Source organism: Astatotilapia calliptera, chromosome 12 (genome assembly GCF_900246225.1).
Source record: "Astatotilapia calliptera chromosome 12, fAstCal1.2, whole genome shotgun sequence".
Lineage (NCBI taxonomy): Eukaryota > Metazoa > Chordata > Actinopteri > Cichliformes > Cichlidae > Astatotilapia > Astatotilapia calliptera.
The window spans coordinates 26,383,300-26,444,789 of NC_039313.1; the positions used below are offsets into that span (position 1 = coordinate 26,383,300).

A 61,490-nucleotide genomic window follows, 5' to 3' on the forward strand; every position below is an offset into this window, starting at 1 on the left:
CAAACCTGGAGGAGGAGGTGGATGTTTTGAGGAGGATACTTAACAACAGTGCAGGCCAGGAAGGACTCCAGAATCAGATAAAATGTTGTTTAGTGCTACTCAGGCTTGAATTTTCTTACTTTTGCATTATTAAAGAAATGTATTGACTTTCTGCTTTGGATGGACCTCATGGTTAAGGTGTTGCTATCTAGATGGGAGCAAACTATGTGCAATCTCGAGGTTATGGCATCATCCACTTCCAGATTTGGTTTATGTACACATTGGATGAGATGGTCAAGAAATTATTCTCTCCAGCACCTCATCACATGTGACGTGAGGGTAACTGGTCATTAAGTCATTAAGCTCTGATGGCATCGACTTATTCGGTACAGGAACTGTCCAGGATATTTTCCATAACACCGGTATCTCTCTGACTGAGGCTGTAAATGTGACTCAGGATCCCAGATGGTTGGTCTGTGCAAATAAAATGTGGATGATGGATAGAAGTCCAACCTACAGCTTAGAACACATGCATGTGTCTGGTGCCAGATGCAAAAGTTTGACACAAAAACATGAAATGAGTCCACCACAGATAAACTTCTCTATTGGCATGAGGATAAAGTTGTTAGAGGATCACGAAAATTATTCCAAGTTATCACAAGGCTGATATGAATGTCTGGAACAAGGATCATGGCAAACTGTATGTGTTCCTACCATACATCCAATCTCTTCCACTTATCCTTATCTGGGTCAAGGGTGGCTGGGGGGAGGGGAGGGTGCTAGACCTTGTCCGTTACTGTCTTTAAGTCTGACGTCATTAGTCGTTTCTGGTTCCAACCTCTGCTTCAGGTCCCAAATTCAAAGTAACACTGCGGCATCACTGAGAGTTAAAAACTGTCTAAATTCTTTCATGTTTAATAAAATGATGATCAGTGCTGCTGCTCTACCAGGTGTAACAATTAAGTTTAACATCCAGGCATCCATGAAAACAGAATTTATGAAATTTAACACAGTTAGAAGTTAGCAGGAAGTTAGCTCGCTAGTTTCCACCTAAACATAATATAGCATGTTATGACTGAGGGATTTCTGAAAAAATTGAATTGTAGAGCTCTGCCATCGCTTCTGACATAAACAAAGACAGAAAACTAAACAGTAATAACGTTTGTAGGGTTACTGATGTTGGGCTAGCTGGTATATAATGATGTGCTATGTGGTGGCTGGCTACACAGCTATGGTTAGCATAATATAAACACACAAAGCGCAAGGATGAATGCTAACTTTTTTCCACTTGATAAAAGTTAACCCGAGGGTTCCTGAAGGTTAGGAGAACATGTAGTTGCATGGCAGGATGCTGTAAACGGACCAAACTTCAGTCAGGAAAACACCTGAGATAATCTATCCACAATACGAGGTTAGGCATTAATATACTGCTGCATGGGCTGGGCTGTAGTTACATTGTAAGGTTTTAAAAACTGAGATTTTAAATGACAGTGGTAATAAAAACCGAGAGAGATCAAAAGTGACCACTGACTGTTTTTTAGGGGCTTGTTCAGATTTTAAAAAACAAGTTACAAAGCATTAAAACGTGTTAAAAACACAACAGCCTCAATAAACACAGAGTATTTTGGACCTAGAAGCAGGGTTTATCACGTCATCACTTAAAGACCGATAGGGTGAGAGAACAGCACAGTTGCACTGTTGCCTCACAGCAAGAAGGTCCTGACTTTGACTTCACCACCTTGTCAGGGTCTTTCTGTGTGGAGTTTGCATTTCAATGCGTTTGCGTGGGTTCTGTCCGAGTAAGATGTGGTTGGGTTAATTGATGAATCTAAATTGGTCTTAGGTGTGAATGTGAGTGCTGTATGTGATAACCAGTCAAAACCACAAATGTCAACTTTACACTAGAAGAACAGTGAGGACACGTATAAGACATAGTCGTGCGCTTCATAAATAATCTCAGACATGTTACCGACACCAGGCTCTATAAATATCTGCCCCAAACAAAGCAGCAATCCAACTAAATACTGGCAAAAATAAAAATGTGCAAACTTAGATTAGCTGTGTAAGACCATCACAAACTTCAGCACAGTACAGTGCTGAGATAATATCTTAGTGGTGGGTTGACAGACAGAGTGACTGAGTGAACTACAGTGGGCTAGAAATGGCAGAATAACATATGAACTGCATGTACTTGAACTGAAACCATACTTCACAGGCTTCACGCTCTCTTGTGCCATTTGAAATGTGTTTGCACTGAACTAAAATAAAACACAGGCTCAGTTTTCACTCGCAGACACAGAACATTGTACTCTAATGTGTCTAGACAGTGACAGAAGTGCATATTAGTCACATGTACCACTTTTAAACAGCAAAGAAAGAAACTGAGACGTGATAGCGTGGCACAGCACTGCTGGCTGTCGGCTGGTGACAGATTAGATGACAAATCTACGTCTCTGACTCTCATACAGAGACATTTTCTGGCTCGCCCTGTCACATTCATTTCCCTCTATATGTTTGTTGCTGGGCCTCCCTGGTTGTTGCTAGCACATGTGGGCTAAAATTAGCTCACTGCCAATTGTGAAGTTTGGACCTTTATTACGGCCGTAATAGCTAGTGTTGCCGCCTTTTACTGTAGACTGTAACTGACTGCTAGTGAGGCAAAAAAGAAAAAAAAAAAAAAGGCAATGGGACACACCCGGTGAATATGAGATAGAAAAAAATACTTAAAGGGACTTGCCCTGAAAATATCCTGAGACACCACCAACTATAGGAACAGTGGCACTGTCCAAAAATACATAGTGCACAATATGCGGCTGATGTTTGGGTGGGTATGTGATTACTTCTAGTTTATTAACAGGTTCAGTAAAACTGCCAAAACTATTTTTTCCTGGTAAAATGTGGAAATCTCGCACAGATAAATCAAACATAGATTTCAACAGCGCTACAAAACACTGGCACATTTTGTGTTTTTTGTATTCGTATATTTGCCCTTTGTGTCTGTTGCGATAGCATCAGCGTTCTTTTGTTTGAGAAAGACAAAAGTGAGGGTGGGAGTGAAACTGTGTTTATATGTCCCAGGCTTATCAACAGTGTTGACTGAGAGGAAACCTAACCTCACCATGACCTTGAACTGGTGTGGCACAGCCGTGTTAAAAAAACCCAGAGTCAACAAACACACCCTTAAATCAGATTTGGCACATTTTATGTCAATATGTCTTATCTTCGGCATTACCATCTCACCCTGCAGCAGATGACCTATCTAATGGAAAAAGCATGATCTTAATGGGTTCAGATCACTCCCACTCTTATCCAGTGTGTTTGTGTACAGGATTCCAACTTGATGCGTCTGAGCCAACTCAGCATTTGGATTTTTACATAATTACATGTTAACATCAAAAAGACCCTCATGGTCAACAAACTTCACCCGCACAGAACAGACTTCTTCTATATGCTGTTAGTAGATGTAAGCTTCCACACGTAAAATCGTGATTTTTGGAAAAATAACTGCTTTAAAAAAGCACCGACACAGCAAATGAGGTTGAAAGATCCAGTTCAGCGAGTTGATGATTACAAACGCCTAACTGTCATTCACACTACACATGCTCGAACTTCATTCCTTTGTACATTTTGACTTATAAAAATAATCTAACTGGGAAATTAGCTATAGACAGACCCAAACTAACCACTACGATAGCCTAGCTGTTAGCCTCCACCCTGAATTGGATAAGAGAAGGAAACGGATGAATGGATGGAGACCAAAACTGACATCTGGGATGGGGTCCAGCATATTTAAACTGAAACCTCATGGTACTCAATTAAAAGAACTTCATCCTCAGAGACTTGCACAGGCAGGTAATCAAACACGGGTTAATCTAAATGGATTTCTACTTAACTAACTTCTTCTCTATTTAAAATCTTCTCTATTTAAAATCCTGTCTTATCTCATGCGGTACATCACATCTATCAAAAACTGTCTATTTGTAGAGGTTTTATATATATAATGCTTCAGCTGGTGGGTGGTAAGAAATCAAGTGCTGACAGCTGTGTAGTCAACCAAGACTTAGTGCTTTTCTAGGAATCTGAGCCTTTTATTAGATTGGTGGAAAAAAACAACCACATTTCCAGTTAAGATGTCCTCATATTTCTTTGTCAACACCAGCCTGTCCGGTGCAAATGTGAGAGCGGACGTCCGGTGGGTCGGTCAGGCTATGGTCATCCAGGAGCTCGGTTACTTGTGGGAAGGCTTCTGTAATGCTCTTCTTATGCAATAGGAGTGCATGAAATAGTTTAGTATGAGAAAGTCTAAAAGCTGCAGCTGTGCAAACAAGAATTCGAGCAGCCTGCAGCAGGTGGGGTGTGAGTCTTTTTCACTACCTGAATTTCTTTGCACTGCTGACTCTGTCCTTCTGCAGACTTTAGCTGCAGATTTAGTCTTACATGGGATCAAGAAGACTTCCTCCTGTCATGATATGAGAACAGGCTGATGGTTGTCTGAATGGGAAATCTCCAGGTACTCTATGCTTTCATGTGAAGCTGATGGATTTTGCATTTCTTTCCACTTGGATGTGATTATTGAAATAAGAACGAAGAAAGGGAAAATCTTCAGCGTCTCTTTATTAAACAGGATCCGTGCAGGTGCAAGAAAAAAGTCAAGAACAACCAGCTGAGGCTTTTGCCAAGTGCTTGTTGCCAGAATAACTGTGGCCACCACAGTGCAAATTTCTCCTTTAATCATTTCCATGCGTCTTGCAGGGATTGAGAAAATTGCTGTCATGAGTGGTACGCAGACACACGCTGTTCACCGCAACGTTAAAGTAAACACAAGTGAAGCTCGGCCTCTTTTTGTTTACCTTGCTTTCCCAGTCGCCAAACAAAGGCGCCAAATTGGTCTAAATCAAAACATTGTGAAAGTGCAAATGGTTTTTGAATGCAGCCGTTTTGTCTAACTTAAGAAGTAATCCTATTTGACACATGGGACAGTGAGTAATGTATAGCATCTCCGTGTCCTCTAATTCCCCAAGCCACACAATCATTTCTTTTCCCCTCTTTCTCTCTCTGCCTCTCATTTGTGCAACCTAGCATTTCCACCAGCCGTGCTCATTAATTAGCTTTCCCTTATGGGAAACAGATGAGTTTAAATAAATTAGAATCATGCCTTGAATTGTTTTAATGCCTCGACTCAAGCTCCCAAGCTGCAGTTTTAAAGCATGCTCTCGCCAGTTCAACCCAAAGGGATTTGAAAATGGTAGGAGAGCTGAGGGAAAAGTTACAGAACCACACATGCTTAAAGGTCCTGAGTTATTGTTCTCCACCACCAGATTTTTCTTTTTCCCAGGCGTAGAAATGTGTTTTGAAAGCCAGACGGGCTGATTCATCAGACACCGGAGCCTATATTTACAATAATCAGCGCCTTTATCTCAGGCACTCCCTCATAACCGTTTCTGCTTTCAAGATTAAGCTCGGGGCAGTTTGCCATATCTTACCTTACAGCAGCTCTCACTGTGGAGTCAAGTCATTCAAACATTTTGTGTTTTCTTTTCTTAATTTCTCTACTTTGGGGAGAAATTTAACTTTCCATCCTGTGGCTGTAGCAGGTGACCCTGAACTATCTCTCAGTTGCGCTGCAATAGGCTGCGACTGCTCCGGGACTTGTGATGCACTGAGAGCTCTCCACTCACCTCTTTTCACTCCACATGTGTTTATATACCACTGCAGCATGTCATTACATTTTTGTCTTCTCTCTCCATTAGTGTGGGTTTTATCCAGTCTCCCTGTGTGCACTCTTTTTTCTCTTACTCCTCACACTCAACCAGTCATGGCACAAACATGGCTTCAAACTGCTTGCTCACAGAGTGTTGCTTGATTGGTGGGGTTACCTCCAGAAAACTGTAGGGTCTTTCCCTAAAATAAAGCACCTTGAGGCTACTGTTGTTGTGATGTGGTGCTGTGTAAATAAATCAAAATTTTCCTGATTAGCATCAGAGAGCACAGTGACTGAAATCGCCAAGGCTTTCCTGCTTTAACCAACTACCAGACCTTCGGTCCCCATGCGGCTAAATCCTTTCTATCAGCTACATCTATAGGATTTGTCATGCATGGCTGACTGAGCTGTGGTCCTAACCTGAAGCAAAACAACTGCAGCTTTAATCCTGCCAAAACAAGTCTCTCCCAAAGTCACACTGTGTGTCCGTTCATTTCCTTAGAGTCTGATTACACTGGAGTGATGTGGCGCACCCTGTGATTTTTTTCCCTTCCTGACAAAGGCACACGCATAAACTCTGTGTGACATCTGATTAGGACAACTTCCCAATCACCTCTAAAGAATTCATCTACTTACACATTCCCTTCATAGCTGGCTGAATGGAAGCAGGCGCAAGTGAGCCTCCAAACTACTGCTGTGTGTTTTGAACTCACCTCATTAACCACCTTACTTTGGAAACAGGTGACAAATCTATTATCCCATTACCTCTATATTACCCCACTGGTTTTTATTTGTAACTCACTTAATTTCTTATGGTATGTCCAACTTTCTTTCCCTTTGGCTGCCCACAGCGTAACTAATAGCCGGTGTTTTGCTTCTTTACACTGTCGCTTACTCTCCATTTGGATTTTTGCAGGGAGAAAAATGTCTTTCTATTTCACCAGAGAGGAGCTTGGTCGACTGAGTTTTTCCTCTGCAAGTCATTACAAGTTTTCTTCATCTAATGAGACAGATAATTTCTTGGATCACACTGAAATGTGGATAACTCTGTCTTATTGGCCACTTTGGCTTCATACGTTTGGCGTTTTTTCAGTACCACAAACTATGGGTATTAGCTTTAACTGCATAAGCCATTGACATTTGACTTGGTTTATAAAATGCCACAGAAGTTCCTTTGCTTCTCTGTTCGGTGTGAATCGGCAGTATCTCAACAAAAAGATCCTCCACATGCTTCTCATCGAGGTAAATAAACAAAAAAGTGTATATTTAAGCCAATCCTGTTATATATTAATGAATGTGACATTTAAAGCACGAAATCAATTTTTTAAAGCAAACCGAAAATTTAAGGATGCACTAACCAGTTTTTTATATTATTATCTTCATTAGTTCTGTTCATACTAATAAGCCCACAGGGACTTTGTGACCCAGCACTGCATTTTTCAGCTCCGTTTATTTTACTGCACCCTTTCACAGTTCTTTTTTATTTTGCATTTCATTTTTTAACCATTGTCAATAGCTGGATTGTGATAAAGTGACGCACACATCATGCCCAGCAGAAAACAAAAAATAAAAAACCACGAGCTGCGCAGAGTTAATAAATAGCTGTTGAACAAAATGAAGGTTTTTATTGTAAAAGCAGAGTGAAAGTTGATCAGGTGGCCAGAAATATGAGTGTCACTGTATGCAAATCTTGTTCCAGGTCTGCTGAAAGTAACAAAATACATACTATATGCCAACACAAACCATATGACAGTGCTTTTTGCTAGCTTCTTACATGTCCCCAGCAGGTAAAACCAAAATAATCTCTGTATGATATGATGAAAGTAAATGTAATGCATGGTGGAAACTGTGAAGGCTAAACAGAACCCGAAAGAACCCGAATAGACAAATGTTTTTCTGATAAAAATATTTACTCTGATTTCTAATTTTTTCTAGTTAATAATTCGCGCTTTATTATTATGGCTTAGCTATTAACTATTAGTATTAATAATATGTATGTACAAAACAAACAATATAACTGTAAACAATACTGTCCGAAAGTTTTTCTTTAAATTTTGCTTTCAGTGAGCCAGACTTTGGTGAAAAGAGGTCTTGGGCAATAGTTCTTGAGGCTTTCTGAAGGGCTTTGTTTAGATTAGCAGCTCTTCACTCTCTTTCAGTCCAGCCCTTGTGGCTGACCATTTTCTTTTGTTTGTTTGTTTATGTGTCTGTGTCTGCATCTGGACATGCAAATACCCACATAGTGCATTTATTAAAATACATGTCAAATAATAAGATTATAATAATAAGATAGGAGATAACATAAAACATATACAGTGCGTACACATTGTATCACTGAATCAGAATGCATGTGCAACTGCTAGTTATTCAGAGACTGCTTTATGTTGAAATATATTTTTTATATTATTTTAGCCAAATATTGTTAGCTATTGGGCTAAAATTGTGTAAGTCAGAAATTGTAGATATTCAACCTGCAGTGTTGGATTTGTTACTCAAAAAATTAATGCATTACACAATACTTGTTACTTTTCTTAAATGAAATGCATTGCCTCACATAATTACTCTTTACAGAAGATATTTTGTTACACTACTCATTACTTTTGCATTACTTTGTAACATGACCTGTAATGCACTATTGCAATGGAGATTCTACTTTAGTAACATGAATAAGTAGAAAGGCAACAAGCCTAACTGTCTTTGTTACCTGTTAAAGTTCAGGCTCTGGCTGCTGTGCTGGGGTCTGCATACACTTAATCTGGGTTCTTGGCTAACTCTGTGTTAGCATGCTGTCTGTGTGGATGGCTGCAAAAAGTTGATGTTATTTTAGCAGCATAATGCAGATGTTTCTGTCCTGGACACAGTTTGCACTTGACCATCTTTTTCTTTTGTGTAATAAAAATAAAAGTCGTGTCCAAATCTCCACTTCTCAAAGGTTGTACACCACTCCACTATTTTCCTCCTCCCTGCACACAAATTGAAATCAGCTGGTTGCAGAACAAGTGCATCAGAGGAAAGGCATGTTACCACTCATGTTACAGATAGCTTGTGACATAATTGTAAATGTAATGTAATTACTGAATTTAGTACAATAAACCATTATATTACTCTGTAATTGAAAAATGTCATGTGATTACAGTAATGCTTTGCTTTGAAATGTCTTACACCAACACTGTCAGCCTGTGAAACAACAGTCTTGCCTTATGACTAGCTGTGTACCCCCCCAAAAAAGAAGAAACAAAATTCAGAGTACAATACAACTGAAATATGTATAATCAAATGTTTATTTATTCAAATAATCAGTCATTAAGAAAAATGTAATTGGTATAAACTGAATGTAGTGTACCAACGAAATTTTATTTGATTAACTGTAAAATTTTAAGGGTAATTAAATGAGTTAATTATATATATTGGGTAGTTTTTTTTAATTGCATATGAATCAGTTCAGGCTATATTAAACATATGTTTGACTTTAGAAAAGAGAATTGAAGGAATTCTATTACACTCTTTGGGTAGGTGGAAGCTGGTATCTCCTTACAGGTTTCTCCTTCACTGTATTGCGTATTTCTTTCTTCCCTTTGTGTGAACAGAGCACATTCCTGTTGCCTTTTACTCTCTGCTGATAAGGAGGCGAAGAACTTTAACGGCTTAACTTGGCACTTTACAAAGGAGGAACAGGCACTTTCATTTGTTAGCTTTCCACTAAAGTAGCAAAGGAAGTGCTTTTTCATTCTTATCGTCCACTGACTATTTTGCACATAATGTAAAGTGATGCAAAGTCCTGTTTTAAAAGTCATTAAGAACCTGGAAATTCATTTTTTTTAAATCAGGAGTGCAGCAATCGGAAAAATGCATGCAACAAATTCCCAGCTCATTAAGATATTTTTAAATTAGAGCAATCCCTCCTGCACGATTCCACCTCCTCCTCAACCACCTAAACATCTCACAGCCTGTTAGCAGCCCTGCACCCCACACTAAACAAATATACAACTCAGTCAGGCCCTGTTTTGTTTCCTCTACCTCCCCTGCAATGTCCACCAGCCAATGCACCAATGCCCTTGACTTTGTACTCGGTGTCTACAATGCTAATTCTCTGAGCTTAGAACAATAAACACTGCAGTGATGGACCCAGCCCAGAAGAGGCCACACTTCCTGTCTGCCCAGGGCTACTCTACAGGAGAAAGACCAGAGGACTGACAGGAAGGGGTCAGGGAGACAGAAAGAGGAGGTAGATGAGGCATGAAAATGTGGAGCGAGATTGTGTTCATGTGAGAGAAAACAAAAAAGTTGGTTTATAGCGTAGCAGTGTAGAAGAATGTGATGTATGACTTTGCTAGTGATCACTTTCTTAAATGTAATGTGATTACACACATTAACCAAATCTGCTTGAAGCTACGATAAACAAATTGTTCTTTTCATCTTTTTTGGAACCACTAATCTTCCTGAAACAATAACACTTTGTCAGAAACAGAATGCAGGTCGATTCCAGCATTTATTATTATAATTCAAACAATGGCAGCAGACTTGGCTGTTGCTGCATTTGTGTCTGTCAAAGGAAAGAATGATATAACATTTAGAAAACTGTGTATATTCTAATTTTCTAGAAGATCCTTTTTTTTGTTTTTCTGGCTGTGCAAGTCCAAAGAGCGCTCAAGCATGTTGCAGGCTCCTTGTGAGGTGCATGCTGATTGGTTCTCTCCATTTTCTCTGTGTCTTTGAGACATCTGGCTGCAAGCATCTTTAGGATTCCATCAATACCACAGCAAGGGGGAAAACCCCACAGCTGAAAAAAGCAGGCTCAGCAGTCTGAATCGTGGCCAGCTCAAATCGACTCCAACAACCTTTCAGTCATCTCGCAGAGCTCTCTGTGAGCTGCAGATCTTTGCCAAGAGTCAGAAAGCCAGGTGAATGTGGAGTGAGGTGCAAAGAGGGAGCTCTTTTCTGACCAAATATAAACCATGGGAGATCACTGATGTGCAGGAGAGGTAAGGTCTGTGCGTGATTGTCTTTGAATGACAGCGTACATCCTGCTGTTGTGCTTTTTCCTAGGCAATTAGCTGTAATCAGCCCCTCTGAGCTCCCTGGGTGTTCTACAATACTTTCACACGCTGGCACCGGATATCTCTCATCACCACATCCCACACACGCACTCACACCGAGTCCTACCTAGAAGCTAAAGTAATAAGATGAACCTTCGACCCGCTGTAAAAGTAGAGAATGTACAAGAACATGGTTATTTGTGCACGCGTTTGTGTGTGCGTGTGCGGTGGTTGTTTGTAGCCAGGTCTCTGTGGGCCTCTCAAGCCCGTGGCTCTCGCTCTGTTCAAACTTCACCATGTGTTGCACACATGTTCCCATTAGGCCTGTAAAGCAGTCTTTGTGTCTCTGAGCAGCATCCTTGACAGCAGTTAACTGTATTTCCCCCTTTGTGACAAACACTGACCTTGTCCACCTCTCCATCTGACTGAAAGCACCTTAACAACCCCCTCCCCTCCCCGCATTGGTGCAAAATGGGTGCAAATACTCCAGTGGGAACCTAAAATTCACTCTGTGGGAGAATTTCCCCAGCAATGAAAACTTCGGACACAGGCATTAAGACATTAAAACACAAAGAATAGAGGTTATCCCTCTACCTTTCCTGCCTCTACTGTGACTGATCCTTGTTACCAAGGGGGATTATGGGATAGTCCAGCGAGTTCACTATGCCATTTCTTATCCACACAGTGTGTGGGCCAGGTTGGCCTGCGGAGACACTGCCAGGCAGGCAGACGCGACTGCTGCTTTGGGCAACAGATGCCGAACAAAATGGAGATGAAAAATTCCACCTCCCCATTCCCATAAACAGGACTAAGATGTGATTTACATATTGTGAGACAAGAAGAAAATTATACACCTTACTGAAGGGCAAGTGTGTTTCAGATACATGTGTGCATGCTTGCACAATACTTAACTACAATTAGCATGCCTAAAGAACCCACAAAGGGTGCATCTGGGAGCTTGAAATGCCCACATTAGAGATGATTATATTCTTCAGCATTCAACCGCAAGTTTTTATTGACAATAATTGGAAAATGTTCCCCATCCACAGGAAGGTCAAAGCTCAGATTTGGAGCTGAGAGAGATTTATTGCTTTCTCGAGGACACTTCAGCGGCACGGGTGCCTACTGACACAAAACTCACCCTGTAATGTAGTGACAGCTGCTACAATGTTGCATTAAAGTGCAACTGACTGTATTGGTTACTGTTGGTCAGCGGTTGTCCTCCAACACCCTCTTAAACTTGAGCTGCTCGTCTCCCGTCTGCAGCCTCTCTTCAAATAGCGGTCCAGCTGACTCATCCTAAACCCCTCTCACACATGCTTACGCACAGATAGTGAATCCCACAGATAGAAATATATCCACATACAAGTGCTACACACACACACACACACACACACACACACACACACACACACACACACACACACACACACACACACACACACACACACACACACACACACAGACTCTACTTACCCCTGGTGAAAGTAGAGCTCAGCACATTTTTGCGGGGCATGTTGACACCCTGGCAGGATCTATGAGGAGGTTCTGGCATCAGCGGCATTTTGTTATTCCAACGTTTTTGCTCTTGTGAATACTAACTTCTCCATCTCAGAGCCACAGACCAAATAAGAAATCAGCCAAGTATTTCAGTCGCACCACATGACATTAGTGGATTTTGGAACTGCTAGTGAAAGGACGTATATTATTACTTTTCCGGCTCAGTCAAGTTTATTACCCAATGTATTCTTTATATTTATGCCTAAAGCCTCGCTGTGGTACAGATCTCTGCAGTGCAGACTGTGTATGGCAAATTTCCAGCGAGGACTGACTGAAATACCCTGTAAGTCACAAAGACAAGCAAATTCACTCTCACAGTGCATTCACACATGCTAAATGCAGTTAAAGGTAATCGAGTATCAACTTATAGCTCATGTAGCCAAGATAGCGTGGACAGCAAGCATTATTCTTTTGACAGGTATGCAGAATATAGCAGATAAGCAACCTTGGACATTTATCTGCTCATACATGTGCCAAAATATGATAATATACAGATGTTTTCACTCAGATGTTAACATCTGAATGTTAGCATCTGAATGTTAGCATCCAGGCTACTGGAAGCTTGTTGAAAAACCAAAAATCAAAACACATAAATATTTTTCCATTTTAATAATATTGTTGCACCAAGAAAGTGATTAGCTATTAGTTGAAAACTTGACATGGTAAATGGTAAATGGCCTGTATTTATATAGCGCTTTACTAGTCCCTAAGGACCCCAAAGCGCTTTACATATCCAGTCATCCACCCATTCACACACACATTCACACACTGGCGATAGCAAGCTACATTGTAGCCACAGCCACCCTGGGGCGCACTGACAGAGGCGAGGCTGCCGGACACTGGCGCCACCGGGCCCTCTGACCACCACCAGTAGGCAATGGGTGAAGTGTCTTGCCCAAGGACACAACGACCGAGACTGTCCAAGCCGGGGCTCGAACCGGCAACCTTCCGATTACAAGGCGAACTCCCAACTCTTGAGCCACAATCGCCCATGACATAGGACCTGAGAGATGCACCCAGACCTTCAGCTGGTCTGTCTACTGTTCACTGGGGCCTCATCAGAAATGGTCTCAGTGGAAGGTTATCTGTCAAGAAGCTGTTCTTAATGAAGGAAAACAGGAAGAAAACGCTGAGGTACGCCAAATTGCACAAGAACTGTACTGAAAGTCAGTGCCAACAATGCAGCGATGAACCCAAATTGGACATTTTTTTGTTCAGACTGTCAAAATGTGCAGAGGAAGTCAAGAGAGGGGTGCAAAATTGAGTGTCTACAGCCTTCTTTAGAACGTGGTGAAGACTCTCACAGAAACCGTCTGGAAAGTTTCATTTTTCAACATGACAATGATCTCAATGCAGTAAAGAATACCTGGATAGAAAATCCCACAATGGAACACAGTCATTCATGGATGGGCCTCAACATCACTGAAGCAGTGTGGGATCATCTTGACAGGGAAAAAATCAAAAGAAAATATCCAAAGATGAGCCTTGAAAGTCCTTAAAGAAGCCTGGAGAAGTATCCCTAAAGACTACGTAGCTCGTAAATTTCAGGCTGTGTTGAAGAATAAAGGTGTTCATAGCAAATATTAACCTCTTTTCGCTTTATACACTGTATTTTATACGTTTGCTTGTTTCCATAAATAATAATAATGGATTGCATTTATATGGCACTTTTCGAGACCCCCAAAGCACTTTACAATTCCACTATTCATTCACATCACCAGTAGGCAGTAGGTGAAGTGTCTTGCCCAAGGACACAACGACCAAAACAGACAGAGCTGGGGATCGAACCGGCAACCTTCGGTTACAAGATGAGCTTTCCCAACCCCCTGAAGCACGGTCACCCGTAAATCAATTTCCCATTTTCTTAACAAAATACAAAGAAATGAAGGGTTGCTCAAAACATACTTATACCTACAGTATACTCTGAATATTGTTTTTTACCACTTTCTTGATTACTGACAATATGAATGAATAAATAAATGGTAAATTTTCAATTTAAGAGTCTCTGCCATGATATTTATCTTTTGTGTATTGAAATTCAGTCCAACATTGTAAACAAACTTCCTTACAGCGCGTATCCCCCCACTGTGTTTCGCTATATTCCCGTCCCACGATGGACCTGACTAATTAGTGGCAGCATGTTTCGACCAAGGTCTATAAATAGTCTTTCCTGTGCCTCGGGCCTCCTTTTAGTCAGGTCCCGATGGTCGTGTCAGAATGTCTTTACCAATATGGGGCACAGAACGGCTAATGTCAAACACGTGTGGAGAGGGAAAGGCTTTACAGAGAGAGGGAAAAAATGCTTCATCTTTTAAGTGATAATTACTTGATTCCTATTCTGCTTTTCTTGGCATTAGCCTTTGATCTCACGCAAGTCAGCTTGCAAGACAAGCATAAAATTACAAGAGAGTGTAATGATGTTAAAAACCCTACTGTTATGTGTCTAATTAGGACATCTCTCTCCTTCCCTTCTTGCTGCTATTTTTTAAATCTCACTCTCAATCTCCTCTCCTCTCTTCTTTGATGAACCCGGAGTGTCAAGAAAAATCTTGACACTCCGGGTTTATCTCCTACTTGCTTGCTTTGTGTTTGTGTGTGCAGCACGCATGCCTCTCGACACATTCGCTGCTGACTATGGCCTGACTGAGATGCCAGTGGAACAGGGTGCGTCTCCCAGAGCCAACTGCACATACTTCTGAAGTCAAGATTTGCAAGAGTCTTTCAGACAGCCCCCTCACTTGTAAACAGAACTAGGGTCTGTAGGAAGGAAACTGAACTCCACTTAGAGCTATTAACAGCATTCAGTAGAATACAGTGTGTATCTGCCGCATGAATATCTGAACTGTTAGACTGCAGGTTGGACGTGTGTCTTCATTACAAGTAGTATCGCAAAAGCTAAACATCTGTGTGCAAAATAAATTATACGTCCATATATATCAGCCTCTCCATGAAGTTTATACTGTGTCTTTATTGAGTTCATGTGGAAATATACTGAATTCAAATCAGAGGGCTTTGGAGGTATTCATCGGAGCAGTGCTAGGGCTCTCTGGCGCCTCCTCCCCCGTCCTCCCTACCTCTTCTCATCTCCTGACCACTTCCTCATGGCTTTGAAGCCGGGCGGCCTTCTCTGCTGCTGCCAGACAGGACACCCCACATCCTGTGAGAGACAGGAAGGAGCTCTGCTCATACTGCAGCCCCAGACACAAAATCTGTGCTCCAGAAACCTTCAGAAAAACCTTTGCTACTGTGTTACTTCTCACACTGTTCTTGTCAGACTGAAGCAAATACACAGAAATGTAGATTAAACAAATTAAAATCAGTCCTCAAAGATGCATCTCAAATCTGCAAGGATCTCAACAGCTGTTACTAATTTCCCTGAGCTTCTTTTGGATAGGCTCACCCGTGCTTCAGCGAAGACAATCCAGAACCTCCATCTGCTGGAGAGCTGGTGGTGGTGGTTTTGGTAGCTGCACTGACGAGCCGCATGCAGATCAAGAATTTGGGTGCCAGTGCAGAGTTTTCTTTAGCTCATACAAATGCGCAGTCAGGATCTGTGAAGCTGGGATCAAGAGTCCGTGCACATCAAAATGTGCTAATGTCCAGCGGCAGTGCTCTATCTCAGCCACTGGACACGTTCTCAGAACTTGTGATTGCCTCATGAAATGCAACATCTGCTGTTGTTTCGAGCTGAAGTTTTAGTTTAAGGGGACTATTTTTAAAATGCAAACGTATTTGAATTTTGCTAATAAAATCATATCATGCACCCTCACATTCTGCGAACACCCAGAACTGATGGGAAACTTTACCTGCTTTACTACATGCCTGCAGTTTAAGGTCAAAGGGAGTGAACCAAAAGACCTGCAGCCCCACCAAACTTTGTGTGAGCCCAGCTGTCATTTGTGTTTCGGACAGGCATGCCAGCTTGAGAGAATATTGCTTTTTCAAGTAATGAAAACAGGCACACACCCAAAATCCTTGGTCTAATTCCAGAAAAGAGAAGAGATGACCTTGAATAAAAAGCTCCCGAGCTATGACAGAACTGACTGTTCCTTGTAGTGGCAGCCTAACCTCTGCCAGGAGCAATCGGCTTTGCTGCCCTGTCAGCTTCCAGGTGTGGGAACCCCCTCTCTGCCAGACAGCCATCGAATGCATGACTGTAATTCAGAGCATTAAGATGCAGTAGAGTTCTTGTAGAGGGAACTGGCAGGGGGACAGATTCACACACTGCTCCCAGCATGAAAGAGTCAAGGCTTTGAGGTGGGCTGATGCTTCAGTGAAGACAGCCTGATGGGCTGGACTTCCTAACAGATTCCACTTCACTCAGACAGCAATACAGTGGGCCAACTAATTAGATGATCTATTTGCATTCGTATATTTTATTGCGTTTTTACTTGTCACTTTGCCATGTCTGCCAGTATCACCCATGTCAGACTTGTTGGTTCTTCCAGAAATGACACTGTGTGACTGGATTTGTGGTGTAAGTCTCATAAAGCCTACCCATGAACCCTAAAATTGTCTCACTGAGGCACAGCGAGACATGGATAAAGTTCCAGAAAATGGAAAAAAGGTTGGCAAATATATTTTAACAAAAGCAAACAATACTTTCAAGGTCTGTGAATTGAGGGAAATGTAAAACTAGCCCTGGGCGTACCTTTGTTAGAAACTCACCATGTATTTATGTAGCGCCAGAGGTTGAGTGTGTTTGCCAGCAGTGACAGGAGACACCTAGTGGCCTGTTTGGATTTAATACAAAACCCATATTAACCATAGCCCATATTAACATCACAGCTGAAAACACATCTTCGTCATCTTCTCTTCTCTTCTCTTCTCTTCTCTTCTCTTCTCTTCTCTTCTCTTCTCTTCTCTTCTCTTCTCTTCAACGTTTTTAGATGTCTTAATATCCGTTAACCCCAACAGCAAAGAGACTTTGCAGGGGAGCATTGAAGAATAACAGCCAGAGTATGGGACACACAGGGGTACATTTGCCCGATGAGTCTCCAGCATTTAATGTGCTTTAATTGGCTCAGGAGTTAATGTTACCCAACCCCAGAGTTCAAGTTTTATAATAACATTACTGCCAGACTATGCACCCCACTCACCTCGCAGATCCCATCATGCTGATGACTGCCATGCTGATTATATTTGTCAAACCTTACTCTAGCTGGGTTTTTTTAATCTGTAAAAGGGTTTGTAAAAGTGATGGTGGGTCATCAGCAGAGCTGCAGGTGTTAATTATAACAACGGTAGTTCTGTAGGACACTTACAGTGCAGATTTATAGCTTCTGTGCATGTGTGCAAATTTATACATGTGCACACCAGCAGAACAGTAACTTCAGAAATCTTGGAGTAATTATAAATTTAGGAGCAGAATTTAGGGCCATTAAAACTAAGTACGACTTCTTCCCAGTGACAGAGGGCTGTTTGTTGCTGGGCCTCAACGTCTCTCCACTCAGGACAGAGGCAGTAGTGCCAGTGTGCCAAATGCTGGAAGTGGGTCAGTGCACAGTCACACAGTGGCTGCAACGCATACATCACGCGTGCACCTGTACAAACATACAGAGAGAGGGAAAGCAGAGGAGAGTCCACATTCAATTCAAAACACATTTTAAGGACATTTTTAAGCACAAGGCTACACGTTTAGCTACACAAAATGATGAACTTATAAAATAGTATACCAAATATGAAAGCTGTATGAGTAAAGCCTCTATGTTTGTAATTTTGCACTGGCGAACTTGGTAAAGTCTGCAGTAACCGCCCTGTTTGTCAGACAGAAGAAGGATCTTGCCTGCATCAAAGCCAAGACCGCAGTGGTAGTATATTTTATTGCCTTATTTGCATTTATGTTCTCAGCTATAGCTCTTTATAGTTCAGAGACTATAGCTGTATGTGATTCAGCAATCTGCAACTAATGAATGCAGAAAAGATATATATATATATATATATATATATATATATATATATATATATATATAGATAGATAGATAGATAGATAGATAGATAGATAGATAGATAGATAGATAGATAGATAGATAGATAGATAGATAGATAGATAGATAGATAGATAGATAGATAGATAAGGAGCAGGATGCTATTTTATGTCAAATGTCTGGTTAGGATAAAAGACTCAAAGCAGGAGTCTTCATCAACTGGTTAAGAAAAGCATGCAGTCATTTCACTTTTATCAAAAGAAAACACAAAGAAAAAACAGGATAATTATGACGATGAAAGACGTCTTTCTAAAGAGCAACAAGATATAACTTGCTTTGAAGAAAATATTTGTGTTGCTTCTTTGTGAGACTGTGCTTAAGCACAGCAGTTGCCTCGAGCTAAACAGTAACATCCACATGCTTCCTGACTGAACAATTATAATTTACTTTTATAATATTTGCTATTAGCCTAGAGGAATTTTACTTAATTGTTCATTTTAAAGGCACCATAAAACACTATGGGAATGCCTCAGCACACATATGGATTACTGGCAAATTGTATATAAATGATAAAAAATAAAGGTAATAATTTGTAGCACAATGTTCTTGTTTACTTGCTTGTGCTAGTAAACAAGCTTGTATACTTTGCTCAGTCCTCAAGCCATTGTTAAAAGGAAATGGATGCGCCCATGAAATCAACCTTCACTGCAGATTTCAGTGGAACTGGAGGCAAGCAGAATTAACCCTGCTTTCTCAGACAATATCCAACTGTGGCCACATGATAGCAGCAATTAAAAGGACGCAGTGAAAGATGCTAATGGCACAGAATACTGTTGAGATGGAAAGAGAGGTTTCACTCTGGGATTAATTGATTTTTAGATTTCTATTTTTAGATTTCACTGGGCAAGCAGTATTTGCTGTGCTTGCCCCGATGGAAGACAACTGTTTAGAGCACATAAAAACTGTTTTTCTCTCCATAGCTAATCCCCCATTCATGACAGCTATACCAAGGTTAATATTTTTAATATAATTTACCTGTTAAAATATTATATACGCTTAAGTTAAGTGTGTAGCTGCTTTACTGGTAAGTAAATGCTCACACAGCTGTTGCAGTCTGTCCCTGTCTTTTGTTGACTTTTGGTTCTTTTGATTTGATTCATTTGAAAAAAAAAACAGCACTTTGTCATGTCTCTGTGTAGGCAGGCAGGAAGAGAGGACCCAAAATGCAGGACTCACGGAGGCGGAAGAAACTCAAAATAAACAGCTTTATTGCTGGGATGAAGCAGAACAGGAAAAACACTAACTAAACTGGGAGTACAGAATAACTAGACAGGTTGGCAGGCTGGCAACCAGAACACAGAGGAAGTGAGGGTACAATGCAACACTGACACGAAGAAACACTGGGCTTAAATTCACTGAGGAAGTCATCAAGGAATTAGAGACAGAAGGGGAACACAGCTGGGAGGAATAAGACCTAATGAGACGGGGGGAACAAAGCTAGAAACACTGACATATGACAGGAACATGAACCTTCAGAGTAAAACAGGAAACAAGACACACTTAACTAGGACACGGACTCGACAGAGTGAGACAGACAAGACGCTGAACTAAACCGGCAAAAATAACCAAATACAACCCGAACCTTAATCATAATGCAGAAGCATACCAGAATAACTGAAACACAGATTCATAATAAAAATCAACAAAGCACCAGAGAAACATAAAGAACAATCCATCATTCAAAAATAAACCAAAACATAAGGAATTCAAAATGCTGGGTCAATCCGACCCAGGACCGTGACACACTTGGTCTATGGTCTATGGATTCACCTTTAAACCACCGAGAATGTAAAAGAACTCCACTTGAGGCTTCAAAACGAGAGTGTCCCTATGCATCGTTTTTGTTTTGAAATCTATGTCCATCTTTTTTATACAGTCTGTGATATTAATGTCATTAGTTCAGCATGTGTTTTATTTAAAAGAAATACAAAAAGAATTGTGGAAATTAAATTCCTGAACAAATGATTGTACTCGAGGCAGTTATAGAGTCATATTCTGGAAACTGTGAATGTCCATCCAAAAAATTTGTACCAGTCTGTTTTGTAGATGTGAAGTTGTGCCACTGGATAAATCAAACATTTTGGCTTGCTTGTGGTGCAAGACTAATGCTTGTTTATTAAATGTCACAAGTAAGTATAGATGATAGACACTCCAGGACAGTGCCTGATGAATTCCAGACCGCTGAGGGAACTATAACAAATGGTTCAGACCAGTGGGTGTCACAGACAAGTCTGCTGGTCTGGAAAGTATCATACCAGGGGAATGGTCATATTCATACCTGGGGTCAATCCGCAGAAACCCTGGTGTTACAAGAGTGGATGTAAATAGCCGATGTGTGGCATGTACAAATTTTAAGTTCAGAAAATCTCAATTTGGGCCTCATTTTTCTTTTGGCAAAAGAATTATGGCTTTTTTTTCTTTCTTTCTTTCTTTTTACCTGTATTTAAAACGTGGAAGGAAACTAAGTCACTCACTGGTAAGTGTAGCATTGTATGCCAGCATCTTGACTGGCACTAGTTTGTTAGGATTTTAAAACCTTTACCTTAGTAAAAGTAAATGATTTTACATGTTTACTCACACTGTCTGAATCTTTGTGATCTCAAAAATGAAAAGGTGGGTTCCCCGCTATTTCTCCCCCATGTCTGTCTTTTTCTTACCGCATGGGCTGTCCTCTATGACCGCAAGTAAACACCCTCTTCAAAGTTTTGCTCTTTTAATGCACAGTATGAATAAATTGCTCCAAGCCCATAAACTTTAACAGCTGTTTTGTTGCTCATTGCAGTTTCCTGCGTTGCTCATGCCCCGAGTGGAAAAACTCCCTGACTGCTTGCCTGTTATGAATCTGCTTGTTCTCATAAAACATTTCTTTAATTCTGTGGGATTTTTTTAAGTGCTTGGACCTGTGAGCCGGTCTCAACATCTCTTCTCACTAAGAGAAAGTCGTAAAGAAAAGCTCCCGTAAAGAGGTTAATTAAAAGTCTTAAAACTGCTGGTTAATTAGGGAGCTTTAATTTAAAAATACAGGTCATTATGTTGCATCAACAAAGGATAAATGAGATGCAACTATAAATGCTGTAAATAAATCAAATGTAACTTATATTTCTTGCTAATGCTGGAGAGATCAAATTTTCCTGCACATACAAAACATTATAGGTATGATTTTCTTTGCACCGTCTGTTTTGTACTAGCCTTCAAAGGCTTACAGCTCTTTATTAGTAGTTCACTGATTACACAGAAAACATCTCAGTCGGGGCTAGTTCACCTGACCAAACAGCTCCTGATTAAAGAAGCTTGTTCTGGGTGGAAGCTTTCTCCTCCACGACTTAAGGGTGAAAGGTAAATATCCAAGTGCACCTGAAACACTCCAGAGCAGACACCCTTTGGTACAATTTGCCAAGCATATAGGTCTAAATATACTCTGCCAGCTGCGAACACAAATCATACAATCAACCTCAAATGCACAGTTTATATATCTCAATATATTATCCCTTTGGAACATTTTTATGTTGTTTATCACAAGTGATGAAACTACTGTGCAGTGTTGAAATATTGTAGTTGGCAGCCACAGCCCTTCAATTTCGGTGCTGTAATGAGCGAGTTTACCTGCCGTAATAGGCAGCTTTGTATCTGCACAGCTGCAGCAGATGTGTCCTCTCCGTCTCTGCTGGTTTAGGGGAGACAGAGTTACTGTGGGAAAGGGAGAAGCTTGTTTGAAGCAGGCAAATCTGCTGGGTCTTTTAAATAACATCCAGTAACACATCCAGAGAGAAAACTGAAACTTTAAGTAGATTATTGAATGTATTATGGAGAATAGATCATCTGAATTTTTCAGATATTACAGCTGTTACTCATAAAGAAAAACATCTGGAATGAAAAGCTCATAATTCTTTTTATTTAGTTAAATCATGACTTTCAGTGACCGTAAACTTCAATCAAATGGATGAGTCAGACGTGATCAAATGTTGTAATGTACCTATTCCACTGAATGGGGAATGGGAACATTCCCAAATCTGTGGATTCAACGAAGTCTTTTTTAAAAGACTTAACATTCCCATTATGGAGCAGCATGGGCTGCACGGTGGTGCAGTGGTTAGCGCTGTTGCCTCACATTAAGAAGTACCAAGGTTTGACTCCACCAACCATGTACAGCGCACATGTTTTTTGCTTGCGTGGGATCTCTCAGGTGATCCCAAAAGTCCAAAGACATGCACGGGGTTATGGTTATTGGTGATTCTAAGTTGGCTATGAGTGAGAATGATTGTCTGTCTCTCTGTGTTAGCCCTGCAGTAGACTGGCAATCTGTCCAGGGTGTAACCTGCGAAAGCTGTGAAAGTCTCTGGCGACTCTGAAAAGGAAAAGTGGAAGAAAGTGGATTGGGTGGTACGGCTATGTATGTTGTGTGCACACACATAATGTGATAGAGTAGCGGGCAGATGTCACCAGCATGTTGTCCTGTTTAAAAACACAGCAAACAGACTTAAGCAGAGGCAACTTGCCATGAACAGAATTACCTGATTTGCCCTGTTTGCATATTAAAACTTGTTCCCACTGCTGCAAGCATAGCTGTGGCTATTTATGTACTGCACCTGTAAGCCATCACTTATCATTCACGTCATTAGATGCCACAATAATGTGCACGTTCATGTATATATCAAAAGATGTGAACAGCCTCCAAAACTTTTCAAATAATCTTGAAGAACATTTGCTTTTAATGAAGTTTAACTGATTTATTAAAAATGTGCTTATTATCACTGGCTATATATAACTGAGACTGAGAAACCAAAAACAGTACATGCTCATATCAAAGCAAAATTTAATGCAATAAAGTGCACCCTGATTTATTACCTTTTCGACACGGGAACATCACATTGCATTATGTTTGAAGCTTTTCCTCCATTTCTTGAGTTATTAGGATTGTGCCCTATCAAATACATGACTACTTGCCTGAAAAGGCGGGACTGCAGAAATGCATGAAAATAAAATATTTTGATCAGAACAAATCATCTGAGATCAAATACATACACCTGGAAGGATAACTGAGATTTCAGTTGTGTTGTATGGAAATTGGAGGAGAAAGCGCTTCAGCAGCTCAGCTAGACTCTCTAACTGTCAGGTTATGACTTGTGAGTTGCACATGTGTGAATGACTCCAGCCTCTGCTTTGTGCCAAGCTAAATGCATCTGTGGCTTCAGTTTATGGCTTAATGCACAGATAAAAGAGTGGTATAGATCTGCTAAATTTCAGTGGCAGAGTGTATGTGTTTTCTTTCCACAATGTGAAAATATTCCTTTACCTGTAATTACCCTCTACAGGCTGCAAATACAGCTACCACCAAGTCTAACTTGAGTGGCATGGTAAAGTTCTATGAGGCTAGCCCCTATATTGTGGTTGTGTAGTTTACACCTCCCCTGTCACACCGCTGCCAGACTGCGTGATTTCTGTTTATTTATGTATGAAAAATGCAGAAATATATGTGGGCTGAATTAGAGAGGTCTTGCAGACCCACTGTGAGCCCACTGGCTGGAGAACCAACTGGGCCTCAGAAACCTCCATTACACCACAGTTTTATTTTTAGCAAGCATTCTTCAACTCAACAAAGAAGACATTCAGGTTAATCCAAAAGCAAATATTTCTCAGAGAGCTATAGAAATAAACCATGTCACATATTGACATCTGTGCTACTGTACAGTCTTGCACTGGTGTGTGTGTTTCATCAGTTTAAAAGAAAAAAAGAACCTCTTCACACGAGCTTTTGGTCCTTAGATTTAGAAAAGATAAGTGCGGCCTCTTTATAAAGAGTCCTCTGAAATAAAAACAAGGATCCTGCTCATTGAGTTTGAGCTTCAATAACATCAGAGCATTCCTCAGTGGCATCAGAAAATATTTGGAAACTATGGGAGAAGGAGAGAAACCCTAGACATAAACATGTGGGTCAGGGAGGGCTAACCGGCACAGGAGGACAACCTGCCAACAGGAGTTGTGGCTTTCAGGAATGTGCACAAACACTCCGCCTCGCTTTGGTTCTCAGTATCATCCGATTCTTCCCGTTTTCTCAATGCATTTGTCTTACCTGCAGCTTGCAGACATTTGACAGATGAAACTAATATTTCTGAGTTGAAAAATGTTGCATGCAAATATTTAGTGCTAAGATGTTTGCATGAAAAGTTCAGCATTTGGAGAAATACATGCGTCGGGTTTCTTTTTAAGACTTAAAGTAACCAGCTGTTGTTTAGTTTGTCCTAGTATAGCTTAGTCTGGATCAGTCAGAAGCACCTTTCAAGTTCACAAATTTTAATAGACACAGAAACAAAAAAGAAAGTAATTTAAGTGAAATGATACTTTTGTGCCGGTCAGTTAATCTCTGAGCTGAAAAACGCTCTCACACTCGACTCTCTTTATTCAGTCTTTAAAGTATTTTAAATTAATCAAATTTGAATAAACTTGGAAGAGTCTACAAACAAAAAGACAACAAATTTACCCTGAGGTCAGACCATGCTATGCTCAGAGACACAGCAAAGAACCCAACAGCCACATAGCAGACTCTACAGGCCCCAGGTAGCATGTTAACGTTCAGGACAATTACAACTAGAAAAAGACTGAACAAGTGTGGCTTGTTCAGAAGCGTTGCCCAGAGAAAGTCTCTTCTCTCCGAAAGGAACATGGCAGCACAGCTTAGATTTAAAAAATTGCATCTGAACAAACATCAAGACTTCTGGAACTGTGTTCGGACAGATGAGAGCAAAGTGGAGATGTTTAGAGAAAATCAAACACGGCATATCAGCACAAACATCTCAAACCCGCTGTCAAGCATGGTGGTGGAGAGGGATTGATTTGGGCTTGTTTTGCAGCCACAGGATCTTGACACCAGATCACTTTTATTTATATAGCACCAAATCACAGCAACAGCTGCCTCAAGGCTCTTTATATTGTAAGGTAAGGGCCCTACAATAATACAGAGAAAACAGAGAAAACCCCACCAATCATTTGACCCCCTGTGATTAAGTGCTTTGGTGACAGTGGGCAGGAAAAACCTATTTGTACTCTCTTCCTACAGAATTTGGACCAACAACAGAAACTCAAGTTAACTCTTTAGAGTTTCACCATACTCTTAAGACTCATATTGACAATAATTTATTGTTAATAAATATATTATTAAAAACAGTAAATGTTTAAAATTTGTTCTCCAAACTTTTGGTCTAACCTTGCTCTGTTGGTAATTGCCTCTCCTGGGGCAGGAGCTGGGTTGGCAGCATGTTGTTGCTCCTGCCTTGTTCACTTCACCTTGATGGCCTACCAGCTGCTCAGCCGGCACTGAGTTGACAGCGCAACCTCCAGTTTTGTTTACACAAACCCCCACTTCCAATTTCTCCCTGCATCACGTTTGTGCAGTTTATTTCATGCGTGTCACCCATGTCAGTGTAATTTCCTTCAGCACACACCACACCAGTAGACCTCTGGTCACAGATGGTCACAGTTCCACACCTCTGTGGAGTGATTTGTACGGTTTAGTCCACAGTTGCTTCACACCACATAACAGATCCTGTTGTGCTTGCACCATGTGCTAAGTCAACCTTACTGAAGTTTTTCTTTCCAATACAGATCTGCAGCAATGTCACCCTGGCATATTCATGTTTTGGTATTTAGAGAGGCAAGTCAGAACACTGAGCCATCTGATGGTGCTGTTATCGAAGCCAGGAGACGCTGCCAAGCATTTGATTCATTAAGAGTGCTCTTCCTCCAAGAAAAACAAAACATAACAGTTAACGGATTGATTTATGTTAAGGTGTGTTTATCAGGAATATTGCTCCAGGAAAAATCGAATGGAATTCTAAAATTATTGTCCGTGTATAGCAGCTGCTTGCGTCATCAGATTTAAAATCACAGCCAATTTTTTAAAGACTCATTTAAATGCTTTCAAACGGCGTTAAAGGCGTTTATTTGTGAAGCCAAAGAGATGCTCTATTCATTTGTTTGTCTGAGCGTTGCTGACATGTTGTCACTTATGGTAATGAGTCTGAGTGAGTGGCACATAAAGACTCTTTTCATTGCACTCTCTGGGGCACTGGAGCAGGGCAGTCACAGAGTTTGAAGGCAGAGCTGTGCCCCTGCCTGAATGAAAATACAGAATGGAAAGAATTTCCTGAAATGAAACTCAATCACTTTTGCCACTAAACAGCAGACTATGCACTGGAGGAATCATCTGCAAAGTCTTGGATTGGAGGGGCTTATTAAAAGCAATTCTGTAGAATAGTGGAGGCACAATCAGAATTATACAGGGCAGCTCTGTTCAGTAGATAGTTTACTTACATGCAATGCAAAATTACATTTTTTCCCCCAGTTTATATTGACTTAGACCTTGAAATTTTCCATTGTTGAGTTCAAGTGGACTGATAGCCACGGATGACAGCGACGTTCGTAAAGACGGTGGTGGCAGTGGAGGCTGTAATCCATGGCTTTCCTGTGCTTACTAGTCTCACAGAGGCCAGCTGTTGTTGAGTTTCCATCCAAGCAGCTGGGCTAGGGTGTTCTGTGGTCTCCTTCAGCCCTCTTTGAAAGAGGATAGTCAAGTTTAGTCCCTCTGTGAGTCCCTGAGAATACACCCACTGCAGCCTCACTGAGGAGAGATGTCCTTGTTGCAAGGATGTAAAAACAGGCCTGCAGAAAGGGACTCTGGGAGACTCGTGGGGATGTTGGCAGCAGGTGAATGCAGGACCAGTATGAAGGGAAATATCTGGCAAGTGGACTGGAACATCTTGACCCAACGTGGGAACTCAGGATGTCGTCAATATTGGTGAAATGCGTCTGACTCAAATGGTGGGAAGAAATAAAAGACGTTGGTTCAAAAGCAAATATTCTTAGTTCAGAAGGGTTACTCAGACGTGGTGAAGCAGCTGTCCTGTTGGGAGAGGCACAGGAATAGGCGAAGCTTTTCATTTACCCCCACAGAGGAAGTGGACAACTTTAGGAAGGGCCTTGACAGTGCGTTGATTGGGCCTTTTTGTCAATCCGACTGATCTAGCGTTCCTTGATCTGAGAAGGCCTGGGTAAATGGTTTCCTCGTATTTTGCCTGGCCACACAGATGGTGGAAAATAGCTCTGTAGTGGGTTTTGCTTGGCTAAGCAGCTCTGTTTTATTTGGAGTCCTGCACTAAAGGATGAGTAGCCCAGCTTGACTGGAGAGAGCCCAAGGCCTTTTGAGATCACATAGGCACTAAAATCCATATGTGAGATGTATAAACAGCAGACAGTGTTTATTTACAGCATTTGATCTTTCAGCATGTGTCTCATGCTTAGCGCCACACTCTGGAAAGAGGAGTTGACATATCTAGGCTTTGTAATATAAAGAAACACATGCAGAAACCATAAGCTGGGGCAAGGTTTACAGACATCACTGCCATTTTAGTCATTTTACTTCCCCAGAATATAATTGATCACGCTCTTCTTATTTTACTGCAGATTTTGAGGTTATAGGATGTAAGCACGTCAAGCAGCCAGGTTCTGGCCAACATCCGGGTCCGTGGAGATTAAAGGAATGTTTGACAATTTGGCAAATGTGCTCATTTGCTCACTATCACACATGAATGTCAGGTTAATAATGTTACAACTAGCAGCTGCTTTGCCTCGCTTAGTACAAACCTCAAGGAGAGGTAGTCAGACTAACCTGTTAAACTAACGAACCTTTTTTTTATGGAGGTCTTCACTGGATTAGACAAGCAATATTTGTAAATAGTTAACATTAGAGGTGTGGTTAGGTGGATTTTGTTATGTTTGAGTAGAGCTAGACTAACTGTCTTTTTGCATTTCAAGCCTTTATGCAACGAGTCCACAGCATCTAGCAATTGCATGAGCTGTGCACTGCAGCAAGCAAGGCACCTGTTCCTTATTTGGTTAAAGTTGAGCGCTAGGCTATTTTATGCAGTGGTTACCAGAGTAACATGTCTGTGAAGGTTCTCAGTCATCCAGGTCATCGTAAGGAGCTTGGACTTCCTTAAGTTGCTTGAAGACGTTTCACCTCTCATCCGAGAAGCTTCTTCAGTTTTAAGGGTCAAATGGTGGAGAGTCCCAGATCTAAACCCAGTGGGAGTTTCCCCCCAAAGAGGGACAAAGGACCCCCTGATGATCCTCTACCTAATCACATGAGCCAAGGTGTGAAAATGGGTGTGGGTCAAAATCAGCCAGGGTTTCGAGTGAGCTAATTGTGAAACCTGGCCCCACCCTATCATGTGATTTCCTGAGGTCAGATGGCCCAGCATGTGAGTAGGTGTTTAGGCGTCTGGGAAGGGATCTCAAAACTGGATTATAGATGGCAGACAGTTGGTGTCGTAAACCACCGCCTCTGTTCAAAGATGGTCGCTCACAGTGGACATAAATGGCTTCTTTCACTCCTCTTTCAAACCAGGTGGAGTCCAGATGCTTTTCTTTCCAAGATCCTTAGATTACCAGAGTAACATAAAATTTTGAAAACGTTTAAAATCGTTTAGTGTTGATCTAAAAGGAAAACAAATTCAGCAGCTGGATGTCCTAATTATTGCCTTAGATATTTTTAGAAAAAGTTTTCTTATTGGCGGCACTGTTGTGGTTGATACTGGTGTCTCACAGCAAGAAGGTCCTGGGTTTTATAATCCAGTCTGGGGCCTTCCTGTGTGGAGTATGTATGTTCTACCTCTATCTTTGTGAGTTTCCTCCAACGGGCTCCAAACATGCGAATGGTTGTGTCGCTGTGTTAACCCTGTGACAGACTGGTGACCTGTCCGGGGTGTAGCCCTCCACCCCTCCCAAGACCCTAAACTGGATAAGTGGAAGAAGATGAATGGACATTTCCTAGATTGTATTTTTGTAATGTATAACAAAGGTTGCAAATTAGCCATTATGTTGGTGCTGCTAAGTTTTCACCATTGTCTATTCTGAAGCTGACTTATAAAGTGTCCAGGGAACTGAGAAAATACAAACAGGGCATTGGAAAGGTAATGATAGATAACACCAGGAAAAATATGACACTAAGTTTAAAGAAAAATGGAACAAAAATACAAACAAAAGTTGAACATAATTCCCTTCACAAAGAACCAGAAGAGAATAAAGAAACAGAAACTCAAACCAAGACTCAGGGAGCATGAGAGTGATTTTACTGATATAATTAAAGCTCCTGATATGTATGGCACATGTAGGTTTAAAAAGAGGATTATTCACCCAGTATTCTGTGGGATCACTGCTGTTTGTGTGCAAAAACAAACATTTTCGTTTCATGAAAATTGTTGGAAAAGTGGAGGATGACAAAGACAGAGTCGGTCAACAAAATTACAAAACTGTTGCCTGAGCTTGGCTTAAGTTGTCATTTCTTTCTCTTAATTTTGAGTTGAATTAACAGTTAAAGTAGCGGACCTTGTAGGTGCTAAAATATGTCACTAGAAGAAGGAGTGGATATTTATTGGTGAGACAATGGGCCAGTGAAATCCATTTTATCCATTTTTATGGATTTAACGCTTTGTTCTGGTCTGCATATGTCTTTTCACATTAATTACGCTTTTGTTTTGCAGTCATTCCTTTTATGTCAGCTGTCTGAGGAAAGTTGTTTTCAAAACCACGTATACGCACCTGAATTTGGGTGCCAAGAAAAGGAACAGTCTTTTCTTCCCCAGCTGACCTTAGTGGACCTCTAGAAATTTTAGCAAGGGAGCAAATAAATGCACTTTCCAACATGTGAAATCACTCTTTGAGGTGTTGGGGATGTGTTTAGTTGAGTCCTGGTAAAGATTTGGATGTTTGCATATAAACGTCCAGTGTTGTAAGAGCTCCTTTGGCGTACCCCAGCAGTGGTTTGAGGATGAATAGAAGTGGGCACATGAAATGAAGAAGTCAGCACAATTCTCATCCTTATTGTGACTAAAGACCAGGATAAAAAGTTTCTATTGAAAACAGGAAAAACCTACAGCCAGTCTCCTATGTCTCTGGAAAAACAGAATCTCTGAGCTCTATCTCAGAGCAGTGATTATGGTGGTACAGTGAATGACTGAGGTGGTCGAAATAGGAGCTTGGGGGATTTTTTTTTACATGCTCTGAATACAGGAAACACATGTGTGCTTCTGCTTCTCTTTTGGTTGTTGACTCAAACTGCGATAATCTGAGCAGTGTGTACCCACCACAAACAAAGGGTTTGCACATAACCTCACCACAAAAGTTAGCCTATAGACTGCTTATATTTTTTCTAAATAGCTACTTCATATGTGACAAAGCAAATAAATTCTATGTTTGATAAAGCTTTATTTAAGTACTCTAATTTTTTGTTGTTGTTGTTTTTACTTTATAACACAGTGCAGCATTCTGAAGCTTTCATTGTAGCTAATGGATATTCAGGCCATGATTTCCATTTCTAGATTCCCATCACAAAGGTGTAACATATAGGATCCATACATTTATATGGTCGATATGAATGGTTGTCGAGAGATGGTAATGGTAAATGGTTTTTGTAAAACTTTTCTACTCTACCTGTGCACTCAAAACACTTCACACAACATGCGTAATTCACCCATTCATACAAGCATAAAGCTGTCCAGTGGGCTCAAATGGAGTCTTTGTTGGATCAGTTTTGACTTCTGGGCCTGATGTTTGAAACCACTGAATAAAATGAAGGCTAAAAAAGAACTACATCATCGTTAGATGATTTCTCATGGTAATGCAGTCCCTTCATGCTTTTGTCGTCATCTGTTTGTTAATCTGCACTCGGCCAAAGTCTACCCGAATATGAATGCTTTACGAACAAACTATGACTATAAACCAGAAAGTTTCTGGGGCCTAAATTTTATCTACAAAACCACAGACTCTTCAGAAGCTACCGATTCTGTGTTTTCACAGAGAATCACTGCATAACTGTGACCTGTCTGAGAAAAAAGAAGTTTATTCTAACTTTGGAATACAGTACATCATTCATTACAAAATATGACCATAAAGTGGCTTTATAAACAATAAACTTCCTTAACTTTAAATACTCCTATATTGTGTATTAATTTAACTGTTAAAAAAACATCAAAACTCCCGGGGGGCATTTTCCATAACTGCGTCCCTCTGATTTTTCCAGTGAGCCCTCGCAATCTCATTAGTTCATTTTAGTCACATCTGTATCTTATCACACTGTCTCGTACTAGTGTGTGTGTGAGTGTGTGTGTGAGTGGGAGGAGTAAACCATGCATGGCCCACGTTTTTCCTGCTGAAGTTGGCACTGTGAGTTACAGCCACTTCAAAGTCTGGTGTAAGGGTCTATTAACCATTGGTAATTGAAGTATCACTTTAAATGGCACTGAGTACGCTGCTCTCTCTGGACTATAAAAGGAAAAAAAAAGGTTGCATAGAAAACATAGTTTTATGAAGTCCAGCCTCATTACTAGAATGAATGCGGTGACATTTTGGCAGTGGCTGTGTAATGATTCTATAGCAGGGCTTTCCATGAGGGTCCTATGTAACATGCTGGCTGTAATTTCCTCTCTGTGTTCACCTGTGTTTTGTCAGCTAGTAAATTTGTCATGAACAAATTGGACGGTTAAACTTGTCAGAGAAGCTGATTGCTGTTGAAATAACCTTTACTTTAAGTGCTCATTTCACATATTCTGCCACTTTATTTTCAAATGGCCTCATATAAAGTCCAGATGCTACCAGCACTTTCACACTGTACATTCTGTATGAGCAGGAAAACCTCTGGGTCCACAATGACCGAGTGATTAAAAAAAAAACAGTGCAAATATCTTTAAATGACTGAATAGATGAGTAAAACACAGGGATCTGCCCCATAAAAAGGCCTGCACCACTGCTTTTGTAAGGCTACATATATCTGTATTCAGACTAGTTTTTGACTATAAGCGTGGTTGCATTTTACGTTCAGATGCTGTTATCTCAAGCGTTAAATGTAGCATTATAAAAGTGCAGTTGGCACATTTGGAAGCATTTACATAAATCACACTTTCATGACTGTCTTCTTTTAAGCAGGCAAAAACAAAAAGAAAGAAAAAGAAAAAAAAGGGTCCTGGAAAATCAAATTAGGTTTTCAGAGCTTTGCGTTTTGCCTTGCCAACCTCAATATAATAACTGTAAAACTATTACAAACTGAGAAGTGTTGGTGTTGGCAGCTTGTCAGAGCAGGGGCAGTAAAACAGTGCCATTTGAGACAGGTTGACGTTTCATTTGTATTTCTCTGATGAGAAGCGGCGCAATCTGTTAATAATCCAGAGGCATTACCAACAACACACGTGTAAGAATGAGGAATGGTATCATTTCTTTGTCCGCTGTATAAAAAATAGCATAAGTGTGATTGGTGCTAAGAAGTTCATTGCTTTTCCATCAGTATGCCATTTTGGGCCTGGGTACCTTCCAGTACTGTCTGTGCACCATCACTTGGAAATATTACTGTGTTCGAAAGAATGCATTTCCTAGGTTTTGTCATTAAAAAACAAAACAGATGATCAATAAAAAATGAAATTGCAGCTGATGATTGTTAAAGGAAAAGCCACTGTGGACGCCTCAAGTGGGAGAGACGCCTTGGTCAGTGGATCCCCCGCAGGCAAAGGCCAAAAAGAAAAACAGCGGTTAGAATTGCAAGAGTCCCGAGTCAATCCTGCATGTTTTATTTGGTTAGTTTCTCTCAACGAGATTCTTTAACTACCAGTTATGATGTATGGAGGCCTCAGGCAATGTGCAAGTAAAACAAATCACATAGAAGGTATAGGGGTCTCTGTTGGGGAATTATTTTTCACATTATTTTTGCTGGTGCGAGGATAACTTTGCTTCTTTTAAATTGGTTACTTTCTGTGGGAAGCTGGGAAGCGTGCCAAACTCACTAAAAATAAAGAAATGAGAAAAATTTAATCCCTATCGCAAACACGCCAAAGCCAGGGAGATATTAAAGGCCGCTTCCAAAAAAATAACATTCCTGGAGATTGGACAATAATTTCAGTTATACCACACGATATTTTGTTTTTGTACATGCGAGACTCATTCTCAGGTCGGGAATGAAAATTGTTGCTTTTGTTTTGTATCATTTCACTCAGTAGCTGTGTCACTGAGGAATTTACCCAGCCAGAAATAATTTAAAGTGATATTTGGGGTCACTAATGAAAAGGCTACTGTTTCCCCACTACACCCTGGGCAAAGTTAAGTCAAACTTGCTGATATCACGTGGGATTAGACAAGGTTCATTTATTCCTCTGGAAAATTATATTTTAACGAATGAAACAAAATACATTAAATTTCATTTCATTTATTTCACACTTGGTACAACAGTTTCCACAGTTAGTTCTTTCAGACAAACCAACCACACTTTCTATCGGTATAGCACTGTAAATAAACATACATATCATACCATTGAAATGCAGTTAGGTTGATGGAAATTCTGCCAGTTCTGCCAATATAATATAGACTTGTTGACCACTTTATTAGGTACACCTTACCAGGACTGGGCTGGATTTTTAGCTTCAGCACTGCTTCCATAGATTCAACAAGTTGCTGCCTGTATTCTCCGTTTCCTGTTCTTAGCTGAAAGGAGTAGCACCAGGTGTGATCTTCTGCTGCTGATGCTTCACGGTTCAACAGATTGTGCATTCAGAGATGCTCTTCTGCAAACGAGTGGTTATTTGTGTTACTGCAGTTTAAAGCAGTCTGACCAGTCTGGAAACAAGGCATTTTCCCCTGGAGACTTGCCACTTACTGAATATTTTCTGTTTTTTGTACCATTCTCTGCAAACCCTAGAGACAATTGAGTGTGAAAATCCCAGTAGTTCAGCAGTTTCTGAAACACTCAGCCTTCTGGCACCAGCAACCATACCACAATCAAAGTCACTTAAATGATTTTTCTTCCACATTCTAACCATGTCTGCATATTTAGAGTTGCTGACATGTGATTGGCTGATTAGACATTTGCGTTAACAAGCAGCCGAACAACTGTACCTAATAAAGTGGCTAGTGAGAGTAGAAACATCAGTCAAAGTGGGTGTCATGAACTGACTCAAAGTTCAGACAATAGAAGGGGTTTGGTGGAGTCTGCACAGATAAATGCACAGTGGGTTAGACCTTTCAAAGAAAGAAAATAAACCCAAATCATGCCTGCCTGCTGGGGAGACGAGAGAATGTTAGCTACCGCCTACTGGTGATGGCCAGAGGGGCCGATGGCACGATATGGCAGCCTTGCCTCTGTCAGTCTGCCCCAGGGCAGCTGTGGCTACAACTGTAGCTTGCCTTCACCAGTGTATGAATGTGAGAGTGAATGAATAGTGGTATTGTAAAGCGCTTTGAGGGGTCCCGAAAAGCGCTATATAAATGCAATCCATTATTATTATTATTATTATTATTATTATTATTATTATTATTATTATAATAAAAAAAATAGCTCATGAAAATCCCACACTGCAGCAGCTTGTAGGGTTGTTGTCTTGCTGAACCTGCATTCATCTCTCCCTCAACCCTGACTAGACTCTCAGTTCCTGCTGTTGAAAAACATCATGGCATGATGCTGCCACCACCATGCTTCACTGTAGGGATTGCATTGGCCAGATGATAGTGCTGCCTCCAAATTTCCTCCAAATATGATTGGCACTCAGGCCAAAGAGTTTAATCTTTGTTTAATCAGACCAGACAAATTTGGTGACCATGGTCTGAGAGTGTTTTGGGTGTCTTCTGGCAAACTCCTGGCAGGCTGTCATGTGCCTTTAACTGAGGAGGAGCTTCAGTCTGGCTACTCGACCTCACAGACCTGATTGGTGGAGTGCTGCAGAACTAGATGTCCTTCTGGAAGATTTTCCTCTTTCAACAGATGCTGGAATAATGTCAAAATGACCACTGGGTTCTTGTTCACCTCCCTGACTAAGGTCCTTCTACCCTGATCACTCAGATTGGCGGGGCAGCCAAGCTCTAGGAAGAGTCCTAGTGGTTTGAAACTTCTTCCACTTAGAGATAATGGAGGCTACTGTGCTGACTGGGGCCTTTTCTGTATCATTCTCCAAATCTGTGCCTTGATACACTCAGATGTCTGTAGACAACTGCTTGGACTTCATGGCTTGGTTTGCCCTCTGACATGCGCTGTCAACTATGGGACCATAGATAGACAAGTGTGTGCCTTTCCAAATCATGTCTAATTAACTGAATTTACCACTATCAAGTTTTACAAACATCTGAGAGATGATCAGAAACAGGAATGCACATGATCTCAATTTTGAGGATAAAAAGAGATTATTATTTAACTATTATTTAATATATTTTATAGAATTATCAATACTTTTTTATGTTTGTTTCATTGTATTCATTGACAAAATTTCTGACAGACAAAGCTACATGAAGCACTGACTTTGACTTTGATAATCATTATATCAGATCTGATATTGATGGCTCTCTCCTAATTTGAACAGATATTTGTTAATTTACCTTTATTCTGTTTTTATTTGTTAATGTGATGAACTGGGTAGTGATCATTTTGTCTCTACCTCGTCTCCTTTCTGTCATGTCCGCCTGGAGGTTGCGAGGCCAGTTGTGTGTCCGAACAAAATCCACCATGGCGTCAGCAAATGTAACACTGGAAAATCAGTTGCAGAGTGCACAGAAAAACCTGCTCTTCCTCCAGCAGGACCACGCCAACACACTGAAGGGGCTGCATGCAGAGATCCGCAGATTACAGCAGCAGTGCTGAGAAGGGCCACAAGTAGGACTTCACGCTGCTGCGGAAGACCAACACATTTAATCTCAACTGCCTCTCTCCTAATTTGAACAGATATTTGTTAATTTACCTTTATTCTGTTTTTATGTGTTAATGTGATGAACTTGGTAGTGATCATTTTAATTGTTGATTAGAGAGTGTGACTCTGTTAGTGCAGCCAAAACGAGATAGAGAGAGTGGAATGTCAAAACATGTGAAAAGTGGAAGGAAAAAACTGTTGCTGTTGTTTTACCGCCTACACAGTAATTGAGGGGCAATACTGCCCCCTGCTGCCCTGCAGCTGTACTGTCCAACAACTTTCGTTCATTTTTATTTTTTCACGCATTCCAGGCGCTTTGACATAACTAAAAATCAAACCTAGCGCCTGAATAAACTATCATAAGCATCAAGAAGTTATGACACGTCACACCTGACATAACAACTACTTACTTCGACTCTATCACTAGATGGCGTGTACGCCTCACCCCTTAACAAGTGACAGTTTCTGTTGCTATGGTGACGACGCTCTCCCCGTAAACGGTGGCACGTCCGTAAGAGCTGCTACTTCCACATTTAATGACGTTTAAAGGTTAGTAGACTCTATTCTACTTTTACGTGAGCTGCTTAGTTTCAGCTCACGTAAATTCAAGCTGTGATTCTAACCTTTAACTTTAATGTAACTGGTCAAAAGTCACTGGTCTGGAACATTTTATGGTTGTATCGCTTAACGTTCAGGTTTCCCATGATGCACCGCTTTATTTTGTCTAGTAGCTCGGGGAGATGATAGGAAACTGACACAGCCACCCCTCTCTTTAACCCAGCGGAGGCGAACCCTTGACAGCAGCATCCTTGACATGCCCCACAAGGCGGACTGCGCTTAGCCGGTGTGGCTAGTCTGTTTATCCACATTTCCCGATATTTTAGAAGATATTCGACGGCCGAGTATTTTTAGCTGTAAGGTAAGCTCTCCGCCATATAACGTCAAGGTACTGTTGTAGCCTTGTTAGCAGTTAAGCTAGGCTAGCATCAATGAAAGCCTCATAGCTTACGTAGTTACCCCGTTTTATTCGAAGGAGGCTATCGGCACATTAAAATATATGTTTCGTTTATCTGAAGCTAATTTTTGTGTGCTTCAGTTTTATTTGGGATTAATCTAAACACACTCAATAAAACTACATTTTAACTTTTAAATTGTTTTGTCTATTCCACGTCAGAAAAAGCCTTAATGTCGTTAATAATGGCATGGCACCTGCTAATGTGTGCGCATTGCTGCAGGACTTTCATCGAAAGTACGGATAAGCCCTGTTGGATGTATTCAGTGTATCCCGAATTTACCTGACCACCTCCACAAAGCTAAATAAAACCCCATCTTCATGCTAGGATTGGTCGGTTGCTTTGTGCGTGCAGCAGGCTGTTTTTGGGTGATTGTAAAGTGTGGTTTGGTGTGACCCACCAGAGAAAGAAAATGTACTGTTTGCTGGACACTGGTCAGCTCCTCCCTGGACCACAGTCGCACATAGCATTGGTTGCAAGACAGCCTTTGTAATGACCCCTTGAAACGCAGCAATGGCATCCAACAGCACGCGGAGTCAAAAAGACCACATAAAGTGGGGTGTTTTGAAGCCTTTCACTTCCACCGTTCGCCAGGCCTGATTTACGACTTTCTCTTATTCTTCGGTACAGATAAAGAAGGTCAAGTCGAGAATTAAGTCTCTGGATGAAGATTAACGTTAAAACAATGATCCTCTGGCAGCTACCGCCAGGACCAGCGGAGGCTTCATTTCGGGGTGCTGTCCGCAATGCAGGTGCTGAAATTGAAAAAGTGTCGTGGAGCGCAGTCTAATAACACGTAGCGTTATCTGTCCTGTTGCAGTTGCAGGCGTTGTTTGTAGTTAGACCACTTAAGCTTTAGCTGCCTCTGTTTTCCTTTTAATTCTTTTGTTGATGACATAAACATGACTCTATGTGAGGACGTGATTATTGTGGAGAGTAACCCAGACTGCATCTTTCCATAAAATACAAGCAACAGATTTAGAGAAGATGCTGGAAGGGAAGCTTCTGTTTACAGTGTGGAATCCAAGGTTGAAGGATGCACGTTTGCGTGCAGTTTCAGCATCATTACAGGGCGTGACAGCGAAGGAGTTATGGCTGAGGATAGTAGCTATTTGCTAATGTTTCGTTCTGCTGCTGCAGTTCATTGATTATTTATATTCTCTGTGTGGGGAAATACTGGTTGCTACATTAGGAAAAGAGAGTCAAGTAAACACGTTCAAATGGCAAGGATTTACATCTTAGAGGAACTGTCTTTCTTTAATTCACTGAGCATCCATACACTTTTTGAATCACCTCCATGCTATGGCATGAGCCATATTACTAAAGTTGGCAGAGGTCACGTCTTTGCAAGCGGAAAGCTATCAAAGCTATTCTAGGAAGGAGATGGGATGAGAGATATGCTTGCAGCGCAGGGTCTACCGGAAGGACCGCACATTACTCATCAATAATAGATTATCTCCTCAGCCTTTGTGACACACCCCCAGCTGTATGTGCCAGGCTGTGTTTTGGTTATCACATGTTTTCATGGCAAAAACACACAGGCGCGTGAGAGCTAAAACTAGGGAGCATGTTAGGTCAGGTGCATGGGATGTATTATTCATATAAGTTAGATGATGTAAGAGTGGGAAGCTCAGAGATGTTTTATTGAAACACACTTATGATTGCAGTCAGAGGCTGCCTCTGTATACAGGAGGGGATTTTAGCGGAGATCAGTGTTCTCTGAAGCCTCAGCACAGTTTAACAGAGGGTGGAGATATTGAGACTCGCCTCTGGAGACAAGGATGTTCAGTGAAGAGAGTGTGGAAGAAGGTGGGGCAAGCCACACCCAGTGTCACTCACCGTGACATCTGTTAATGTGTTCAGCTTTGATTTAGTGTTATGACTGATGGTGTTATGGACACTTAATGAGAGCATTATGTAATAGAGACATATGTTATGCTGTTTCACTGTTGGGGTCTGTTAGATATTCTGAATTTGAAAGACTCTCACAGAGGAAAAACATTTCCACTGCGTCGCTTTATCAAATTACAAGATAATATGTAAATTGGATTAGTACGTATTAGATTAGTGTTACCTTTCAGATGCCTTTTTTAAGGCCAGCAGGGCCCACTCTGTATTATAAATCAATAGCCTAATTTCAGTGATTGGTCGTTAAGTACAGCAAGCCATTACTGGCCTTTCTCTGCTATAGTCTTATTCTAGCATTGACCCAGGCAATAATGATATCCGACACAGCTACTGTGCATAACAAACAACAAACAGAGTTGCCGTTTTTGCCTTTGGATGATCAGTTTAAATGTAAAATGCCCTTCTTTGTAAATGGGGTTAATGGTATCATCCCGTATTGGCTGGTTTGCTTAGAAAGCAAAGTTAGACCGTATCCTAAATCTCACGTTTACAGCCAAATGGGTGAGAATTGATGTGATTACTTTTTTTATGGTCTTCTTCTCTGTCTCTCTTTTTTTTTTACTCTCTCTGTCTCTACCTCGTCTCCTTTCTGTCATGTCCGCCTGGAGGTTGCGAGGCCAGTTGTGTGTCCGAACAAAATCCACCATGGCGTCAGCAAATGTAACACTGGAAAATCAGTTGCAGAGTGCACAGAAAAACCTGCTCTTCCTCCAGCAGGACCACGCCAACACGCTAAAGGGGCTGCATGCAGAGATCCGCAGATTACAGCAGCAGTGCACAGGTGAGAAGGGCCACAAGTAGGACTTCACGCTGCTGTGGAAGACCAACACATTTAATCTCAACTGTGGTAGGGAGTGCTCATGAATTTAAAACAGAGGCTTTTGCTGAACCTAAGCTTATGCCTGGAACTAAAGGTCAGCAAGATGATGCGTTTCCAGTGCTAAATATGTCTGAAAAAATATGGAGACTTACTGGCAGTAATAGATACACGCAGCAGACATAAATATGGTCGCCCAGGAAAAGGAGAAAACAGCATGATCTGCCCCTGACTTCCTGTATCCAGGGCTAACCTGTTTACTAAAGCTGACGATGAGCTCTCACTAATCTTATTAAATGGACACTGCCATATGGAAAGCACAGACATGTTTTCCCCAAACTTGCTTTGCTGTTAATTAGTATGTGAGGAGCATGCTGTTAGATAGCTGCCCTGTTCTAGCCTCATGTAGCGCAGGCATTGTAAATAACCCTCTTCTTTTTCTTTCATAGACCTGACGTATGAGCTCACTATCAGAAGCTCCGATCCCTCAGGTAAGCATCATTTGTAGTACACAAGCACCAGTTATACCACTGGCATTCAGCGTTGTTGTCATGAGTTAGCGATGCCATTAATTTGTTGTGGAAAGGTGATTACTGCTAATGCTTTACACACTGTTTTTCCCAGTGTGAGCCCTTTGGTCTAGCCCTTTTCTTTTTAGACCAGTCAGTCTTATTAGTTCAATCTTCTGACATGACACTGGTATTCTGACAAGAGAAGCTAAAAAAACTGTTTCAAATTATACTCACTTCCCCCAGGTAAAATATTTTTTTATTCTTTGTCTTTTGGGTTTTAGAATGATATATTACATTTTCTGTAACTACTTCAAACTGTGCAGCACAAAACCCCCACAGCAGTAAAGGCTGTAAATCAGTGTTTTTTCCTTTGAAATAGAGGTCTGTGTCAGTGGACAGGCCTGGGAGCACAGCACTCTCCCTGTTCCCACCCAAGAAGTATTGCAGTGTGGGCCTCCCTGCTGTTTATTGCAGCTCCCATTGCTCATTGCCACCTGCCCCTCCCCCATAAAACCAGGGCCATGACATGGTCTGAATCACATGCTGCTCCACAGCTCAGCCTCAAAGGCACCTGATAGGCGGAATACAATTTAATTTATGTACAAACTATTGATGGCCACACTGATGTGTGCAAGTGAGTATGTCACCAGGAGCACATTACGTAGTTGGTGTCCTTAAAGGCCCAGCCTCAATCAGTATTGTCAAGGCCTCCAGTCAGAAGCACTATCATGTTAGTGGGGGACATCTCAGAGATTGGAGTGCAGGAAATGAGATTATGTGTCACAGCACTAATGCACACACTGCTAAATGCTCACTTTAGCAGGGCCCAGCTGTTCTAGCTGTAGCAAACATGTACCAGCCACTCCTTCAGAAAGTGAAAAAAATGATATAACATTGCTGTAACCACCCCTGTATTTGATTAGACTAAATGAAGGAATTGCAAAGGATTGAGGATTTCTACTGAATAAAAAATACACAAATGTGCTTCATTCCATATTTTTTGCACATATACAAACATAGCTATACATTGATTGTACCTGGGTGGGGCAAGGCTGGGTGGGGGCAGCAGTGATGGAGATCACATGGGAGTACTCTGTCTACCAGAGATGTAATGTGAAACAGGAGCTCTCTGCCCACTGCAGATGAGTCTCTGTAGGATCATACCATCTCTGTCAGCCTATAGTCAGCGTCTGCACTTAATGCACTAATGATTAGTCCGGTGGTCTTTGTTTTTATATATATATATATATATATATATATATATATATATATATATATATACTCTTAAGTCATTTTTAATATTTTGCTGCCAAGGAGCCAGACTTTCTTGTAGTTTTTTAAAGTGGTGGTTTGTTGTTATTTTTTGTTTGTTTATTTTGTCATTAATCATTCAAGCATAAAAATGGTAGCTAAGTCAAGGGATGAACCAGCAAAGAAGCTATTTTAAATTGTATCTTTAGGCACTTTGTTACTAGCAGTCACAACAACACAAAATTTCTTCCAGTTTCTTTAGTTGTGTAAATGAAAAATGCCAAAGACTACACAGTTTAAGAGAGTTAAGATTTACATGAGTATTTTTGCACCAACAAAGTGATTCCCAAAGAGCTGTTAGCTGAAAACTTGGCATGTCTCAGCATGGTGTGCAGTGTCCTTAAAACTGAACAAGCAGAGGACAGATAGAAGAAATGTTAGGTTTTAAAAATGATCTACACTAAATAAACAGTATCTGAAAGTCGTTTCCAACAGAAAGACCTGTCTTGAGACCTGAGAGATGCATCTGACTCTTCATTTGATTCATCTTCTGTTCACTGAAGCCTCATCAGAAATGATGTCAGTGGAAGTGCGTCTGTCAAGAAGCTGTTATTAAGCAAGGGAAATGAGGACAAAAGGCTGAAGAATTGGACTGATAGTCAGTGGCAACAGGTCTTTACAGAGTGATGATTCCAAACTTGAAATTTCTTTAAAATTTATTTTATTTATTTTTGTTCAAATGATTGTCGGTATGTACGGAGGTATTCAGGATAGAGGGACAACAGAAATTGTCTACAGCCGTAAAACACAGTGGGGGCTCTGTCATGGTTTGGGGCTGCATTTCAGCAAGTGGAGTTCGGGATCTCATCAAAATTGATGCAATTATGAAAGCAGAAAAGTAGAATACCATTGCAGCACCATCTGGAGTAACAACGTACTAGCAACAGCTTTATTTTCTTTATTTTTCAGATCCCAAACAGATTGCTAATGCAGTCAAAGCATAGTTGGATAGAAAAACATAGAATGGATTGGCCTCATTAGAGCTCAGACCTCAACATTATTAAGACTGCTTAAAGAAAATTTCAAGAAAGCTTGTCTAAGAGAGTTCAGGCTGTGTTGAAGAATAAAGGTGGTCATATCAAATATTGACTTTCATGTTAGAATTATCAAACTATTTTTCCTTTTATTCTGTATTTACATGTATGTTTGCATCTTTCAGTAATTGCTGCACTATTTCCTATTTTCCTGTCAACATATAAAGGAATGTTGGGTGGCTTGAGACTTTTGCACAGTACTCCATGTAAGAGCTGTTGGGTTTTTTTCTGTGTGTGCAGACAGCAGCGAGGCCCGATGCAGGGAGCTGCAAAGGAGGTGTGAGGAGCTGGAGGCCCAGTTGAAGAAGAAAGAGGAGGAGAACACAGAGCTTCTCAGGGACCTGGAGCAAAAGAACGCCATGATTTCTGTCCTGGAAAACACCATCAAAGAGAGAGAAAAGAAGTACCTGGAGGAGCTTAAGATGAAGAGCCATAAACTGGCTGTTTTGTCTGGGGAGTTAGAGCAGAGAGCCAGTACCATTGCTTACCTTACCTCACAACTACATGCCACTAAGAAAAAGCTGTTAGCCAGCAGTTCCTCTGAGGCCAGCCCTAACGCCAGTCCTGTCACCTCGTACAAGCCCACGCCTCCACCGGCCAAGGACAGGCAGCCTGAAACCCCACGTCGCCGCATGAAGAAGAGCCTCTCCCAGCCTCTACATCCAGAGTTGACAGAGGTGTATCGCCTTGGAGCGGACGGTAGACGGATGGTGCTGCGGGAGACAGTGGATGCCATGCCTGACCCAACACCCTTCTTGCAGGCAGGCAGAGAGTCTCCTGAACCACAGGTAGTTCGTGAGCGGCCTGCTGTCATCCCTCCCATTGCCCCTGAGCGCTCACATGCTCCTCCACTGGGCGCTACGGCAAGTCCGCGACACAGCCCCGCACGGGACCGTCAGTACAGGGCTCACGTGGGCGTGGCACACCGCATTCCACATGGCACTCCTCCCTTGGCTCCGCCACAGGCGGATGTGGAGACTCTGGCAGTGGACCAGGTCAACGAGGAGAAGGTTGTTCGGAAGCGCTCGGGAGCCGACAGGACAGTTTAACACTGCACTGCAAACCTGCACCTTAAATGCACATCTACTGTATACACACCACACTGCAAGAACAAGAAGCAGCCTGAACCACTTTGTAGCCTGCTTTTGACGCAACACTGCAATATTAAAAAAGAAACTATGAAAGTATATTATGATTTGGTGATGGTATTCCATTAGGACTTTTGTTTTTTTTCATATACAGTAGAAATGGACTACTATAAAGCATGCCAAATGTTTATTTACTGTACACCCCAGTGAGTCCTTGTACTATCACACATTGACTTTTTGCTTAGGCTTTCACTTCATTCTGTCTTACATGGTGCACACAACAAATTCTTAGCCAAATATCTGCATCAGTGCCTGCTGAACCAGTTTTACCATACACGAGCTCCATAATGTAGTCATGGCTAATAGTTATATTTACATATCTCTGTCTTCTTCATCTTCTCTGGACATATCAACAAACTGTATAACAAGCTGTGTGCAGCTGCTTAGGATAGAGCTGAAATAATTAAACTATTACTCCCTGAATGTCTTTCATCTGCTTGTGATATCAGTATAATAACAGCCCTGTAGGTATGAGCTGTGTAATATGCAATTAGACGATTGGCAGTTGCGAAGGTGAAAACTGGACTCTCATCTTTTCCTTTGCTGACTGGGAAAAACAGCAATAGGCGTGAGAGAGAGAGCGACAGCGAGTGCGTGTTTCTGAGAGACAGTGTAAGCCACTGTGACAGCTAAATTTTAGTTTCAACATTTATCCATTGATGTTGTCATGCAAGGGCATTTTTTTCAAAAACACTGCTGTAATAGGATTTTTGTGATATTATTAATTGTACTTTATAAAAGCTGTACATTTGTAATGAATTCCTTTTTTTTTATTTATTATTGATTGTAGGACTCAATAGAAAGTACAACAACACCTCAGATATTCACTGTAGTTACACCACCAATGTGACGGTAATTAAAATCACTAAATAATCTGCTTTTCACTGTAAGGTGTACTATACAAAACAGTACAATAAACAATAAATGATTTTTTTCAAAGGGTTACTGGGTTTCTGTTAGTGGCTGATGGGCCACACTGAAAGTGTTCTCCATGATCCAAACTGTGGCTGTTTTGCACACCTGTCTACACCAGCAGCCATGCAGTCACATGACTATAACTCACAATACCATTGTTATGCTAGACCCATTTACAGTCTGTTGTTCTTAGATTTAAACAAAAATAAAAACTGAATCACATCAGGAAAAAATCTGCCTTTTTATACTTACCTGTGTATGTACTTCTACCAGACACTAGGTGTCCCAATTTTTAAAAGAAAATGTCACTGAAGGGATATTAGTCACTGTATGAAAACAAAGACTGCATTACATGTAAACAATACCTTAAAAACATAAGTCATAGACCAAAAAAACATTTGTAAAACATAATATTTTACTTCAATGATTTGGTTGTAAGAACCAGTTCTTAGGGCAAAAATGTTACTTTAAGATTAAATGTATACTTAGTCTTACGAGTCTCGAGTTTTGCTGTAACATGATAATAGGATCAGAATTTGGCACAAAGACATGAAAGCATGAATATATCCATTGAGCCTGTGGTGGTGTGAAAATGTGCAGGATATTTACTGACACACTTAGGCCTGTTAGTACTAGCTGAGCATCCTTTAAGTGCCACAGCCTATCCTTAGTATTGTTGCTGACCAGGACCACAGTGTACCTATAGTCTGATGGCTGCCTCCAGCAGGTTCACTGTACTCAAAGGAGGTCCTGTTAAAGTGGCTGACGAGTGGATACTGTGTGACAGAAGTTTTGGAAAAGCTAGTAATTTCCTAAATATTTACAGTACAACTATATTTAGGGTCATATTTGATGCAAGAAGTAAATTTCCTAGTGGGCCTTCCTGTGCGGGCTTCCCTACCCAGTCCAGAGTGCTTTTGTGGTCAATTCTAATAGAAAAATGCTTTATGTCTGCCCAATTCAAATTACACTTGTTTATTCTCCGTTTATTCTAGAGGCGGCTCCAAACAACTACTAACTGTCTCCTTTGCACAGCCTGAGCACAGGGACCGACGCATGAGCACCACAGATGAGTGATTAAAATAAATTTTATTTTTGATATGGCATATTTGGTTAAACTCACTTAAGGTAGGCTTTTCTCAGTCTTTACAGGTACTCTGTATTGAGACTAAATGCAGTTTTTATAAATCATTTGGCATAACATTCTCTTTCCTTTTAGGTTCATATTTACAATCCAAAAGGCCACTTAATGCACTTTACAGGACTGCTATTGATGGACATTTACACACAATAATAAACACACAATAAACAACAAATACAGTTTGTTTTCTTACTCTTCTCAAAAATAGCATAAAATGATGTCCTAGTGGTGACATACCAAAGAACCAGTTTCAAGGGGTTAAAACGTTCACTCCTGACTTGAGAGCATTTGAAAGCGCTCAAGTTAAAAAGTGCACAGAGGGGGAAATATATATATTTTTAAAGTCCTTTTTGGCATGCCCCCACAATAAGGAAATTTTTTTTTTTCAACGACAAATGACAGAAAGTGCTTTGTTGTCAACGTGGTATTGGCTTCACAATCCCTCAAATCACTACTGAGTATTATTTTAACTTGTACGAACTCGCTTTAATTTCTAAGAGCTTCACTTTGTCTTGATATGCGATGAAGACCTTCAGGCTTGCCACGTCTTGCCTGCTCCGTCACTGTGCAGGATCTAATATCTTGGCTGGCGATGTCAATTTCTTCTTTTGAAAGCCTGGACAGAGAAATGACTGTGTTTTATTTCAAAAGACTTACAACAAAGCTGGATAGAGAACAAAACTCAAAGTGCAAACCTGAATCTGTAAGAGTCAACTGATTTAATTCTTCCTCCAGCTGCTCGGTGCTAATATTCAAGGGGCGTTGAGGTATGTCGGGCAGAGAACTGAGGATGGACTCAGCAGAGGGCTGCAGATTGGTTGCTGGGACTGTGGGTAAACCGGAGACGGAATCTGGCTTTGAATCATTCAACAAAGATTTCAGTTCTTCCTCCAGCTCATCCATGTCTTCATCTACAGAACAAAAACACAAAAAGACATGATTAACTTAGAGCTCTATTAAAATCAGATATAAAGCATCTTGTAGATACAGCTCAAACAGAATGACTTACCTGCAGCAGTCACACCGCTGGATATAGTCTGGTTCACCTCATCTTGAGTGTCACATAACTGTTTACAGAGAGGATACATGAAGATCGTTAAATGCTGGAGTTAACTAAAGTGGATCTATTATGCCTTCTCCTTATGTTTTTGTCATTCATATATTGTTAGAGTGATGCATTCTCATATTAATTATGACTAAAGTTTCAAGTTATGAGGTCAGTCCACATGTACATTTTAAGAAAAAGTATAAAATAACCACTTAAGACTTTAGTCCAACAATAATTAAAGTAACTTAACCATGCTGTCATATAATAACACTGAAAAGTATTTTCTACCTGGGATGTGATCACATCAGTAATTTTTCAGAGTTGCACATTCCTAGTTGCTATCATCTCCTCCGCCATGGCCTGTTTGTACTCAGTGATGTTTTTTGTACAGTGAAAACACATTTACTTGTTGTTTTCATATTTAGCAGGAATTGTGCTTTGTTGGAGTTTTTTTTGAAGCAGTTCCCTTTTTAGGTGCTTTGTTATGCTGCTTTAGAGATGGTGGTGACTGTCAAAGTGGAGCCAATGAGAAATGATAATGTTATCAGAGTTGCTAAATTCTTATCAATTCCCATCCCTAAGTATATCTAATATCAGCACTGATACCACTACTTTTAACCTATAAAAGGCAGCTTATGTAGGGGAGAGCTGTGTGTCATCATCAGTTTGCAAATTCTGAACACATCATAATGAGTCCTACTTAAAAATAATAAAACATGCAATTAAGTTGAACATAAAAAGAAGTTGTGTACCTCCTGGATTTGATCCACAAGGCTCTCAGCGCGCTCCACAGTCACGTCTTTGAGAGAGAGCCTCAGGGCAGCCACTCCAGCCTGATATGCTTGCATAACCTAAAGACATGAGACAACAACCAGCTTGGTTATAAACAGCTGTACAATAAGGCTGTGGCAGCTCCTGTTAGTGTTGCCCTTACCATCTTATCACTCTGTGACTGGGCTATTCGATCCAGGATTTCCCTGATGGACTCCAGCTTGGCAAATAAGTTGTCTGCTCTCTTTTCTACCCTCTTGCGACCTCTCAAACACCTCAGTGCCTTTTTGGATTGACAGCAAACATAAATAGGTGCTGTGACTGCCATCGCATATTTGGTTGCAAGTGCTTAAATGACTTTTTTTTGGTTTTTTTAAACAGTCAACATTAGTAATAACCTGTGATTTCTTCCCTTCCCGCAGCAGAATCCTTGCTTCCTCTTTGCACCTGCAATTATATCACGTAAAGCAATTTCAGCAACAATCTGTCTTTCTGAATCACTGTTCCTAAAAAATAAAATAAAATTTAAAGAAATCTGATGACACGAGTAGCACACAAACCAAATCAATCGTTTATTATAAAATGTGAGTTACTTGTCAGCCTCGAGGCCCAATTTCTCAACTCGCTCTCCAAGCAGTTTCTCACTGCGCTGCAGCTGATAGATGCCTATGTCCACGTCACTAACCGCAGACACGCGGTCCTGTCCAGGTAGACAAAACTTAACAATCTGTAAGAGAAAACACACAAGGACAGAGAGATTCCTTACATAAAGATGTCGCTGAAAATGTTAAATGTGCAGATTGTTAATGGTGGGCAGACTTACCTTCTCGCCTTCGTGCAACGAAACCATGACTTGCTTGTCCCTCTGCAGCTGCAGGAGCGCCATGCATAGGGTGCCCTCATCAGCACAGATGTTAGAGGAGAGGGTGCAGAGATCTTGAAATGACACAATGGAGCAGCTTGAAAATTCACTGCTGCGATAGACCCTGAGTAATTCTGCTGCTTTCTCCTGGGGAACAAAAAGAGAATTTTGTATTTTAATGGCTGCAAAATACTGGAGAAATGGAAAGAGAAATCCCTCATCCTAGCTGCAATTCAAAATATGCAAGATGCATTTAATTTGGCTCACTAATATGCAGCATCAGGGCTTGACATCTACTGCAATATGAAACTTAAAGTGCATTATGGGAGATCAAGATAAGAAATGCGCACAGTAATAACTTAGAGAAGTTATTGACAGTATAACTAAAAATGTAAAGATCTCAGTGGCTTGAATGTATGGATGTCAGCTGCTATGAATATGTGAACTTTAATGAGAACAACAAACCTTTACTAGTTCAATGATGACAAAAGACTCCTCCAAATGCACCCGGCTGCTACCCAAAAGAGCCGAGAAGGTCCACTTTAGAGGCTTCACTAGCAGCAGACCCACACCCCAGGACAACCAGCCACAGTCCACATTAGCAGCAAACTCCGACTCCCTCTGGATCTTCCCGCATCTGTCCGCCGAAAAAGAAAAATACAGACAATCTAAGTAGACTGACCCAGACTGGCAGGCTTAGTGAGGGGGGGGGGCAGAGATTCACTTACGTGGCCATGGACTGGATGACAGTAGCCAAGCCAAGCGGTGACTTTTCTTTTCTCTTGAAGATTTTGTTCAGTTCCTGCAGATTGACACAGACGGTGCGGCGGTCCTTGCAGCTCTTCACGATCAGAGCCGTCCAGAAGTCCATCTTACTGTCCCAGTCCGTAGTGTTGACGTCTCGGTTCTCCTTGAAGTCGGAGAACATAAAATTCATCCGCTCATCGTCGTCCCATTCGAGGGGGAGCGTAATTTCAGCGGAGTTCGACATTTGTAACACACAAAGCTAAAGTTTCAGTAAACCTGTTTATCGGCTAGCTTGCTGTTTTTGCCAATCGGACAGCTGAAGCAGCTAGCTTAAAACCGAAGCAGCGTTTGGTTAGCTAGCAACATCCACCAGGAGCCCTTTAAAAAGAGCCAGAATATCACCGCTTAACGTTTAATAACATGTAAGTCCAGATGTCACCTGCTGGGTTAATCCTACCATTCACATGCCACCTGCCACAGCAAACTGAGCTGCTTAACCATTAATAAAATATCTCGCTAACGCGAGCTATCGTTTCACATTCCAACAACAACAATGTGTGGTAACATGAGTTCACAATTCTCAGCCGTACGGAGAGGCGGCAACAGTCGTTCCACTGCGTAAAAACGTCGGGGTGACCCACAGGGACACCCCGAACAACAAAGCAAGCGCCCCTTCAACTTGCTCATGAATGCTACGGTTGCGCCGCTTATGAGCATACGAGAGGTACGCAACGTCTCTTAATGGAGTCTATGGACATTACCCATCATGGACCAGATTTCACAGTGTAAATGAAGGTGTGTCCCAACGCATAACCACATAAAATACAAGACACAAGACTATTTGGAGCCCATATTTAATTAATTATAGGATTTAATTATACAGCCATCCCAGTCATGTGCAGATGTACACAGCAAGAATTAATACAGTTTGTGACTGTTCAAAGCATAGACTGCGACAGGATCTTGACCTTGTCTTATAATTCAGTGATTTTGTTATAGTTCCATAGAGAGTGTCGGATAGTTGGGAAACGTGAAAGGAGTTTAAATACCTGGGATCTACCATCCAAAGCAACAGACAATGCACAAGAGAGGTAAAGAAGAGAGTGAAGGCAGGGTGGAGCGGGTGGAGGTGTGAGAGGCAGTTAGTTTGGAGACAAGAAATGACAGAAAGACAGGAGCGCAAGCTGTCAGAATTAGAAATGAATACGTGGAGACAGAGTTAGAAAGGCGACGCTGGTTGGGACATGTGCAGAGTAGAGATAGTGGGTATACTGGACAAAGATGTTGAAGATGGAGCTGCCGGCCAGGAGGAAAGGTTCAGACCGCAGAGAAGATTCACAGAGGTAGTGAAAGAGGAAAAAAACAGAGGGTTGGTGTGACAGAGGGGAATCCTAGGGATGGGATGAAATGGAGGCAGATGAGCTGCTTTTGTGACGGGAGCAGCCAAAAGAAGAAGAAAGAGAGACGGTATGGTATTGCTCCCACAAATCCCAAAGTTGAAGAAAGAGAGACGGTATGGTATTGCTCCCACAAATCCCAAAGTTTTGTACATGACCTCCAACTCAGCCATGAAAAGCAGGGAAATCTGCAGCATAATAAAATCAGTGAATGTCTGTGTAAACTCATCTTATAAACATCATAAGAAAACCGAACTGCCCAATGCTCAAGTAGGTCTACGTAGTTTCTGTGTTTAGTTTGTTTCTCATGCGTCCTCAGATCTGCTCTGACACTTTGTTAGAAATGCAGATCCAAAACAGATCCATGAATATCTCATTTGTAAAGATAAAGATAGTCAAGGATTTATGTTATTGCATTGTTTTATAGAGATATACAATGTCATGCAAGTAGCTACTCAGATCAGCTAGCCAAGATGTTGGAAGTTAGAAAACTGATGAAGATTTACTGTCAATTGTACAATTACCAGTGAATGATCCAGTAGATGCACATGCATCTCATTGTCACATTAGTATGATATACAACGTAATCCAAAAACAACATTACCTGGAGCAGTGATGCAGCAATGACATGACACTTGTGTTATTAAGTCAAAGAACATGTTATTCTTTCAGATATCAAGGGATAGTGCATAAAAATAGTTTAAATACTCTTTTAATTAATTGCCTCGCTTAAAACATCAGAGGAAACAGCAGACTTTTATTTCCATGGCAAAAACAGTCTTTTACTCGTTTGGCACGTTTGACACATATCCAGGAACACCTCTTGTTGCTCGAACGTGTCTACTTGGCACTGAGATCCACCACCAGGTGCTGGTAGGCTAGGGTGTTGCCTTTGAAGCTGGCGGCAAGCAGGATATCCTTGTTGTCCACGGACACCAAATTGAACCCCCTTGGGGCTCTCATGTTGAGCTCTTGGAAGGGCTGAAAGCGCTGAGTGAGGTCATCCCACAGGTATACCCTGGAGAAGGAGAAATCGCTTCCAAGAATGAGGTACTGGCGAAGGCCCACGATGAAAGGGTACACTGCCATTGAGCCCCTGGAGGGGAGAGTCTGGATTTCCACAAAACGCTGCCCTTCCCAGCGGAGGATCTTGGAGTCACCGATGAAGCGTGTTAGACAGAGGTAAAGAACTTTCCTCACCCAGAAGTGCTTAACCATCTGTACATCGGCCAGCTCTGTGATCTGCGAGTGGAAAGCAAACTGTTTTTGGCTTCGGTTCCACTGGTAAACCACCGGTGGTTGAGAGGCGCTGGAGAGGATGAGATGAGGCTTTCCCCCAACGTCAAGGAACTCGACGTGGGTGTCTCGATGCCAGGGATGGAGGGACTGGTGGGAGTAGAAACCGTTGCTGTACCACCGATAAATGCTAGTGGAGCCCGCCTTGGAGCTGTCTGCTACCACAAAGTACCATTCGCCGTCCAGCTGGAAGGTCTCCACAAAGTTGGGCTTCCTTACTCGACTGGTGTCAATGTCTTGGATCTTTACAAAGCGCTGCGGGTCCTCTTCCCACCTGTGTTAGCAGAAATGCTGTCAGTGCATTCCCAAAACTTTAAACAATTAGCTCAAAAAGTTAGATGAGTGGTTCACTGACTCTTTTATCACATCTTTGATAAAGGTAAGAGCAGCAGGTCAGCTTAGCCTTGCAGAAAAGCTGCAAAGCATCAGTAATTTTAGGCTATGAGGTGAAAATATTTTGATAAAACCTTGTGTGACTGGTTGCTTCATCTGGCAGCAGATCACAGATCTGACGAGTCTGTTTTACATTATAAAGGTAAAAATACACCTGCCAAGCAGTATTTATTTTTCAAACAAACTGCAGCTTGTACTGCTGAACGCTCACTGTAACTGACAGCTTACTGCTAACACGACTGCTTCTTGCCACAAGCCACTAACCGCAGCCTTAGCTAGGGTGCAGTGTGGCTATTGAGAGGTGGGTCAGCTGTTTGCTCCTCTTGGCAAGTGTTGCGGACTGCAGAGTCTAATGAATGGAGCCTGAGCTACTCCATTTGCACTCTGAACTTGGTCAAGCTTCATCCTTGTACCTACCTCTCAGAAATCTTTTTCACTTGTGTGAAGGCTTTCTGCCAGAAAGGCTTTGCCAAGACAGGAGAGGTAGTACATAAAGAGACAAACGTGCCCACATTAGAATGACATAATAGTGGATAAATGGCAAATGCGGGTTTGAATTCCACAGTAAACCTAAATTTAGTGTTGATTTTTTTTTCAAAAGATCTGTGTTTCAGTTTTCAGACACAGTTTAAGAACCAAAAGTACTTGGATAAGTTTAGGCAACAAAACTATTGGTTAGGGTTAAGAAAGAATCATTGTTTGGGCTAAAACAGACCCCATTCACACTCTTAACCAAGTGTCAGAAAAACCTGGCATAAAGTTCTAAAGACAATATTGACCTGTGTGTGTGGATCTGTGGCGTTCCTGCACTATTTAAAGCTCCACTGATTCTCCCTGTTTCCCTGTATTTACTCAAGCTTCAAATTTACCCAGCAGATATTAGAGTGGAGTTACTCTCTCAAAAATAAAGGGAAATAAAGCACTATGTACTTAGCTGCTCATATTTAATATACTGGAGACATTTTACAGGTCACCAGTGGTATGTGAGAAATAACTAACAAATCTTACTTGTATATGTGAGATCCACCGAAAAGTTGAGCCACGACCATGTAAAGTGTGTTGTTAATCACCACGGGTTTGCAGTACACGGCGGAACGAGCTTCAAGAGAGACACACGGAAGTCAAAAAACATCAGGACCCGTTCCTTAACACAGCGCTGTACACACTCATATGCCTTCATCCTCAGCAACTTACAGGTAATGTTGTGAAACCTCCTGAAAACCATTTCCACGTGATCCCATATATACAGGGTGCAGAACCCCGAATCAGGCTGAGCAAAGGCCACAAACTGATCTCCATTGAACTCATAGGACTCAACTGACACAGAGTGGAAAGGGAAGGTTTCGTACACTGCAAAATCTGTAGGAGGAGAAACCAGAGGCAGCGTCATGGCCAGAGACATAAGAGAAGTCTAAGTAGTCAGTCAGGAGTTCAGTCTTAGTAGTCTAATAAAAGATTAAGGTTAAACCTGCACTGATGCAGTTGAAGTCTCGTGGTGTAAGGTCGCGGATTCTGCGTCCTTGGAATTCAAAGGGGCTGGCGCAGTAGATGGCGGGAACAGAAGTGTTGGTCTTCTCCATCCAGTCTACAAGCCACTTGATTTTACAGTCACAGCGGAAAGAGTTCCCACGCAGGTCTCTAAGTAGCAGGTGGGGATCAGGGAAAACATGTGAAGTTCAGTCTTGAAAGCTCAAACTTAAATCTTTCAGCAAAGAGTGCAAATCAAACAGTTCATTTTTTAAAAACACGTGTGTGTTTCAAACAAGAACCGAAATAGAAACAAAGCTCATGCTCCAGTCAGACAGCTCTGTGGACCATTTGGCTGCAGTGTGGCGCTCCACTGAGGCCTTGGGGGAATCTGAGCAAACCACTGTTCATAGTGACAGACTGTAGGGTCAAAGCACTCGAGATGTTGAGGCAGATTTCAGTGTGGGCGCACTTACAGATCTGTGAGGATGTCTAGATGTTTGAAGAGATCTCTGGGCAGCTGCTGCAGGTTGTTGTTTGAGAGAGAGCTGAAAAAACAGTTGTCATCGTGTCGTGATTTGTAGTAAGCAGTTGGCTGCGTTAGTTGCATAAATGCATAGATTATTAGCTCGGTCGTGTTGCTAAGTAACAGGTTCTTTATTGGAAAGCGTTACCAGAAAAGTACTCACAGATGAGTCAGAGATTTGAGTCCTCTGAAGGTATGCTTCGAGAGAGCCTGGATGTCGTTGTTCTCAATGAACCTGAGGAGGGAACAAATTATTCATATGTCACACAGTGATGTTAAACTCTGAAATTCAGCCATTCGTCATTGGACGGAGGCTGTAGCAGCAGCAGGGTTTTCAGGGATTAGTCAATTTTTTTCAAGGGCTGACTTTTTCTTTTGTGTTGTATTTTTTGTATTGGATGTATTCTTATTGAATGGTCCTTGTATTAACTGCAAGGAATTGAAACACTAAATGTTAAAAAATATATTTCCGTCTTAGCTTTATCTGATTAAAACCCACAGTCTTACAGAGAGCTCTGTGTTCAGCATCATTTGATCCTGTTCTGTCTTTGTCTATTGATATCCGAGGACATGCTGTACATCATATGCAGACTCTCTGGCTGGATATGATATTATTACTTTATTAGAATTCACAGCGGGTAGCGATGGTACTGGCACTGATGCAGGCCAGCAGCCTGAGGCATAGCCATCATGGAAAGCTGCACACCCCAGAGCATCAGCTAACGACTCTCTAAAGCTCATCGATTCACAGATGGCATATTCAGCTTGATCACACTGCAGAAGCAAAACACTTGCTGTCGCGGGCAAATTTATTTTCTGGTTTACTTTTGGCATTCTTTGCAATACTGCGGAATTCTGTGCAGATTACTGTTATGCACTTCACTGAGAAATAAGATGCCCTCTATGGAGGACCGTTACTGACTAAATGAATATATTTGGGATTGAATTAGTTAATTATTGTATAACATTGAAACTGCTTCTGTATTTATTTAGCTATATATTTTTTTCCATTGACTTTTATCCATCAAATTATTATCTAAAAGTAATTTGTTTACGTAGCTACTTAAGTACTATTTTCACATTGCCTTTTTATTTCCCCAAAACTGTTAATAAAACGTATTTCTGTGTTTTATTTTTACACTTTTGCTTTGCTATCTAAAGAGAAAAATGAATTCTTTAATCAAAGTGTGAAAATAAATATGGAAATGAATACAAATATAAAGAAATATAGACACAAACTGAAACAAACCTGCTAATGTCTCCTACATTTTATGTTGGGTTTTTAAAATTATTTATTTATTTGTTAGTTTTGCCGTTGTGGTCCTCCATATAAAAGACTTACTTTATAGACATAGTTTAATGAATCCCTGACAGCTCCAATGAAATAATTATTTTTAAACATAATGTAACAGTAGCACAGTAAGATTCAGTTTATTAGTTTGGAAAATATGTTATTTCTATTTAAAAAATACAGCGCTGTGCAAAACTCCTCATTTCTTTATGTTTTACCAAGAAATGGGAGGGGCAGCGATTTATTGAAATGGGCAAACATAAAAGAAATATGGAAATGGAGTATATAAGGAAAACACAATATATATTTATACAATGAAAAATCAATATTTGGTATGATAATAGTTCTCCAGGCTTCTTGAAAGACATTCAAAGTTCTTCTTTGGATGTTTGCTGCCTTTTGTTCTGATCTCTGTCACCATGATCCCATGCTGATTCAATAAGGTTGAGGTTCAGTGGTGGCCAATCCATGACCGATACTGTTGCAGTATCTTTTACCTGTCCAGGTATGTTTTCACTGCATTGGAAGTGTCATATTTTGAAATTAATTCTTTTCTGAACTGTCTGCTATGACTGGAAACACACAGTGTTATGACTGACACAGGGACCAGTCAGGAAAGTAGAATATAGAAAGGTTTGTGAGAAAAAGGAGGTCTGAGAGATTTTGGGATACCAACTGACTGTGAGCTTTGAAAGTAATGAGCAAAATATTTTTTTTCGCTTAGTTCAATGGCAATCCATTAAATTTAGACTTAGTGATGATCTGTTCTGCAGAGTTGTGTACCATTTGGAGCTGATGAATGAGTTTTTTAAGTAGACCGACGAGAATGGCATTAAAAATAATCCAAAGAAAAAGGCGTAGTCTGGAAATGTCACACAGGTGGAAGAAGGCTGACAGTAAATAATCACTGAGGTGGGCAGCAAACGAGAGAGTATTGTCCAAGATGAATCCAAGACTTTTGACACTTGTACAAGTGTGGACCCAACAACTATCTATAGAGACAACAAAAGGGTAGATTTTTGAAAGAGATTACTTTGAGCCAATAAGGATAACTTCACTTTTATTGCCATTTAGTTTGACCTGATTGATTGCCATCCAAGTGGTGATGGCTTATAGGCAGGTGGTGGGGATAAAAGGGGGAACGTATGTGTTGGGTTTTTGGAAACATAAAGTTGTGTTTCATCAGCATAGAAATAAAACTGTATTCCAAAATTAGAAATAATAAATTATAAATAAATTCTGAATAAATTATGAAAGTATTACAAATTATGAGTCCCAGCATCTCTGAGGGACACCATGTGTGAATGAGGCTGATAGAGAGCCTTGAACAAACTGTTTCCTGTTAGAAAAGTAGGATGTGAACCATTGTAGTCCTGTGTCCTGGATTCCAATGCTGGCAGTCATTCTAACAGAGGATGGAGAATTATATCAAAATTGGGACTGAATGTCAAGGAGGATGAGGATGATGAGAAGCATGGGATCTAATCCAAAAAAGAGGTCACCAGTGATTTTAACAAGAGCTGTTTGAGGTTATTGAATATAAGGTTATTCCATTTGTCTCATCCAAGCTGAGTAATTTGTTGATTAGGCAGTATCTGTAAGTATTGAGCCAATCTACATGCACAGGCAATTCAATTTTCTTAGACAGCCTTTTGAGTCATCCCACAGGTTTAGGCTGGCAGAGCTCAGAGGTTGATCATGAAGAAGACTCTGACAGTGCGGGTTTTAAATAGATCCAGCGAGTTGAATGCACAGGTTAAACTGTAATCATAGTCATTTACCAAAGCAGCAGCAGAAATAAAGGGTGAGGAAATAATTAAACTGGTGAGTGTGGTGAGATTAATGCTTTTGAGGGGGAAGTGTCATGTTTCTGTTGAGATTTTTTAGAGGCAAAATATTGTCACAGAGGGTAAGCTTTGATCTGAGATGGGAAACTCCACAGCATTAAAATGAAAAGGTGTGACCCCAGAACGGCAGACTAAATCGAGCATATAGCCCTTAATGTGGGCAGGAAGATGAACACATTTTCAAACAGATCTAACAAAGATTGAAGCTATCCAGGGTGAAAATAAAATCTTGTCCAGAAGCATCAATAGCTTTATTAAGATTAATATTAAAATTATATCTGTGAGTAACTACATATAGGTCAGCAAAATTGTTTAGTGAGTTTGGTAATAAAACACTAAACAAAGAAAACAAAATATTTCAGGTACAAGGACTGAACTGAAAATGAGAGAAAAAGCAGCCAATGTCCAAAAAAAACAAAGAAACTTTCAAAAGACTTTCAGAAAGCCTGGAGAACTATTGATCAAGACCACTTTGGGAAATCACAAGAAAATCTGGAAGCAAAATATACAGAAATGAGGGGTGACTGGAGATTTTACTATACAAACTCTTGTTTTAAAACAAAAACCAAAGATACCATTTTTGTTATCAGTGCATATAAGACAGTAAACTGAAATATGATACTACAATGAATTTTATTGCTTTAAAGACTAAATTAATAAAATAAAAGTAATTTGCAAATGAGGAAAGTGAGACACTCACAGGTACTGCAGGTGAGCCAGACCAGCAAAAGCATCATCAGCTATAGTAGTGAAGGTGTTGGAATTCAAGAGTCTGCGCAAAGAAGGAAAAGTTAAATCACCTTACTGTTAGAGTTCTACATGTCCAACAACAGAAGACACAAAGCAGCTGGTTGCCATTTAAAGTGTTAAAAAAAAACAACCAAAAAAAGCCAATGTCCTGCTATCCTAAAACGATTTGTCACAATTTCAGTGTGTAAATCTCAATGCAAGGCAAATGTTTTGAACAATAACACATTAGGACTATAAGGAGACGCACAAATGCAGATGTGCACACGAGCGCCTTACTTATGATTGCATCTGAGGACATAAAGGCCCTTTTGTTTAGAAGAGCACAAGTGAAGGGAGTCAGTCATTGGCAATGACACTGATACAGAGCCACTTAACCCTTATTACTTGCGCTGTCACCACTGTTTTCAATAACCATTCATTTCTAGTACAGTGGCTCAAGTCCTTTCATTGTCCCTGCTAAACAAAAGATGCCCGCGTGCTGTATGAAAGCGTACCTGTGTGACAAAGCGCCGTGACAGCGTGTGTGCGTTTTATAAAGGGGGTAATAGCTGTACACTGGTTGCTTGAGAGCTTGTGAGTCAAAAGTTTGCAATGTTGTGCAGTTTTAAGGGTGTAGCGTGGTCAGGCAACTCACAGGAACTGCAGCAAGTGAAGGTGTGAGAAGGCTCCCTCAGGGATCGTAGTGAAGGCTGCGTTCACCATTGTCCTGTGTAGACAAACAACAGCAGATGTCATCAGATGTGTCACACGCCATGTTTGTGTCTAAGGGTTGAAAACACCAGATTTTTAATATTTCTTTGTCATTTTATAAGCCTGTCATCTTTGCCTGTCATGTGCTTGCAGCTTGAATTGCAGTCGTGGCTGCATCATTCGATAGGCCAACAGAACTTTACTTTTTTCTCTTACTAAATGAGGGCACCACCACCAGCCCGTGCTCTTCAATTCCCTTGACCCAACAGTCAAACACCAGTGATGGGGGTTAACATCATCAGCGCCTTGTAACCTTTTCGGTGAAACATAACCTTGCCCCAGTCAAGCTTTCACTCCTCATTATTTGTGCTCCATTTACCGAGCAGCTCTCTGTGCCCTCTTCAAGATTAAATCTCTCAGAGGAGAAGCAGGTCTCCTGCAGTGAGAGAGGGGAGCTATTGTTAGTATTCCTCCCTGGAGCTTGATAGGATTTTTACTGCCATGCTCCCTCAACTAAGTTTACCATGCCTTCGCCGTAAAGGGACATTATTGTCACTGTTACATAATACTGCCAATGCAGAGGCGAGCTGCATTGTGAAAACATCAGCAGGAGACGCACCTTTGTTCACTTTAAAGTAACTAAAAGGCAAGCGAGGGGTTTTTCATGCATCATTACATAACGCAGGGTGACATCAGTGATGTAGCCGTCGGTGCCAGCCTGCAGACTGCCGAGATTTCACACAGGTTAAGATAAAGATGCTTCTGCTGAGCGAGAGGGAAACATATAAACAGAGAACTCACAGAGAGATGATTCCAGGGGGGAAACTCTTGGGGATAGCCTTGGTATCCACACAGAAGGCACTGTCTTTGGTGCAGGAACAGGTTGCAGGGCAGCGGGGTATCTTTGGGGCTCTCCTGCTGTCTGACTGCCCCGGCAGGCAGAGAAACAGACACAGAACCGACAAGCAGGCTAGCCTCACCCATCTTGGTCCGATTTCCAGCATCGTTGGTCGGGAGGAAAGGGGAGCTGTCTGAGTGAGCTTCTTCTTAAAGTTTTAGATCAGTAGCAAGTGGCGTGTTTGAGAGGCGGTGGTCAGCCTGCCTACAACACAAGCGCACAAAAGACAGAGAAAGAGAGAGAGAGAGATAAGATGGGATGTGGGTGAGAGAGGAAAGGAAGGTAGAAAGGAGGGCGAATAAGGGTAAGCCTGTGTATCCTCGGTGGGCGTGGGTGCTCTGCAGCCTCCCTGGATCTGTGCAGTCTTTTTCTGTGTCTCTGTCAGGAGCTGCTGCCAGGATGCACACTGCAGGAATGATGAGCGAGGCTGCTTTCTCTCCACCAGGACCTGTTTGCAGTGCCGCTGACAGTGAATTATTTACTATTACGCATGCAGAAAACCTCTAAAACAGCGGCAGCAGCAGGGAGAGACGGGATAAAGATGAGAGGGTCTTGTAGAAGACGTCTCATCAGGTGCAGAATCCTGTCAAGCTTCTGCAGTCAGGAGAGCAGACAAGGAGGCATCAAAGACACAGGCAATATGTGCGTGCATGACTTCATGTGTCAGTGGTTGTATGTGTGGGAGGGTGTTTTTATTCTGTCTGCTTCTAAACAGCAGCCAGTGCTGAGATTTCTCTTATTTTGAAGGTATTAAAATAAACATGACTCAAAAAGAAGGAAGAAAAAAGTGAGAAGGAGAATATGAATGCTACCCAATATACAGAAGTGTATTATTATGTTATGAAATAATCTGAAATGAGTTTCTCAATCTCAGCAGTCAAATGTGTAAGTAAACAGGAAAAAGTGTAATCAGTAACAACAATGGCTGAAAAACAAACCCTTGTTTTTTGTGTGTTATTGCTACAGATTGTTTATATGGTGATACACGTTGCTTTAATATATTCAAATACATAATGCAGGTAATGGGGATCAGAATAAACAAATGTGCAATTACAAATATAAGAAAAGTGTACTATTTATTTGTGTTGACACAACTAAAACCACTGTCTACACAGCAATTACCCTAAAAGTAAGTTCCATCACCTAATTTTTTAGGTGAGCTTTAGATGTTCAAAAAAGCGTTTTCAATTAAATAATAAATTGAAATCTTGATTGCTTAAATGTTGTAAAACACATGCTGCTAAATGCAATAAAATGCACAATGGGAGCTGTAAGAGTCTCTCTTTGTGCCTTTCTACAAAAACAAATATTTTTTTCTCTAGAATATTTTCATTTTGTTTATCAAAAGAAGTAGCAACAGGATTATGAAGATAATCATCTAATATCTGATAAACATCAGATTGCCAGCGTGAATTAGACGCAATCCCTGTCAAACGCAGTACTGCCTCCAGACACCAGGTGGTGCTGTTGTCAATAAAATGTACAGCATGTTTAGGGCTGTCAGCTGCACTGTGGCCAAGTAGCTGGTGGCAGGGGCTGCAACCTCAGTGCCAGGCATTACCAGCTTTCCTGCACAACGACTCTGTTGTCACAAGTGCAGAGACCCTGCGACGTGCTGTCTGTCCAGGTCTCAGCACATTGTTCCCAACCCAGACGCACAGCATGTGGTTTTAATCATCTGATTCAAAGCAGCAGCTCTTTGTACTTTTTTTTTTAAGTAGAGGGTAACTCTTAACAGAC

At 41.1% G+C, this 61,490-nt stretch overlaps 3 protein-coding genes and 1 long non-coding RNA gene across 7 annotated transcripts; 1 reads left to right on the forward strand and 3 right to left on the reverse strand.

Moving 5' to 3' along the window:
• Positions 1–16,963: 16,963 nt before the first annotated feature.
• On the reverse strand, positions 16,964–36,441 carry LOC113033434 (uncharacterized). Its single transcript, XR_003274026.1, has 3 exons — positions 36,379–36,441; positions 35,720–35,950; positions 16,964–17,819 (listed from the first exon to the last, which is right to left on the reverse strand). It is a non-coding gene; the product is annotated as an uncharacterized LOC113033434 (long non-coding RNA).
• A 14-nt stretch (positions 36,442–36,455) lies between these two features.
• Positions 36,456–44,644, forward strand: ccdc92 (coiled-coil domain containing 92). Of its 4 annotated transcripts, none has more exons than XM_026187218.1 (5): positions 36,456–36,517; positions 36,700–36,887; positions 39,498–39,670; positions 40,156–40,197; positions 42,804–44,644. In XM_026187218.1, exons 3-5 carry the CDS (start codon positions 39,535–39,537, stop codon positions 43,610–43,612), a joined length of 987 nt encoding a protein of 328 aa, XP_026043003.1. In that variant the 5' UTR covers positions 36,456–36,517; positions 36,700–36,887; positions 39,498–39,534; the 3' UTR covers positions 43,613–44,644. The 4 variants fall into 4 exon arrangements, with proteins under 4 accessions (XP_026043003.1, XP_026043004.1, XP_026043005.1 ...); XM_026187219.1 differs by having other exon boundaries at positions 36,457–36,517; positions 36,697–36,887; XM_026187220.1 differs by having other exon boundaries at positions 36,457–36,517; positions 36,750–36,887.
• A 1,052-nt stretch (positions 44,645–45,696) lies between these two features.
• chmp7 (charged multivesicular body protein 7) lies at positions 45,697–49,798 on the reverse strand. Its single transcript, XM_026187215.1, has 10 exons — positions 49,177–49,798; positions 48,914–49,085; positions 48,410–48,595; positions 48,180–48,313; positions 47,985–48,033; positions 47,750–47,869; positions 47,568–47,666; positions 46,777–46,834; positions 46,463–46,678; positions 45,697–46,383 (listed from the first exon to the last, which is right to left on the reverse strand). The coding sequence occupies exons 1-10, from the start codon at positions 49,437–49,439 to the stop codon at positions 46,328–46,330; spliced, it is 1,353 nt and encodes a 450-aa protein (XP_026043000.1). The 5' UTR covers positions 49,440–49,798; the 3' UTR covers positions 45,697–46,327.
• A 234-nt stretch (positions 49,799–50,032) lies between these two features.
• lgi3 (leucine-rich repeat LGI family, member 3) lies at positions 50,033–60,645 on the reverse strand. The gene is made up of 9 exons (XM_026187214.1): positions 59,654–60,645; positions 58,797–58,868; positions 58,113–58,184; positions 54,438–54,509; positions 54,225–54,296; positions 53,750–53,919; positions 53,476–53,640; positions 53,290–53,380; positions 50,033–52,162 (listed from the first exon to the last, which is right to left on the reverse strand). The coding sequence occupies exons 1-9, from the start codon at positions 59,854–59,856 to the stop codon at positions 51,433–51,435; spliced, it is 1,647 nt and encodes a 548-aa protein (XP_026042999.1). The 5' UTR covers positions 59,857–60,645; the 3' UTR covers positions 50,033–51,432.
• Positions 60,646–61,490: the final 845 nt, after the last annotated feature.

Bases quoted from the DNA above. Each gene is read 5' to 3' on its own strand.
- ccdc92 (XM_026187218.1), top strand. From the start codon at position 39,535: ATGGCGTCAGCAAATGTAACACTGGAAAATCAGTTGCAGAGTGCACAG. The intron at 39,671-40,155 runs GTGAGAAGGGCC...TTTCTTTCATAG, and splicing joins ATTACAGCAGCAGTGCACAG to ACCTGACGTATGAGCTCACT. The intron at 40,198-42,803 runs GTAAGCATCATT...CTGTGTGTGCAG, and splicing joins CAGAAGCTCCGATCCCTCAG to ACAGCAGCGAGGCCCGATGC.
- chmp7 (XM_026187215.1), bottom strand. From the start codon at position 49,439: ATGTCGAACTCCGCTGAAATTACGCTCCCCCTCGAATGGGACGACGAT. The intron at 47,870-47,984 runs GTTATTACTAAT...CAATCCAAAAAG, and splicing joins GGGAAGGGAAGAAATCACAG to GCACTGAGGTGTTTGAGAGG. The intron at 46,679-46,776 runs GTAAGTCATTCT...TTTGTTCTGTAG, and splicing joins CAGCGGTGTGACTGCTGCAG to ATGAAGACATGGATGAGCTG.
- lgi3 (XM_026187214.1), bottom strand. From the start codon at position 59,856: ATGCTGGAAATCGGACCAAGATGGGTGAGGCTAGCCTGCTTGTCGGTT. The intron at 58,869-59,653 runs GTGAGTTCTCTG...TTGTCTACACAG, and splicing joins CCCCCTGGAATCATCTCTCT to GACAATGGTGAACGCAGCCT. The intron at 58,185-58,796 runs GTGAGTTGCCTG...TTCTTTGCGCAG, and splicing joins CTTCACTTGCTGCAGTTCCT to ACTCTTGAATTCCAACACCT.